This window comes from Falco biarmicus, chromosome 14 (assembly GCF_023638135.1).
Source record: "Falco biarmicus isolate bFalBia1 chromosome 14, bFalBia1.pri, whole genome shotgun sequence".
Classification (NCBI taxonomy): Eukaryota; Metazoa; Chordata; class Aves; order Falconiformes; family Falconidae; genus Falco; species Falco biarmicus.
The window spans coordinates 8620915-8691414 of NC_079301.1; the positions used below are offsets into that span (position 1 = coordinate 8620915).

A 70500-nucleotide genomic window follows, 5' to 3' on the forward strand; every position below is an offset into this window, starting at 1 on the left:
AACAAAAGGGAATGACTGGAACAGCATCCAATTGGTAGCCGTTTCTGTATTTCACAACTGTAGGGAAAAAAACCCCTTAAACCAGTGTTTGGTTTGCTGAAGGGTAGTAGATTGTGTATGGACAGTGGCTGTACATATGTTCTCCAAAGGGCTTTTTCACACAAGCTGTTCCTGGCAGATGGTCCCATGTCAGTTATATATTAAAAAAAATGAATTAGTTTATGGAAATTGTTGCTTTGGTCCTCAGCTATTTAAGGGTGCTATGGCAGAACAGCTGACTTCTTGCTTTGCCGGTTTCAGTGTATGAGAGTTGATATCAGCAGCTCAGCCATAAGAGGTGTCAGTCGTGTAAGACGGCAAAATGAAAAAACAGTTTTCCAGACTGTAGGACTCCAAGTAGGCACTACTCTCACTTTTATTAAATGGTAAGTCATACATTGACATGATAGGAGAGCTATTTTTAAGGCACTTCTAAATGCATATGCATTTTGTTGTAGTTGAAAGTTTTGTTGTAGTTGAAAGATTTACTACTTATTAATGGATTAATAATTGTATGTAGGCAGCCTCATTTAAACAATGATACAAAAGAAGCTGATGCGCAAACCATGCGGAAATCAAGACTAAAACAATTTTATGGAAACTTAACTAAAGCTGAGTCATCCTACCAAAACACTGTTATATGTAAAATGAAGCCGTTCCATACACGTGGTGCAATTTGGTATGGTAGGGTAAGCTAAAGTACGTGTTACTGAGCTGCTGTTAATGGTGTGATGTACGTAATGTACCTGTGCTTGTAAAAGCACAATAATGGATCTGTTTGATCCTGGGTGCAATCTTTACATCGCTGAGGTGCATGCCTTGTCAAACCCACTTCATTTAAGTGCCAAGCTTAAACGGATACCAGACAAGTTTTAAACTAGCTTTGGTTTAGTTTAAGCCACACGCAGATTATGGAGATCTCTAATGCTAAATCTAACGGCATTTCAGGCTTTTACACGAAGAGTTATTTGGAAACAAAGTTAGATTTTTGCAACGCTACATGCTTTTGTACTGCAGGAGCTTCAGAAGTCAAACCAAGTGTATTGAAGCTACTTTAGTTTTTGTACTAAAATGGAAGAAGTTAAAATCATTAACATGCAAAAACCTGCTCCTTTACCAGGACTGCTTTGGAAAGCAGGGCTCTAACATCCATTTTACAGCAGTTGCTGTCTGCTCGTTACAGTCGTTTGGGACACTCAGCACAGTAAATTTTTCCATTATGGCAAACAAAGCGCTTGTTGGCCAGACCACGGGCACACTTTGTGCATTTGAAACAATAATCGTGCCAGGATTCATCTTCGTAGTTAACCACACTGGTTCCTCTTCCAAATCCTGCTAGGAGAGAAAACAATTATAGGACGGCGATAGTAGCTTTTCCCTTGGCTGGGTTAGCCCACCAAACAGCAGATCCCATTCTTACTGGGTCCTGTGCTTCTGTAGTCTTGCAGACCATATTTGCATGCTTAAAATACTAGCCAATATCGCAACTGAACCACATCGTTTGCTGCTCTTAGAGGAACAGGCAGCTTTGCATAAGGCTTGTGTGGCTTGTGTCTCCAATAACATTTGTCCCTTGGATCTTTTTTTCTCCAGGAAACAGTCAAACTGGAGGAAAGATCAAGATGTAGGGCAAGGACAGGTTGGACTAAATGCCCTACCGGTTGGTATGGGCTCGGATCCATGCGCTAAAATGCAGAATGGAATGCGTCGCAGGGGACTGGCAGGATAGTGTGCACATTTCGGGGCACAGCTTTGTAGTCCAGTAACTGCTACTTGTAAGATACATCAGAAGCAAACGTCACTTTGGGGCAATAAACCACTGCTCTTTTTAGACATGAAAGTTGGGAGCCGTTCTAGTCGGAGAAGTTTTGAAGGTGGTAAATTTGAGGTGTGCGAAGAGCTCAGTTACTCAGGCTCCTCCCAGCAAGCGCATGTGGCTTCTGGTGGGATCACATGTGAATTGCTGGGGTTGGACTTTGCGATACTAGACCTGCTTCTGGTGTTAGCAGCCTCTGAGCTGCGTGTCATTGGGGATTGCTGTTCTGACCTTAAGCACCCACTGCCATCAAAGCTGCATTTAATCCAACATACCTGTAATAGGATTCTTGCAGCCAGCACACTTCTTGGCAACACACTCCTTGTAGCATTCGACACAGTAAAACTGATCCTCTACAGCTGTGAAGCGCTTCCCGCCCAGTTGCTTCTTGCAGTTGGAGCAAATGAAACACTCCGAATGCCAAGGCTGTTCCTGGTAAGTGAGGCCTCCAGAAGTGATGGGCTAGAAGGCAAAGAGCAGAGATGCGTTTTATAATTGGGAGGGAGAGAAAGAGAGAGGTGATGCGGGCACGGGATGTAGGGTAAGAGGGTTTTGTCAGGGAGAAGATCTCTTGGAAGTTTTCATTAAAATTAAATAGTGTAGCACGCTAGAGTTCCTCCAGCATGAAATCCTACGTGCCTGGAGCTTTCATAATTTTACCTGCAGTGACTGCAACTTAAATCAGTTGCCAAAGTTGTAAACCAGCTATCTTATAAAATAGTGTTGCTGCTTGAAGACACAATACCTACTAGACATAGCTTAAACCATCCCAAAGCACCTACAAGACCAGTGCCCGCTCCGTTTCGGCAGAGCTGCCATCGGCTAACCCTACAGCCCCTGCTCAGGTGCTGTAATGTGCAAGAACCACTAGCTCTCACATTATTATACCACCAGCTGCTTGCACCAGTGTCTCAAGGAAAGAAGATAAGCAGTGGTAGAGCTTCAGCATGATAAGCCTACAGGTTTGCTCTCCTAGCTTCCAAAAGATGTGTGAGAGCTAGTTCTGGCAGCTGCCTTTGCAAAGTGGAAGGACTTACGTTCTTGCATTTAGCACAGGTCTTGGCAAACTTGTGCTCATGGCAGGAGACACAGTAGAAGTCATCGCCCTTGGGGAAGAAGCTCCCGGATCCAATCACTTGCTTGCACTGGCTGCAGGTGAAACAGTCCTTATGCCAGACCATCTTCTTGTACTCGACATTTTGGTCTCCTACAACAGACAGAAATAACTTGTTACATGGGATTTTAGACTGGTGGCAAGCTCCTCGCTCTGTGCAATGTAACATACCTGTAGGCAAGACCTGTCCATACCTATGCCCAGGATTCAATTGTAACATGGGCAAGGGATGAGTTGTCAGTTGCTGCATCAGACTTTAGCCAGGACCTTCTAGATTTTCTTAAAATATTTGTCAGACATTGTAGCCTAGTAGTAGTTCAGTAGTAGGGTGAACTAGCCATATAAGGGTTAACTGCAAAGCAGCCTTTCAACGCTTGCATAAAATGGACAGGTAAGAGCAAGAGTTAAAACTTGCACCATTTTGTGGCGCTCCAGCCTTCCACCATGATGCCCATACCCCTGACTGCAGCTTCCACAGCGCAATAAACCGCTACGGTTGTGCCCTAGAGCAGAACTTGGCAGTCGTACCCCTGTCACTGGCACCAGTACCTGCAATAATAGGCTTGAAGCAGCCCTTACACCTGGGTGCATCCTCGGTGGCCGTGCAGTTGCTGCACCAAACCTTGTTGTTCTCCCTTAGCATGAAGGGCTCGTTGACCAAGGACGTATAGCACTTGAAGCAGCGGAAGCAGGTGTCATGCCAGTAACGGTTCTTGAAATGCAGCTCCTGAAATGAACAGAAACCGAGTGAGCAATAAGCCCTTCTGTCTTGCTGAGCAACCCTAAGCCCAAGCTCCTGTCTCATCAGCAAAGGACAGGTTCCTAAGCATGTCTGCATTCAGTGGCTGGAGGTGCAGCTCGTCTGCAAGCAGCTGGGAGGACATTAAACCAAACCCACTGACAGAATCACATTCACTTCAGAGTTCCAGGGTAGCAGAAGATGCTTTAAACCAACAGCTTTGAGATTTGAAGTTCTGTAAGCGTGAGATTCTCCGGTCATCAAGTTCCCTCTGGTTCAGGTATACGTTATTATTGCCATAAACCTGAAGCAATAAACATCTGACAGACTGACAGAAACCAGACCCCTAGGTTCCTGAGTGTTTCACCCAGATGGGATTTCTGCAAGTCCTGGGCAAGCTGGATTTCCTGCAGTACACTCTTCAGGACAATCCAGCATTTGCCAGCAGCTCACGTGACTGAATCTAGACCCTGAATTTAGCTCTTTGTCAGAAGGAGCCCATCGTGAGCATCCCTACTGCAGTGCTCCAGAACCTCTGGCTCTTTGCCCAAGGAGCACATGGCCCATCAGCCACAGGACTCACACAGAAGCTCGCAAGCAGACCAGAGCCAGGAAAACAAACAGGAGGGTTATCAGCATCTGCCCCATGTCTCCTCATCACCCATTTAACTGCTCAGCCCTCACCTTGGAGTCAGCTCCGATGGGTTTCTTGCACTCAATGCAGGTGTTGGCACAGATCTTCTCAAAGCACTTGACGCAGCAGTGGCGGCCCTCTTTCTGCACGTACTTCTTCCCATGCAGAGGGTCACGGCAGTAGTGGCAGTCAAAGCGCTCCGACATGGTGCCCACAGTGTAACTGCCAGGCCCTGCAGGAGGAGAGAGGGTGACGTTACAGCACGGAAGCCCTGATCACTGCTCCAGCTTCTGGGGAGCTACGCAAATAAGTATCAGGAAGATGGGTCAACAGTGAGCATGTGGTGACATCACACTCCTCCAGGGCTTGTTGGCCGGAAAGCGCCTTCCATGCAAGCACAGTTAGGGGCAATGTTTCATTCGGGCAGGTCAGTGGTTTATAAGACACACAGCTCTACCAACTGCACTGGCATTTTCCAGGTGCCTCCAGCTTGGGTGTATGTTGGGCCAACAAACGCTCGGGGAGGCTGGGTGCAGTAGGCAACCTGGGTTTGGTCACAGCAACCAGAAACTTGTACCCTTGCTAAAGACGGCAGCTGGGATGTCCCGGGTCACGCACTGCCATTCAGGACGCAGAAAAAGAAATAACCATGAAGTCTCAGAAAAATGTGGGCTACAGCGTAAGGCCGTATGGGCTGAGTCCTGGCTGTGCCATGGAGCTCAGCAAGGGCAGGGGCTGCTCTGCCTCCTGGACGCGTCTGCTTGCCGCTGCTGTTGGCATGAGCAGTTGTGGTGGGCTGAGCCCGGCTGGGTGCTGGGTGCCCCCCGCTGGGTGCTGGGTTCCCCCCCGGCCGCCCTGTCCCTGCCCTGCTCAGCCGGGCCGGGGGCAGAGACACAGCGAGGGGCTCCTGGGGCGGGATAAGGGCAGGGGGAGATCTCTGGCGCCTGGAGCCCCCCGGCCCCCTCCTGCCCCGGCCTGGGGGCTGCAGGGCTGCTGCTCCCACTGCTCACGCCTCTCTCCATTATTGTTCTTCCACAGGTCATTTCTCCCCCTTCTTAACCGTGTTACCCCAGAGGCGCTGCCACCGTCACTGCTGGGCTCAGCCTGGGCCAGCGGTGGGTCCGTCTCGGAGCCGGCTGGCACGGGCTCCATCGGACATGGGCGAAGCTTCTGGCAGCTTCTCACAGAGCCGCCCCTGCAGCCCCCCCGCTACCAAACCCTCGCCATGCAAACCCAACACAGCAATGCCCTGGTAGCACAAACACGTACAGCTCTCCCGACAGCCATCCAAGACACAAATGTGAAATTTCTGCCCACAGAGCGGCAGGACAGGCTCTGGCCGAGCACAAACCACAGCACTCTGCCTCCCGGGGCCCGGCCCGCGGCGAGCACGGCACTGCAGGGTCTGCTGGCTGGCAGGGGGACCAGAGTCCCACCCCAGTCTTTCCCCGTCACCTTCTTAAGCAGAAGGATACCAGACTCTTTTATTGACATATTTCACATCAAGCAGGGATAACGGTACCTGATCATGCGCTGAGAGCCGCTTAGCTCATAGCGGCCAGCCCACTGCAGGCCTTGGCGAGGTGCTGGCTGAAGCACCACATAATTTGTGCGCAGAGATCGCCAACCATGAGCACAGCAAAATAGTTTCCATGTTTCCAGCCTAAGCCCGCAGCCAGCTGCAGCCCTCTGAGGCCTTTTGTGCTGGATAGTTGTGCAGCTTCCAGCTTCCTCTTTTCACTGGGCTTTCACATACATAGTCATAAGAAAAAAGCAAGAAAAGATCTCCCTACATGTAAAGATACTTCTTTAGTTCGTGCCAGCAGGGCTCTGCCGAGGCACGATGCCACCATGGCCAGGGAGCCAGCACAGCAGTGGGTGTGGAGGCTCTTGACTGGAGGATTTTCCACTTTGACCACTGGTGCACACTCACACCCTGTCCCCAAACGCTCATCCCAGCCTGCACGCCCAGGCTCAGCCTCCCAGACAGCTCCTGCTAACAGCTCCCTCCGTTTCCCCACGCCCTTCCCCAGAAGCAGCCAGCACCACTCCTGCGAGGGGGCTGCAGAAGCTCCGGCAGGATTATGCAAGCCCACGGGGTCCCAGAAGCACAGCTCCATCCCTGCCGCTGCCACCCACGCCTGCAGCCCCCAGCACGGCAGCGCCCCGGTTCCCCCGCACGGCCAGCAACCCAGGACACAGCCCTGAACCTCCTGCACCACCACCGACCCGACGGGAGATGCGGCAGTGGTCTGGCAACGGGGGCTGCCAAGAGGAAAATTTAATTATTATTTTCTTGATAGAGCTGCAGCACCAGCAAGAAAGGGAGGAGGACATGGTCAGGCGATATAAATGGCTGCTGCTTCCTGCTGTGAGGAGGGGGAGGCGGTGAGCACCCCCATCACATATCCTCAGCCCGGAGCACCCCACCCAGCCCTGGAGCTGAGGGGCTCCTGACCGAGCTCCGCAGCACAAGGGCTGCTCGTTCCAGCCATGCTGCTCTAAGCCCCACCACGGCACCTTTATAAGCTGAAAGAGAGATTGGGGCTATTGGGGTGCAGAGAGGGCACACCGTTCCTGGCTGTACCCTCCTGGCAAGGGGGGGGGGGGGGGGGGGCGGGGATCAGCAGGACCCCGCTGGGCTCACCCTCGGCTGCAAGGTGCTGTGCAGCAGGGCTGCCGTGTTGGTACGGCGTGAGGACCTGCTTACGCAGCTTCTTCTTGGACGCTTGCCCACCCCAGCGGCTCTGGATTTACCATCAGCTGCATGGCCCGACCTGTCACCGTGAGAAATCCCCCGGGGCTGAGGGACCCTTGCTGCCACCTTCGTGAGGAGCAGGGCTGGGCGGCAGAGGCACCAGTGCAAGCGCACGTCGCCAGGTGAGCACACGGCAAACCCGACCGATCCTGACCGGGGCACAGCCCTGCCCAGCAAGCCCAGGCACTGCAGCAAGAAGCACGGGTGGCTGCTGCCTTCGCCATCTCCTTTGCCCACCCAGTTTTATTTACTTGGAGAGTAACGTGCTGCTGGCAGCACACCGTGAGCAGCCCTGACGCAGCCAGGTGCAAAGCCCCGGGAGGTGCCTGCCTGCAAATAGCTGTTTTGCTGTTATTTCAGAGCTCTTCTGCCACAGCTCTGGGCTCAGGCAGCTGTTGGGTAGTCAATGAAAGGTGCTGGGGCAGGAGACAGGACTCATGCCGTTACTTAGCAGATTTTTAAACCCAAGAGTCATCTCACTGTCTCCTCATTGTCACTCTTTCAACAATGTCAGGCCAGAACAAGCTGGAACGTTTCCCTTCCAGAAAGCAGGCTAGAATTCTGGAGAGGAGCATCATCACACAGGGAGGCTGCAGGAGAGGTGGGGACCAGGTTCACACCCTTCCCCTAAACCTTACAGAAGCGGGCTGGATGCCGAGCAGGCAGGAATTACACCCCAAGGGGACTGAGGTCTGGAGACGGCCAAGGTCAGGAGACGGCCATATCCTGCTGACTACACCAAGGGTTGTGTTTTGCTGGTTCAAGTAAGTGAAACAAATAAACAGCTGGGAAACATGGAAACTATGTGAGCCACCGCCAGCTCTGCAGAGCTTTATCAGGCAAGCGGGTTTTATTTAGAAGAAGTGCAATTGCACAGAGTCCAGGGCAAATGGTTTTGAAACACTCCTGATCTCAGGTTTAGGGTTGCTTTCAACTAGAACACACAATCGTCAACATAGGGCTCAGGGAGTAACATGAACCTGTGTTCCCATGTAATGCATCATGCACTAATGTGAGACACACACACAGAAGCTCCACAGACAAGTTAGCACTGGGGCTGACAGCCCTGGGAGGTGTGCTGTACATGCAGACAGGCCAGCCTCCGCCTGCTTTGTGCCACCTCATGGACCAAAAAGCCCCTCTCATACGTAGGCTAGGGCATGAATTTGCTTCCAAGCTTTCTTTCCTCAGCAATATCATTCCTGATCCAGACCCGGGAAAGGCGCCACCATCCTCTTGCCTGCAACAAAGATGCACTGACCACGTTGTCCCAGCAAACGTGCTGGCTGCTCACCGTCTCTGCTCACCCATGCCACGCCAAGAGCCCACATCAGCCAGACCATCTCCTATAACCCTCCCACGGGAACATCCTGCCCAGGGGCTGGCGCACAAGACCCCAGAAGCTGTCAGTCTGTGGCACAGCAGGGCCCTGCACTGGTAGCAGCTCTGCTGGAACCACCCAGATAATTTTCCCAGAGTGGAGCAAATGTCCACAGTGAGCTCAGAGCTCTGCTGCCCTGTGGAAGGTGAATTTAGCGTCCTACTCCTGTTCCCCTAAGTGGTCCTGTCCCCTCTCACAGAAGGTAGACAGAACAGATATTAGTGGTGCTGTGTAAAAAAAATAAATAAATAAAACTTCTAAAGCCTGGTTGGCAGCAGATCATGCCTTGGAGATGTTTATCTCCTTAATAACCTGTTCACCCTCCAGCTGCACCATATCCCCACAGCTTAACTTTCCAGAGCTTCCAGCTATATTAACTGAAGCCTGTCTTTGCTGTCTGGAAAAAAGGCAAGTCATGAACCTAAGGACACACTGGCTGTATGGAAAAACCATGACTCCTCCTTGCTCTTCGTTGGGGCCTTTATTTTTGTGCACACTGCATAGCTTCCCCGAGCAAGCTGCGCGGCAGCTGTTGAGCACGCAGTAGGGATTCACACCAGTGGTACAACCACGCTACAGCAACGCAGTACTCAGGGTAAGCACTCATCAAATCACTAAAATCACAACTGCTGTACCTTTTTGCTTCTTTTCTCAGTGGCGTGCTTAAAACTACAGCAGTACACGCAGTTGGTTTAGCTTGCAAGTTATTTGAACACAGTTTCTTTGGCTGTACCTTTACACCAGACTACAGCGTCTCAGAGCTGGCAGCCTGGTTGAGTGTCTCCTGCTTAACCCCAGGAAAATCACATACCCTGAGGCCACGCACTGATCCAAACCTCATTGCAGCTTGAGTCTGGGGCCACAGAACGGGATTTAGAAAACAAGAAAACTATGGGCAGACTGGAACTATTCTCTGGTCCAGGCTGACGTCCACATGCAAAGGGTGTTCTGCTGGAGAGAAGCAGGTGAGAAGAGAGTGCAGGCTGCTGGGGAGAGGGGTAAGTGCAGTACATGCCCATCCTTAAATAGCCTAGGGGACCTTCAATAAAAATAAGAGCTCAAGAAAAATCCAGCACTACTTCCAGAAACTAATCTCCCTTTAAGCAAGGTGTCCCTCTCCCACCAGCCCTGGCAGGGTGCTGTCTAAATGTAGCTCCCTGATGGATTTGGCTACAGCTGGCCAGAGGGCAGCTGGCCAGATCAGTGGCCTTCTCAAGTATCAGGGTATTTGGCATGAAGATGCCCTGGAATTCAACCTTAACATTTACCTGACCACAGAGGTGCCAGTTAGCCACTTGCCCCAGAGAGCATCTGCTGCTTTTCAAAAGCAGCTCCTCAGCCCTTGAACAACCATGCCTTCATCTTTCAAAGATCTCAAATGTTCAGGGCCACCAGCTTCCACGCACCTCAAGGCAGACTGACAGTATGCTGTGGGGCAGGCACAGGACTGCCCCAGCTCAGCAGTCGGGATCTGGGCTACGTCTGCACCCTGCAGCATGGCAAGTTTTGGGACAGGAAGAGTACAGACCTAAGAAGTGCCACCCCACAAAAGCTGTTGCATTAACACAATCCCCTGCCTTTTTTGTCGGTTCCTGCCTGCCATCGCCCCTGTGCCCGTCCCGGCTCAGCGGAGCTGTGTACCACAAGGCAGCGTCGCAGAGGTTTGCACAACAAATGAAACTCAAGCGCTCAGGAAAGGGAGCCGAAGGCATAGCTGATAAGCAAAGCACTTAGCACAGGATATGTGTTAATGTCTCTGGGGAATATGTTTAGATGTGATAAACCACCAAAGAAGAACTTGAGGTGTGGTCTCTAAAAACAACCAGGGAAACTGTACCTAAACTTTAGGGATTATTCTGCCGCTTGGGAAAGATGAGGCTGAACGTGTTAAGCCTCTGCCCTATGCACAGCTGCATACTCTATGGCAATATGGAAGGGAAAGAGCAATTGCTCTTTGACTCTCCATCAGTTTTATTTTTCTCAGTAGACTGAGTACACGCAGCCCCCGCACCGCCAGGCATCGGCTACACCTGCCTATTTCACCTCAGGACCTGGCATCCCCATGCCTGTCACCTGGGGTACTATTCTCAGCACTCCTCTATGCAATGTCAAGTGGTTTGCTATAAATACCAGGGAATACCCTTAAAAGAAGGGTCCCATTAATCCAAGATGCAAAGAAACACTCAGGACTGCACTTCAAGGTCACTGGCATGCTGCTCCGGACAACAAACATTTGCAAAGCCAAAGGAAAGAAAGAAATCATTTGCAGGTCATTTTTGCTGGGGGGGCTGGCAGCAACGAGTGGAGAGCTGTGCTCTTCCATTGCCAGGCTGGGGCACGTGCAAGTCTCATACTCCATAATTCAAAAATTAGTCTGTTGATAAAATGGAAGCTTCTTTATTTAGACCAAGAACAGCTCCGAGTTCCTCAGGCAGTTGCCAAAAACATTCCCTACGGTCCTATTGCCACCATGTCTGAGCACATCCCAATCATTATTAAATCTTCACAGTTCTCAGGGGAAGTAGGGACATGCTATTAAAAAACACACCCCAGCCCCATAAACACTTCCCCCAGGGCTTGCTCTTGCACTTAATACAGAGCTCAGCTAAAGCTAACAAGGCTCCCCGTGTGCACAGCACCACTGCCTAGAGTAATGCTGAGCACTTAGAGTTTAAGCAGCGAAGCCCAAACCTTGCAAAATGAACCAAATCAGCTAAAGCAAGAGAGTCCTGCTCAGTAGCTGAGCCGTTCTGCAGCTGCCTTAAGCTTTGACCCTTGAGACTCCTCACTTATGTCCCCAGCTCTGCACAGATCTGCCTCCACCTCGGTAGCTGAATGCCTTTCTCATACCCAGGTGCCCCCAAGAGCCCAACGTAGTAAGCCTTTCTCCTGCTGTGGAGGATTCACCCCCCCAGGCCAGGCACTACAGCTGTCCCAGAGAGCGGGGCTCCCTGTGGCGTGTGGGAACAGACAACACATTGTAACTTGGGGGGGGCAGCACTCCAACCGCAGCATCTGATCAGAAGACACTTTAGCATTTTATATTACAGCACAACATCAAATCCATGGGTCCTTGCTCCAGAGGATACCCCCCCTGAGGAAGAAGACAAAGATACAGCGGGGAGTATAATGAAAGGATGCTACAGCATCCGTCACTCTTGTGAGCTCAGTTAAAAAAATAAGTCTTCTTACATTTTAATTGAATGGATTTCTCTTTTCAAACACCTTTGAGGTGCTTAAAAATGGTACTACAGAAATCAGATTTTACTCAGAAAAGTACCTCGAGTAATGTCTGTCTGCATCACAGAAGCAAATCCTACGTAGTTACATGCCATGCAAGAAGCCTGCTCTTGCCTTGTCCTGGGAGGCTGAGCGTGAGCTTGAACACCATGCTGTGACTTTCCTCCCCAGTTTTAAAGAGCCTCTATGTTCCAAACCAAATTTCACGAGCACACTGTCCCTTGGCTCCTGGTGTGCTGCAGCTCGATGGGATGCCCATGGGACCTTCCCCTCAAACTTGCCACCCTGTCCTGTCCCCAGGCACGTGCACCCTTCGGGCTATGTCTCATCAAGAGATGCAGTGCCCCTGCCATTGTATTTTGTCATGTGGCTGTAGAGATGTGCGGGTTGTGCACACAAATATGGTCATCTTCTAAGAATCAGATAAGATCGTAAAAATCCTGAAAGGCTTTCAGGTATCTGTAATTAGAGGGCTAGAGGAGATCAGTCACAGATGGGAAGATAAAACACATCTTTGTGCAACGGGGGACATGCAAAATGTGCTCTCAAGGTTCCTGTCAATATTAATGGGAAGGAAAAGTTTACATTTTCCTATCACTGGTGAGGGTCATCCCATTTGATCTACAAGCCAAACACAGAGAAGAGGGAGTAACCACAAACTTCCCACCAGAGCAGAGCAGAGCAAACCACCTGGGTTTACACACTGGGCTTCTGCATGCTCCCCTCTGCTACAAGTTTCCCCTGCTCCCTGCGAGGAGGAGCATCGTCCCCCGTTTTCACCTAGTCTTCCTCAAAAAAACAGCTGAGCCCCAGCCTTCCCACAGCAGCAGATACAAAAGCACTTACCATCCAATGCATTTTACCAAATAGATGAGGCTGCCACCAAAACCACGCTCCCAGCACCAGTCCCCCACGCTGCTTATAAGCCCATTTGCCATCATCAATTACAGCTGCAGATTACTGAGGCTTAAGGCCACATCCAAGAGCTATTTCCCTGATGGAGGAGCCTGCTAGCAAACCTTTGTCCCCATTTACCAGGCACTGCACGCACAGGGCTTCTCCCACAACGCTCGGCACCACGTCCACTTTACCTGTGTGCCTGTGGAAAGCCATGATTAACAGCCCAAAGTCACCAGCAGCCTCTTAGCGAACAGAGTTCACAGTCTCTTGGCCGATTAGGAGCTGCCCCGTTTGATAACATACATTTAAACGGAGGCTATTAATATGGACGGGGCTCCTACCAGATGTCCACTCCCCTCCACAGAGATCACAACCTTAATCCCCCTTGAAAATTCTTACCATTTTAGGTGATCCAAGGGAGAAGAATAGGATCCAGAGACCTCTAGGTCTCTGTAGGCAACATGTAAATACCTGCTCAGCTACTCAGCACCCAAATTAGTCCCAAAGGCAGAGTGTGCCTCAGGAACTTGACCCCATGCTAGTACTATTTGGCCTTGGCTTTAGAGCTAGATTGTGTCTCGTAACAGTCCTGAGCTAAATTACAGACCCAACATGAATTCCGCAGTGCCGTTGCTGAAGGCGAGAGGTGAATCACAGCCCCATGGGGGCTGGGGGGGCTGCAGTCCCAGAAACCAGCAAGGGGTTGTACCAGACAGGTACAACCTAGAAAGGATGTGGCTTGTACCCCTGGGGACCCAGCTGGTAGCCCACAGAAGTACCAAGAGATACGTTCACGGGTGGGTTAGACTTGGTTTCAACATGAGGGTCATGCTGAAGTTTTACTGCCAGTAAATTACCATACCTGGTCCTCCTCCAGCTTTTACCCTAAGGAAGCTCAAGGCATTAACTGAAGTAAGCAAGTCCCTGAACGGGAGCACTAGGAAAGCCAGGTTTCATGATGACGGGGCTTCTCTAGCACCTAACACGGCGGCTGGGCTCATTCCCCAGCACACGGCTTACAGAGGGCACTGGCTTGTGCCTCTGTCCTCTTTACTCAGGTGTCCACAAAGCTCCCTGGGAGACCCCAACTCCGCGGCTCCAACCAACCTATTCCCACCGCAGTCGTGACCGGGATGTGACCGGGAGTGGCGGGAGCTCTGGTTCTTAGAGCTCGCCCCGCGGGGACGCGCAGCCTGCGGCCGCACGCTCACTCCAGGTTATGCAATTGGTGGCAGCGCACGCTCAGGGCTGGGGGCCAGGGACACCCAGCTGCTAATCCCGCCTCGACACTGACTCACTGCATGGCCGTGGGAAAGTCAGTTAACCTCCCTGACAGACACTGGGAAGAGCCAATGTTTATCATTCCTTCCAGGGAGCCCATCGCGGTGGTGTCTGGCCTCCGCACAGCAATCAGCATCTCCAGCCCCAGTGGCCCTGCTGCAGCCAGGGGCGGGGAACACCTCCACTTCCCACGCACGCAGCAGGCTGTGCACAGCCCCCAGCACCAGGCTCAGTGACCCCCTGAGCCTTTGCACCCATCTTAGGGCCCCCGGGTAGCACACGCTGAAGGGCAACCTCTCACCAGCATCCCAGTATCTCCAGGTTTCCAGCGTGGCCTGGAAAAGGCCACACTTGACAGCATGCCATCCCAAAAGAGCTCAGCGTGGATTCACTTGTAGAGCAGATTGAGGCTGGAAAACATGCTAAAATACTAGCACGCTGAAACACTTTGGCTAGGAAAAACCCAATGTTATTCTGCCCCAGCTCATCTATAAACTCAAGCAAATTGTTTGCATAATTCAGATGGTAACAGGAACCCTAACAACTGGTATTTTCCTGTGCTAATCTTGCTGCTCGCAGTGTAATATTTACAGACATGAGTTCATTTTTGGCAATGCATGTAGAGTTTGCACCATTAACCATTCTCATTCCTTTCTAGCTCCCTACACAAAGCACTGGCATCCCTCCTGCCTGGCTCTACATTTCCTACTTCCCACAGTATTTCTCTTGTATTTCAACTGGAAATGGTAACCTTTGCTCCCTGTCCTAAAAGATGGAACAGCATTGCTGTGCAGTGTCAGCAGCTGCCATGTCCTACCCCAGAGGCGGCTTGCAAGTCAGCAGCAGTTTGACAGCATTGCGGAAGAGTAGGGACAGACACCTGGCCATCAAAATATTTCACGTGCATGAATACATGTGTGTCTGCAGCACGACAACATGGGCTGGAGGAGGTGGGAGGGAGGAAGCTCGACCAAACAACAGGAGGAAGACGCAGCCCTGCTTCATGAAGCTTCACCATGAAACTCCCTGGAGAAACATTTCATGGCACAGCTCGCTGCAAAGCCTCTGTAATTAAAAGGCCATTTTGTTTGAATTTGTGACCGGCTGGGCAAGCACAGCAGAAACGGGGTGGGGAACAACCCTCACTGAGAAGACAGGGCTGCTTTTGGGTTCAGCCATATGACCTTGGACAATTCTCATCATCTTCCCAAGCTCCCCTTTGTCCAATAAGCCCAGGTGATTAAATGCACTGGTGGTGCAAGGTGCAGCACAACTGCCAAGGAGGGACATAGTTGCTCTGTGAAACACGGCAGGGAGCAGAAACCCCCCAGGAAAGGGAAAGTGCTCCAGCCAGGAGGTGCGGCAGCCCCATCTGAGCCCTTCTCTTCTAGCCAGGCACCACGCGTCTGCAAGTCCCAGAGGGAAGAGTGCTACAAACAAGTCAGCAAGTGCACAGCAGGGCAGGCAGGCTTGGGTTTTCATGTTTTTAACATTAAACCTGTCCTGTAGGTTCTTCAGGACTCCAGGGAGCTGATGTGGACACACTGATCCCACCACACGGGTCTGACTGCAAAGCGCCGTGGCTGGGACATAGTGTCATCCACTCGGATGGACAAATGATTCACATTGTGGTTTCCAGAGTATTTTCTTGCCCCAACAATCCTGCCAGAAAAGGTCTGGGCGTCTCAGCTTGCTCACACATCCTGCTGTCACTCAACGGGAAGAAAGTCCTAAATAGAGCCGGTATAACCCAGGCATTGATGAACTATTAGTCACCATCATCAAAGAAAGAAGCAAGCAGCAGTAAATACGAGCACGAGGGGAGCACCTGTCCACCCCTTAGGGTAACGCTGTACCTTCTGCTTCCATACACACTGCTTAGCAATGCAGCTTGAACCTGCGCAGAGAAGCACACTAGCCATTCACCGGGCTGCCCGTAAAACGAGAGCACCGTGTTGCTCCCTACCCTCCCCGTCATGCAGGCAGGCACTGGGCACACTCCATGCTCTCCCTCCAGCTGGAGAATGCCACTGGATAGCACAGGACCGGCACAGCACCATCAGCCAGGGCTGTGCCAGGCAGCACCGGGGGTAGAGGTCCACATCCAGGTTTGCTCCCACTCACCATTCATACAAACACTTCTTGCTTTTCAGGTAACGACACAGCAGGTTTAGCCTTTTTTTACATTTTAAATCTATCTTAGGTTGCATGCAATGTGTGTTCACCCACAGCAGAGAGCACTCCTTCTGCCCGTTGCAGACCCCAGTTAAACCTCCCTTGGCTATTCTGAGGCAGAAATCATGTTTTTAAATCATGAAGCCATCATGTTCTGAGGAACAAAATCATGTTTTTAAAGCTTTTTTGTTTTTCTAATATCAAGACAGAGTTTGCAGGAAACCAACCAATAAAGGAGTTGGGCTTAAAAGGTGAGAGGACACAAATACAGCTCTCCAAGAAAAAGTCTGCCTTTGTCCTTGCAGCTGGTCCATCAGCAGGATGGAGGAGGCAGCAGCCCCACTGACACAGAAATGCCAGGTAGGTTTGGGATCCCAGCCTGGCACCTGGGGCTGATCCAGCCCTCCAAGCACTCAGTATCCCATGTGCTTCCCGCTCCCAGCACTGGCTTCGCGCTGATGAAAGGCACTGCAGAACAGTGCTTGCAGACCATCCGGAGAGGGCTGCCAGGGGATGGCCCCTGCTCCTCCCCCCCCAAGCCAGGGATACTGCATGCCACCCACAATCACATCTGAGCCAAAATGGGGAGGTTCCACCTAGTCCTTTCAAACAGCCAATTCAGATCAAAACCAGTTTCTCTTTGCAGTGTCACAAACATGCTTCAGAAGGCTCAGCCTGGCTCAGTTCCCCCGTTCTGCATACAAGGATGCACCTCCGCACCCGTGAGGCATCCTGCAGGCACTCACATAAACGCAAGACAGAGACACGCTGGTTCACAGGGGATGTACCCACATCCAGAGCAAAGGGCATCACTGCAGTGACAGAGGGGACAAAGCTACCAGCCATCAGTCAAGCCCCGTGCCCTCAGGCAACCAGCTCGGAGGGGACGGTGGAGGAGGAAAGGGGCAGCACATGGCAAAAGCACACAGCGCGTTTTCCTTTCTTCAATGCTGAGCTCCAGCCCACAGCTGGGTCAGATTTGTGTGCTGCCCCTTTCAGTGCCAAGGGAAGCTTTTGGGATCAGCTATGGAGGTAGGGATAGAGGAACCGGGAATTGATTTATAAGGAAGCGGACACAGGCTGAGTAACCCTTCATGAACTCAGCTGTAGTGCGAGTATGAACAAAAGGGGGAAAAGAAGGCAGGATAAGAAGAAACAAAAAAATAAAGATGAGGATGTAGTAACAGACAGGAAAGAATGGTCAAGAGATAACAGAGCTGGAAATTAAGGCCTCTGAAAAACAGAAAAACTGGGAAGAAATATAAACTGCATTTTTCCCATCTGCCTCCATCCACAGGCTGGATTGTTTCCAGGACTATTCCCATGGCAGCTCCAAACTTATTTCCCCGCTGCCATCTGCTCTGTGGCTCCCCTCCACACACGCTCCTGACTGGCACTTCTTTCCATCACCTGTTGCTGACATGGCAGACCTCTGGCTGCTGCTGAAAGCCAAGTGACACCAAGGCCTGGGGGGAACGTCTGCACATAAATCAAGAGCTGCTTTGTAGACCCAAAGCTTTGTTCAGCTTCTGTCCCGGCCCATGGCTATCCCAGGGTTGGAGCAGAGAAGCCGCAGCATGGTGGGGTGCAGGCACCACACAGACCCATGGCAGCTGCCCCAGGACCTGCAGGCTCCAGAGAGGACCGGGGTGAGAAGAGGCTGCAGCAACTCTAGGTGCTGCACAGGGCTGGCTTTGAATCAACTGCACAAGGAAGTCCATTTCCTCCTGTCCCTGCTCCCTGTGGCTCTTTGCTGTGTCACAGATAAGATGCCAGCTCCATCTTCCAGCAGCAAGGATGCCAAGTGCTTGCTGTGGTCCCTGCAGTTAGATTCAGATCTTCAGTACAAGCTCAGAAAGGGACAGTCCCAAAAGGTTGAAGATGATTTTTTTTTTTTTTTAAATAGCTTAGAAAGATAAATGCATTAGTCTTAAATACACTAGGTTAAACCTGGGCCATCTCTCCCTTTCCAGCTCCGTCTCCCCCATGTCCTTCTGCCTCAACTCAGCCTGCAGAAGGGAGATGTGAGCACACAGGCAGCAGACTGGGAGGCTCGCAAGGCTGCCCGCCACCCCCTTGCATGAACGGCAAGGTGAAAACAACAGATCTGAATGTGCCTGGACATCAGCCAGCCCTAAGGAGACACAACAAAGACTTCCTTTGCTCCTCTTTGGAGAAAGATCCACATGCGCTGCCAAGACTGGTCTGATTCAGATACCTTTTAAGAGCACTAAGCCCTTAACTGGGCTAAAAAGCCTCAAACCCAGCATTCGCCTCCTTCCTTCCCAGCAACCTTACAGCTGCACCAGGCACAGACCCACCCAGCGGGGCCCAGTTTGAGCAAAGCAGCCTCAACACACTGCAGCCCAGTGTGAAGTCCTCCTCAGAGGTCATCTGCCATGAGAGGAGCAGAAATCAGCTCATTTACCGCAAAAGCAGCCAGGGGTGCCGCAGTGAGGCGTGCGGCGTTTACCGGGGAAGATGAGCCAGCAGGCGCAGGGGAAGCAGCCCGTGTCCAGCCACACAGGAGCCATGGGGACAGCATCCAGGTTAGCATCTCGGGGCCCCAGCAGTGCCACGCTCTCACCCACGCTGGCCAGGCCCCTGCAATCCAAGCTCCCACGAGGAGCCCTGGGGTTTCTGCTCACCGCAGTGCCAGGAGCTGTGGCTGCAGCACCGCAGCCGCACAGCACCCTGCCCTCACAGGTGGCAGGGGCGTGATACTTCTCGGGTACCACCAGCACTGCCACCAGAGCTGATAAGGTCCTCAGAGGAGCCCTCCCTGGGGCCAAGCAAGCTGCACCACAACTCAGCTGTTCTCCAAGTTATTCCACAAAGCTTCACGCTCAGGGCAGTGGAGCTCCTTAGGGAGGTTTTGGCCAGCTGCAGGGGTCTGTCTTTGTCCACGTTCGGATGCAGTCACGTGGAGGAGGAATGACCGGTGGAGTCAAACATGAGGCAAAGATTTGCCAGTCACAGCTTTCCCCCAATGGCTTAGCCCTGGCTTCAGAGCTGAGAAAAGTAACTTAAGTCCCTGTCAAATAAATACCATGCTGATCCCAGCCAGGCAGCACGGCAGTCTTTTCCAGGAAAGATGAAGTCTGATGAACACTCACAGCAATATAATCCTATCATACCCACACAATAAATGCTCATGTCGGGGCTTCACCGAGTTGTTAGTGAGCTATCACTGAAATAATATTTCACAACCCCCATCACTCTCTCTGCACTCCTAATTGCTTTCAATTACTTCTCATGGGCACAGCAACTGGCTGAGCGATGCTCTCTCCCAGTGAAGTTAAACAGCTCACTGTGGGGAGCGTGGAAGGAAGTTCAACTATTAGTTTGCATCACTGCTTGAAAGCTGGGTCATTCACCTTCCCTGGAAATCTACTCACAAGCCAGAAATTAGCAGCTAGCCAGACACGTGCTCTCCAGCATCCCCTACATGGGTTTCCAGTAGCTCTGCCATCCTCCTGTGTTCATTTAACGGGACCTGGCAGCAAGAAAGAATTGCAAGGCAGGAGCTGCAGGCTATGCCCAAGTTTTTCCTCCAAAGTGCTGGGAATGCTTTTGATGTGCTGTTTTCTAGTAAAACATCGTGTTCCCGGGCAGCTGCTGGTCAGATGGTTCTGCAAACCTCCCTCCTTTGCCCCCACAGCACGGTGGACCAAGCCATAACCCCGCACAAGCAGTGCTCTGCAAGACCAAAAAGCCTTGGTGTTTCCCCTTAAAGAGCTTTATTTTCAGAGCAGAAGAAATGGCTGACTGTGATTCTGGCAAGACATCCTCCAGAAATTCACCACTGGGAGACACTGATGACGGAAATCTTCAGCTCAGGTGGTCAGAGAAGGGTAAAGCAAAGGCTTCTCAAAAAACAGCTGGGCAGAAGCACGCTGCCTGGCTAAGGGCAGAGACAGGCCACCACTCCAATGAGAAGGACATGCCCTTCCAAGCCTTGGCATGCCAGTTGGGAAGACTCTCTGGCATCCAGCACACCATCAAAGCACCGCCCAGACTTGGCAGAGGCGCCGGGGCCATGCCCTAAGTGCTGATTTAGAGCTGAGCCTTGGCGTAGGGGTTTAGCAGGATAACCAGCCCATTACCCTGGGTGCACGACAGTCGCCTCGAGCAAGATTAGCATTTGGCTATCTACACCTTCAGTTGTTAGACACTGCTGGTGACTGAAAGGACCAAATCACCCTTGTTATGTGGCCATTTTAAAAATAACCTTTCCCAAAGCCTCCCAGTGCATAACCCTCTGTCTGTCTCAGCTCCAAGAGCTGAAGGAGATCAGCTTGCAGGGCTGACGGGTATTTTTGGGCACTCTGACTAACTGTCAGGACATATGCTGGGCATTCTTTACAAGGAAAAACAAAGCTGCAAAGTCCCCTCCAATGGGGGTGGATTGGTCACAAAAGTGATTCTCAAAACCTCCGATTTTGGGAGGGTTTGATTTAACTTCCCACTTCAGATAAGTGTGTTTTGAAATGGAAGAAGGGGTGGACTTCCTTGCACCCCGACACAATGAAGGCTCAGCCCGGCTGGGCCACATTGCACCAACAACAAGGGCAGGAGAAGTGAAAACCCTTCACCGTGGGACGGCTTCAAATCCACAGCTGCTTTTTTGGCACCACATCACATGGGCACTTGCTGGCCGTGCTAAGGAACATGCTCCAGGACAGGCTGGGGATGTTCTCCAGGACAAGCCAAGGAGAAGACACCCACCAGCGTGGGGTGAGGATGCCCACAGGCACGTGCTCGCTTGTAAGACAGAGCCGCGGTGCAGCCTTCCAAGACACCTTGCTCTGGTCCTGTGTTATCACACATTTCTTCTGCCGAAAGAGATGCCATTTAACTTTCCGCCTTGCCTAGGTTTATCTTGTAGCTAGAGCTGACCTCGGCCACCATTCGTGTTAGTATTTTGCAAATCAGCCCACCAAGCCTCTCGTTAAAGCCTTGTGCGTTTAACGACCACACATCCCGCTCCTCAGCCAGGCTCTTCACCTCTGTCCTTTTTCAAGGAAGTTGGAGCCCCTGCCCAACTAGGAGACCACTCGCACTGATCCTACTGAGCTTGCCTTGGCTGCTCTTCCCCAAACTGACCTCCAAGCGACTAAGGACTCGGGCAAAACCAGGTAAGTCAGCCAGACTTTGAGAAGAGCCTGGAGGCCGGAGATAAAGGGGTATTTTGCCAACGGTGTCCCTCTTCCTCCCTCCACACTCAGGAGCAAGGCACTCCCAGCTCAGCAACCCCAGAGCCTCGATGCCCTGCAGCCACTTGTGAAGTCCTCCTCAGAGGCCATGTGCCCTGAGAGGAGCTGAGATAGGCTGGTTCTTGCAAGTTCACTGACCACAAAAAAAAGAAAAAAAAAAAAGTTAAAAGCAACATGATCTGGTGTTTGGTTTTTTTTGTTGCAGTTCCTTGCCGCTTCTCCCAAGAGCATCTTTCACCAATCTGAGCATCTCAACAGCACTTCACTCCTATGCCAGTACACCAGCACTCACCCAGCTCAGTTTCTCCATGCTTACTAAGACAGCAAATATAGCACCTGTGTGCAACACCTCCCCAGCACCCTGGGACAGACAAGCCCAGAGCACCCCACATTTCCCCAGCACCGTGCAAGGCCTGGGGGCACTCTGCCTTTCACCCCAGAAGCTGTCCCGATGCTTTGAGCCCCAGTGCTGTCTCACCCCATGACGCTGGCTGGCCCATGCACTTGTGCTTTCCCCTTTCTCTGGCATATATCAAACCTTGCTCTTGTCATTCAGCAGAAACACTGCACCGAAAGCACACACAGCTTAGGGTGATGAGAGCTCTCTGAAGTCTCCACCAGTGCTTTCTGCATATTTTTCCCCCTGAGCTGCACGACAATTTCCACCGAGGATAAATGTTGTCAATTCAGTTTCTAATAACGGCATTAAAATGTATGAGCCATTTCTCTGGAGTCAGGGATAATATTTTCAAAGTGCCTATGTGTACAGGAATGTACAGGTCATTTTTCATAAAGTGATAAGGATCCCAGGTCTCACTGGAAATCATGTCAGATCAGAGCTGGGCAGGGGCTACACCGAAAAGCATGCTCTGCGGGGTTGGTTAGAAAACACCGATTCAAATGGTAAAAAAAAGGAACAAATATCTTTAAATCTTTCATCAGCGTTAGGATTCAATTTTAGCCAAAGCTAGAGAGACCCATCCCAGAATGGCTATCAGAGCCCTGCCCTGGCTTGTGGTAGCCCAGCTGAGTGTCATCGCCTGCAGGATGGAGGCTGTTTCGGAGAGGGAGGCAGGGGAATTGTCCCCCCCTAACACAATCCCACCGTAGGTTTTGGGTAACCTAGCAAAATTTGAGTTGCTTTAGTGTCTTTGAAAACGTTAGGATCGGTAGACTAATACTTGGCGAGAGACAGTTCAGGCAAAAGCAGGACTGGGAGGTGAGATTGCTTAAGCTGCTACATTTAATTTGCCTCTCATTTGCTGAAACAGCAAATACCTTCATCCCCCACCTCCACAGGGGCAGGCCAGGGTGATCAGAGGCAAGAGAAGGTCCCCCCTCCTCTCCCATGCTCCCACTGAGGGTCCCATAGCAGCACTGCACATTACAGCATTTCTATCTGTGCTCACCCCTGGAGTAACAGGCAAAGTCTATGGGCAGTTACACCTACTAAACACAAACTCTGAATAAGAAAAATAAGATACTTAGAAGAGTGTTTGATTTTAAACACAGAAATAAACCAACTGGAGTTGGTACAACCACTTATGTGTTTGATTAAGCCCTCCTCTGCTCTGTGGCTGGATCCAGGCCCAAAAAATTATTTTGTTTTCTTATGTAGCAGCAAGACAATAAATTCAGGGATAACGAGTGACACGGTCTGCAAAGGGAAACAGCCCTTCTCAATACAATTGCTGCTAGCTGTCAAACTACCGTCCAAATCAAACTATTAGAGGATCAGCTCCATGTGACAAAAAAGCAGTGCTAATTGCACACAAGTGCCAGAGAAAACTGTCAAAAAGCTAAAGCAGATGTGAAACAGTGGCTTGCTTGCTTCCACAACCAGCCTGTGCAGCTGCATCGCGTGAGAGCCCACAAGCACCCGTGTCCCTCTGGGAATGCTGCAGGACAATGGGGAAGGGGTGAGGTTTCCAAACCGTGGAGGACTTTTCCTGCATTAGCAAGGACTCTACTGTCCCTTTGATAAAGTTACTCCTTGAGCCAAATTCTCAGCTGTGCTAGAGCAAGCCTTGCCTGCTTTACGCTAGCATTGGGCAAGGTTAGTCTTGACCCTGGCCAAGTCCAGGCTTTGCAGAGTACAGCAGTGTTTTTAGCTGCCCAGAGTCGGCCCAAAAGCAAACGCGCCTCGATACCAAGTAGGTGAAATGCTGGGGTGGGGATACGCTACTGGGGGAGGACATGGGGAAGAGAGACATTGCAGACCTGCAGGGATGCCTGTCCCACTCCCAAACACTAGAGTCCTGTGCTTCACCCCACAGAAAAGAGGTGACATAAAGGAATATCAAACACCACATTAAACAATTCATTAAACAAGTTGTGTCTCACTTCCAAAGAAAGTGGAAAAAACCTAGAAATGCCCCCGTGGCATTCTTTCTCTGCTGAAAGCCAGGGATAGAATGCCACGGGGGCATTTGTAGGTTTTTTAGCTGCCTGCCAGCTATGGGGTAGTACAGGGGCTGTGGTGGCTGGGGCATAGGGCTGTGCTATGCAGCAGTCACAGCTGCAGGGCCGCACTGGGGTGGCCCAGGCACCCACTGACAGCACTGCCAACCCTCTGCCAGCTGTAAAAGACAGAGACCTGCAGCTGAACTCAGGTCTCTCACCCAAATCTCACTCAGCTGTAACTGCTGACATTAAAAAGCACGGTCTTTCAAATGCCAACGTACTCCAAGTATTAGGGTTTCATGAAGCCCTTCTCTAGAGCTGATGGCTGAATGCACTGGTGGCTGTGACGGAGCTGCTTCTGATGCTGAGGGACTTGGTCATGTCACCAAAGCATTTCTCACATGGCTCCAGAACGGAGCTGGAAGAAATCCACCCACAGGCCTGGAAGGGACTCACAAGAACACAGAGACAGATCACTCCACGCTTGCAAAATTATAGTAAAAGACTTCCAAAATACAAAAATACCCCTACTGAAACCAATGCCTTTTATTATAGATGCGACCTTCATCCCTTGCTCCAGAAAGCCATGAGGTTAATCCAAAAAAAGACTGTGTTTTTGTACCATGTGAGTAGGTTCGTGGATTACATTTCAGGGGCTCAGCCTTTCTCTGCATTTGTGCTGTTGATAATTGTATTTGTTTTCAGCCACTGGCAACCACGTCTTTTAAAAGATTTGGTGAAATCCATCAGTGGGCCTCTGGGAAGTGGTTTATGCGTTCCTTTGTCAAGACAGCTGCCAGGTGATATGCTGATGTATTTCTACATAATTTTATGTGTTTGATAACTTAGCAACGGGGAGCAAAAACCAAGAAAAGGGAGCAGCAGAGACCACTGCCACACCTTTGCCAGCAACCCCTGTGCAGCAACCTAACGCAGAGGGACAAGCAGTACTTCCTCCCACAGACAGACTTTTTTTAGTTAAAAAACTTATTTTCTTCAGAAAATGTGAATTCATTGCAAGTATGTCTGGAAACATCTCTGTTGTAGCAGAGAGAGGTGCAGGCTGCTATCGGAGCCCCCTCCAACCCCAACCAAAGCCACGTCTCTCTTGCAGGGGCAGGTCCCACACCACCCTGCTGTGCCCTGGCAGGAGGTGATCCCAGCGGCTGTCCAAGCACAGGTCCTCCTGACACCTAGTGTCGCCTGCAGGCTTATTCCTGGGAGCAACTGCAGGGACAGGCAGACACAGAAAGCTGCCAAACCCTCTAGCATCGGTGCTTCAGAAGTCAAGTCCTGATCTACCTAAACTGGGGGCACTTCGGGGTGAAATAATGGCAGAATGCAAAATTCCAAGCTCCAGCCCTAGATATGTTGCAGAAGGTGGTGAGGATTATCCAAGTCCTTGCTGCAGCCCCTGGAGCGGCAGCAGAGGAAAAGCTCTGCCTGTCAGATACACCTATCTAACTAGCTGTTTAAACTAACCTACACGTCAAGCATCTCAGTTTTCCCCGCAATCCTTGCACCCAGGGAGGTTTCAAAGATAGGGGAGGTGGTGGAGTAGGTCACCTCTGCAGCACCTTAACCCACCCCAGGGCTCTCCAGGCCATAGTCCCACCAGGAATGTTATTGCCACACTTCCAGGAACTGTAAAAGCCCAGGCTCAGCAGCCAGCATCATGCATTATCCCCTGCATGATCTCGTTTACAAGGCAAAAGCTCTCTGGCAAAACAGCTCACACAGCATCCAAATGTCAGTGGAGCAGACAGCGTTACTGGTGCTGGCTCCCTTTCCATCCGGCTGCTCCAGCTCAGGCACCAACATTGCTCAGAGGATGAGCTCATTGCTATTTCAGGTTGAATTTGCACTTGGCAATCTCCCTGGTAACCAAAACAAATTACTCATTGGTTTGTAACAGATTTATAGGTTGTTTGTTTCAGTGTCTAGTGAAGTACACAGAGAGTTTCACCACATCATAGCACCAGCACAGCCTGGGGTGTAAGAGTGTGGAGGATAGTATTTACAGCCATTGCTATGGAGATGGGCTGTGTTAGCAGCTCTCGAGGGCTGTGTTAGCAGCTCTCGAGGTCAGAGGGAAAGCTGATTTTGGGCCTGACCCCAGTGACAGAAAACTGAGAAAAGGAGGTGTGAGGCATGGCCATCGCTCACACACACCACAGGTGACCCCACATGGTAGCCTCCTGCCATCCCAGGCACCAGACAGGTGTTAAAGCTTAGTCCAGCACATCAGAGAAACCAGGAGATGCTGTCTGCAATCCTCTCCAGCTAGAAATCCCAAAATCTTTCCCTGAAACAAGTATCAGGAAGGTCTGACACTAGAATATCCACTAACACCAGCCATCATCAGTATCATTTCACATGTCAGGACTGTGAGGACACAGGACAGATATAGGACTTGCTGCTAGTTTATGTTCTTGGGCAGGAATTTCCCCCCCGTTCATCATCACATGCATCAGCACAAAGGGCACTGAGAAGCAGCACCAACCCAGGGTATTGCCTGCTCTGATCTGCAATGTGTAGAGTGCTCGAACGAGATCGGCGATGTCTGGTTTTGTCACACCTAGACCTGAGCCACAATACAGCTCAGAAGTTGCCCAAATCGCCTCTTACATTTAACAAAGGGTTTGGGGTTTTTTTGCAAGAAAGAAAAACTCTACCCTGACCAGCTCAACCCACTAACTGAAATGTTGGTCAAGATACATAATCCATGGCTAAGCCCCCAGCCCAGCCTGCTGAAATGAAAGCAGGCAAGTTGTGTCCCTTACCCACTGCAAAAAAATCATCCCACCACAGAGATGGATCCAGAGTCAAAGTTTCCACCTTCAGCTAAAAATCATTATAGCAATAACGGTGTAAGAGAGAAGGGGAGATTATGGCAAGAGGTGGATGACATACTCATACATCAAACAAAGTAAATCCGGACAGAACTAAACAGATTTTCATCCCCACCGACTGCAGGGTGAACAGGGGCTGTGCTCCCATCCTGCTCCAATGCTGCCATCCACGCCTTTTCCAGAGGCAGCGCTGAAATCTACTGAAATCTGTTATACATCCAGTGGCATTTACCAGGCAGGCTGTCCCAGAAGGGAAGCTTGACTGACTTTCAATGGGCAGAGCAAGGGTAGATAGGAAACAGTATTTGCATGTGTTGAGTGAAATATATAGCTCTGTGTATTTTTAAAGTTAAATGAGACCAGAGAGAGGGAAAGACTCTTGCACCCTGGACTGCTCTTTACCACCTCTCCTATGGTACTGTCAGAAGACGACCATGTCAAGTCAACGCTTAGACATCCCCAGGGAATTTTGAAGTGGAAGCAGATTAGTAGGAATTACTCAGATGTCCGAACAAGGATCATACATCTCTGTGCTTCTGGAGGTGCTGTCTGTGTTTGTATTCCCTCGAACCAGCGGCTGCCCTGCGACTAATGCTGTACTAAAAGAGCAGGACGTGGTGCCAGGTCCCCAGGATGCTTGCAAGATCCCAACACCGCCTCCGTGGGCTGTTCATCTGCTGTTCATCTGAACAGACGTCAGCTAGAACCACTCACCCAGCCCGTTGGCTGAATTAGGTAAATCACTCTAGAATCTCTGTAGTACCCAGCAGCAGCATGAGTGCACAGAGCTGTCCCAGGGCAGCATCTCTTCTGGGATGCAGGCAGTCCTGGGGATGACAAAACTACGGGATATTTTAAAGAGCTCTTTGCTATGCCAGTGCAATGAGAAGAGGGGCAAACCAAGAGGCACAGAACAAAGTGTGAAAGGCTCAAGAGTCCAAAAATGAGACGATAAGACAGAAGCTGGAAAGGCAGGCAGGCAGTGCCTCAGAAATGACTAATTCCAAACCTTTGCTCCAGTGTTTATTATAGAAAAGAGCAGATAAGAAAGGCGGATGATGATAACAACTGCCAGGGGCAGCCAGTCCCAAGTTAAACAAAGAGCAAATGCCTTGCAAGTAGCCTGCCAAGTCAGAATGGTTCCCACAACTTGGGGCACTTCTTTAAAAGAAAGGACATTATTTTCTCCCACCCCAGCATCCTATCATCAGTGGGGAAGCTATATTTAGGGCACTTTCATCGTTACTCTTAAGGGGATCTTCGGTCAGGGACCACTGGAAGCACACAAAACCTGAACATTCCCAAATGAAGGCAGTGGGGAAATGCTGAGAGCCAAACCTCTGCAGGAAAGCCAGCTAGCAATCACTGTGGGCTGGACCAGCCATGGGTTTAGTGTAATGAACCACTTTATTTTATTTAGCAAAAGAAGAAAGGCGCGTCCAGCACCCTCATTCATAAGACAGAGTTTTGGAGGACTGAGCAGATTTTTCACTGCCTCTGGCCAGCAAAACAGTGGAGAGCAATTCTTGCTCTGCCAGAAGCTCTGAAGTCCTCTGTTGCTTAGACACTGGTGTGACACAAGAACCCTAACATGCTGGGGTGGCTACTTCAGCATTAAAGCTAGCTTGAAGCAAAATAGGTGGATTATAGTTCCCTGGACCACCCATGCCTCCCAAGTGGACTCCCTCGGCCTACCCAGCACATGCAAGTTCTTGTTAACAGTGGTCTTTTAAACCCATCATCCCAGCAGATAGACGCCACGGGAGCCAGCCATCATTTGATTTGAAGCTCCCCCTATCTCAAAGAATCATAAAGCATGAAGGTCTCTGATGTCTTGAAGAAATACAGGAGTGGGATGATTTTCCAGGAGAGAAAACATTTTTTTAGCTACTTCACCTTTTCTTCCTCCCTACCTGTATCACAGTAGAGAGAACAGGCTTGTCTTGTTGTTGCTCTGCAGTTCAACGAGTGAACTGGCTCTGAAACATTTTGGTCCAAATTATTAAATCTCAAGCTACACCCATCAGGCAGCCTCCTGTGAGTCAGGTTTTAGTCTCTTCTCTTCCACTCTGCTCCAGTTTCCCCTTTCCAGGGGTGGAAAGATATTAGAAACACGGAAGCCAAAAAGCTGCCCTGCAGCGCGTGTTCCCAGCAGGAAGAGTTTTTTCCTGTTCTTCATTAGAGGTCTGGGTGACAACTGATGCCAACAGACCACAAATGCAGCCATGTCACACCACTTTTAATCCCTCACAGTTAACGGCTGTTGACTGCCTACTCGTGTGCCAAACAGCCGGCTCTGCCCAGCAGGAGGAAGAGAGGGATGCATCCCAAATTACGTCAATCACTAGGGTCACCTTAAGGAATAATAATAAAAAAAAAAAAAAAAAAAATCAGGCACATCTGTGGAACGAGCAGGTCTTCTGAAAACACCAGTCCAGAGTCAAGAGGTTTTGAATTTCCTATTTACCAAAACAATGCAATTCTGTAACAGCATCCAAACCAAAATTGTAACTCTGCCTGCAAGTTTCCAGTCAGGCACACAGCAAAATACCAGCCCTTCCACCCTGGGCTGCAGCTCCATCACTGTCGGGAACTCTGTCCTGGCTCTCCAACCTTTTCCAGGGCACTCTTTAATACAGCCTTTTTTTGAAAGAATACTTCCTCAGGACCCTGCCCATCCCATTCCAGCGTGGCTATAAAGCAAGCCTTACCCTGCTTTTGAATAGCTCCAAAGCCCTAAATGTCCTTTTAGGGCTTGCATCCTATGGCAGGACAGGGCTCTTTGCCATCTCTTCAGGGGGAGATGAAAAAGCTGGAGAAGCACAAGAGCATCCATCCACCCACCTCTGTGCCCCAGACGACGCTGCGCGCTCTTGCTCCGACAGTGGGAATTTGCTCTGGCAGCGTTCTTGGCACCACACACTCCTGAATCACTCTGAAAGCATCAAGGGCCAAAACCTGCTTCAGTACATGTCAGGGACACGCAGGGATGCTGGACGCTGCCCCACCGACACTGCTTTCTCGTGGCTTTCCACATAGCAGCTTGGAGCAGAGCAAAGCCTTTGCGGGAAATACTTTTGAGCAGCAAAACGAGCCCATCTCTGGTAGGAGATACTTGGCTGTGGGCCTGGGGAGGGTGAGGGTACACACAGCACCTGCATCCCCTGGGAATGAGGGGAAGAAGCTGGGGCAGGGCTCTGTTTCCCCTGCCACCCTTCGTTTTGCGCTCTGCCTGTTCCATGGGGCTGAGCATCACCCAGGCTGAGGCTGCCCCCCAGCAGGTAGCCCTCATCACAGCCCAACTCTGCGACTGCCTCTAGCCACCGCAGGACAACCTCCCTGCACCCAGCAACTCTTAATCCTTCTTTAAGTGATTTTATTCCGCTAATTTACACGTTGTTCCAGAGCCGAAGTTTCCACAGTATTTTTGCCAAGTCGGCAGGCTCCCTTTGGATACAGGGGGTTAGGAGGGAGAAATGCTCATCACCAACTAGCCTGGGCCTCTCAGCTCCAGTTCATTCCCACAGAAACCAGCTGGGGAGACATCCCCAGAGCTGGTTTTGGGCTGCCTGTCTACAGAGAGCCCCAGTCAAAGCACATCAGGGAGTCAAAACACGCTGGGCTATATCTTGTCTCTGAACTCCAGGGAAGCCCCAGTGCCTTTGCTTCTACACCCAGCCAAGTGGCTGCAAACAGGGGTTTTACTGGACCCAAGGATAAAAGAACTGAAACCAGAACAATAAGGTACAGTCTTTCTAAAACCATGCTGCAGAAGTGGAAGCATGCATTTATCTAAACCACATTTAATCCTTTAGAGTCCTAGTGTCTCAAAAGCCATCTGCTTAAAACTCCTCTCCAAATCCGGGTATCTAAATGAAACATGAGGTCTCTTTCTTCCTCCCACACTTGCTCTGCCAAAATCAGACATGAAATGACTGATCTCAGATATTTCTGCTTTGTTACTCTCCCCATCCGCATCTTCCATAATAGAGAAATAAATAAAAATAAAAAAATAATAATAAAAAAGAGATCCCAGTGATTCAAAGTGAAGTATTTTGACTTGCAATGCATTTTTTATTATAAAAATCACAGGTCAGGTCTGAGAAGATTTAATGTACAGACTTTATTTACGTTACCTTTTCAAGCAACAGTGATTCCACATAGCTAAAGTTGCAGAACGGCCTCTGAAATCTCAGCTTTGCTACCTTTGCACTCCTACATGCACAGCATCAGGTGACAATGGCTGAGGACCACGAGGGTGAGAGGCAGGCACCAGCTGCACAGCTCAGCCCTCCACACATCTGCTGGTGACACCCACATCTCAGTGTGACCCCGGAGGAAGCCTGGCACCAGCCAGCCAGCACTAGCTCGTTGCTCTCCAGGAAGCTGCTCTGATGTAGGAGCATACCCAAAGCCTGAGCAAACGTTGCACGTTGCTGGTGGCGAGGCTTACCTTACCGCCTCTAGTGCCACTGCGACTTCACGTCACAGCAGCACCACAAAAGGGGAAGATGCTAAACACAGGCTGGACTGGATTGCCTCATCAGCAAAGACCAGAGGAATTTTCCAGAGTTCTTTAAGGCATTGACACCTAAATTCCCCAGTGCATCCACCGGACGGGGAGTAAAGGTAAAAGGACATAATTCACACAGGCTGCTGCTGAGGGGACAATGTTATTCCTGGCTCACATCATTAGTTTTTTCCACTGAAGCACTGGAATTTTCAACCATTTCCCAGTACCCACCCAGAGCCAGGACCCGTATGTACTGACAGCAAGGAGGCGTTTCCAAGATGGAGATGGGGAAGGTAATCACAGCCGTGGTACCCAGGGACCACACCAAAGAGCACAAGTTTCCACCAGCAGGCACACAGCACAGAGAGGGCTGCGGGATACCTACTAACACTGAGCAACCTCCTTTTCGCATAGGTGTTACACCAAAGGAAGCAAGTTGTTCCTTGGGGGCAAGGAGGGCAGTGACTTAAAGGTTTTTTTATATCCTAGTGCAATGAGTGTGGACTGTATGGTCACATTCGTATGACATGAGTTTAGATCAGAGATAGAGCCCATCCTACAGCATTGTTCCCCTATTCATGGATGTGAACAGGGACCTGGCAGAGCTCCACCAGCTGCTTTGTACTATATGCCCGGATTTTCCATTCACGGTACAGTTTGATGGAAAGGATGCTTCCAAAATAAAGGCCAGACAAGATGGACTGGAGAGTGTTTATTTTCAGGTATTCGAGTACCCTAAACATTGCCTCCTTTTGAGCAGCAGCCATTATTTACATCCAGGCAGAGAATTATACCAGCATACGTGGAGGCAAGCCATCATTCACTGCAAGGAATAACTTCTCCTGTTAGAAACACTTCAAGAGCCCAATCCTACAAACCTCCCCCAGCCAAAATTCCCCAAGAGCAGTACAAGTCAGAAACCACCTGTAAAACCCCAGCCCTGAACTGGTTTCCTCAGAGCCACGGTCCAAAATCTGAGGAATTACTTTCTGTTGGACTAAGCTCAAGGGGCGGGGGGGGGGGGTGGGGTTGGCACTTGTGGTCTCAGCTCTGAAACACCTAACCCACATTTTTCTAGCAGGTATTAGTCAAGAATGAATTGTTATATACTGAGTTCACTGCGCTCTTTAAGGACAAATTAAGAACTGGTTTGTATTCAAGAATGCTGTATTTGAGGGGGGGGCGGCGGTGGAGAGGATGGTTTGTCACTGAAGTGTGTGGGTGCTTTTATCATTAAAAAAGAAAGTTTACATTTTAAAGCCATATTTGGTTGTTTGATCAGCTTTTTTTCTTTTTTTACATCATGGTTTAAGAATTTAATCAGTTTCCTTTCGGAAGTTTTTTTGTTGTTTTAAAAAAACACTCTTCCTCTCAAAACAAGGTAAAAGAGCAATTGGTAGGTGGATTGTTTTAATCATTTCCCTCCCTTGCACGTGCTAGATTGCAGCGATTTAAAAAGCAGCCACATCAGGTAAAAGCTTGCATTTCCATATTCCCCAATTCTGTCACTGCCAGCCTGCTCCCACAATTCAGATACTGTCCCTCACTTTCCAAGAGCATCGCACCACCTGAGAGCCCACAGAACAGCCACTGCTTCAGCCGTTTCCTCCCCAGCTGACATTAAAAGCTTCAAACAGGCACACCTGGTTGCCTGCCTAGGAAAACACACAGCTGACAGCTCTTACACAGCTCTGTACCACTGCAAACACTCCCTGAACAACCCACTCGGCTGGGAAGCAAAGAGAAAAAGCTGTATTTATACCCCAGTGGCTGCCTGTACTTTCAAAGCCACCACCTTCCAGGAGGGAATAGGTGTATCAGAAAAAGAGGATGCAAGAATTGAGATAAATCCCACCTTCAAAGCACCCCGTAAAGCAGAGGCAGTTTCTAAGGTTAACTCGGGCAATCCATGAAGAAAACGCCTGCTAGAAAGAGTGTATCAGAAGTACATTATACACCCACAGACTTCCCATTTTCCCCAGCCCTGCTCTCACCAACCCTTCCCCAGCAGAGCAGTTACGAGGCAGAGAAAAGACCCAGCACAAGCCCTGAAATCCCAAGATCTGCAAAGCGTGGGATGCTGAAACGCTCCCTGCCCTGCTCAGCGAGATGATGCTCAAGAGGGAGAGACCGAGGCATGTGCTTACTGGCTGCCGGCGAGCCTGGGAGCTGCTGCGAGGCGGCTGCTGCCTGGAGGAGGGAAGGGATGGACCAAGCTCGGCGTGCGGCTGTGCACAGCACCTCGGCAGCAGGATGGATGCAGGAGCGCTTTGGTCCAGGGCCGTGCCTCCAGCCTTGTGGAGGCAATGCGGCTGGGCTGGGGTGTCCAGCTGGCGGGACAGCGGCTGCTTTGCCACTTATAGCAGGGAGGCGCGTTGCAAAAAAACGTGAGTCCAGCCAATAGTACCGTTCCTGCCTGGACAGCAGCTGGAGGGAGGTGGGGAACAGCCTGCTCCTCCCAGGGCCTCTGCACCGTCCACAGCAGGAAAACCCAACCAGCGATGGCACGTTGCCAGCATAGCCGTTCCCCTGCTTCCCCGTGACAGCAAACCGCCGTTACTGGGACCCATGGAACTCACAAGGCTTACTACCCCTAAAGTGCTAGGAGTTGTGCTCCCAGTCTGTTTCACACCAGGAAAACGTGGTAGAAAGCTTTGCTCATGGGCAGATTTGTCACCAGCCTCCCATACCATCCAAACTGCCCTCTCTCAAAGCTAAAGCTTTTCCTGGCAGCTGTGTTACAATATGTGTCACCTTCAGGTTCATAGACAGGGTTTCCAGGACAGAAAACAAACAGAAGGGGTGCGTTTCAAGTCAGCAGCCTGCAGGGAGGGAAAGAGCCCAGCTGAAGAGAGCACGGCAGGAAAAAAAAAAAAAAAAAAAAGCCAAAAGAGGAGTATTTTCTGCAAAGCAGATATGAGAAAAAGTACCGGCAGGTAGCAAGTCATTCCTATTTTTAAGCAAATCTTCCTGTTTGTGCTGCATCACATCAGACAGACCTGACAACATTCACATCTGTTTTCTTTTCCCCATCCCTTATCTGCCCCCCCCCCCCCCCCCCCCCTTTTTTTCCCCTGTTCTTATGTCTTCCTACTTTCTTCCACACTTCTGCTACTGGATATGTGGTCCAGCAAGTAAGTTGGGTTTTTAAAGGAGGTGCTTGCATTGGAGCTCTTGCACTACAAATAGGCTTTTGTGGTGCCCTGGAGAGCCACAGAGCTTCTGACTAACGGCAGGAGAGGCTGCATATCCTGGTGGGTATTTTGTGGATACACCACTGGTATCTCTGGAAAGCAGATCATTATACTCGAGCCAAGGAATTCTTTTGTTTAGTGTGTAAGGGCAAACACACTCTTTAAAAAAGCGTTTGTATTTCTGTGTGTCTCTATTCTTTCAACAGGTAAATCCCACAGATTCTTCCAACGTCGCATCATCCATATTAACAACATTCCTAGAGGGGACAAGAAATCAGGTGGACGGGAGGTTCAAGCTCAAACTGTCACCACTTGCCAAGAGCAACTTCAGCCACGAATAAAATACAGATATGAAACACCAACATTATTTATCATTATGGACTGAAGGTTACGTTTGATTTTCAAAGGGATCCAAATACCATTTCTAGCTCATTTTTCCAACAGCTCTCCCAACAAGCATAACATTTATTTAGCATCAGCACGAGCTTTTCTCTAGTGGCTGTCTGTAACCAACCATCGCCAACAAGAACATTAGCAAAAGCCACCTGCCCCTGAGGTATGATGTTGCTTACAGGAATGCAGCTGCAGAGCTCTGGGACTCAGGAGAGATCACAGACACGAGGATCCCTCAAGGATGGGACAGACAGAACATTCCCTATTAGATAAATCAAGCCAAGAGCTCCAGGAGAAACCAAAGCTGTAGAATGTGGGGATAAAAAGACAAACTAGGTTTTGCACAGCTGTAGAAAAATGTCACCAGGGGCAAGTTACTCCGCAGCCACCTCCTGCAGGGTTTCTTCCTTCAAATGAAGGAGCCTTCCTGCTTCTGGTCATAAACAGAAGTAGGAGGACACAAGAGTAGCAAGGGCCCTGCTCCAGGAGCACCTGTACCAGTGGAGCTTAGTTAATGCCCCTTCCCCAGAGATTGGTCATTACCCCTGCAATAAAGAATAGGAGTATGTGGGAACCGACCCTGCACCTTTGCAGATGCATCTTGGAAGATCACAACCGTGTTACGCATCCTGGAGAAGCACAAGTGCACCAGTAAGAAAACAACGCTGACAACAGGTACCTGCAGCTCACCAGCAGCATAAGCATTCCGTATCTGCAGGGAACATCATCAGGCTGCTATCAGCATCCCCTGCCTCTTATTTAAAAATATTAGAGGCCTTCCACATAAAACACAAACTACAGATTGCACCGTCAAATCCCAAAACCAGCTACCATCAAAACCAAGTCCAAGGCAGCGTGTCTCTTGGCCTTGCAGAGTAGCAGCTAAATACCAAACTGATCTATTTAACATGCCTCTCACTGATAACAGCAGAGCAAGTTGTTATTTGAGTAACTTATTGCTGTCGTTGGATCACAGCTCGAGGCCCGATCCTGCACTTGCTGCATCCCCCAGGTCCCCTTTGGCTTCCCTGGTCAGCCCCAGGGACACAATGTCACATCCAGAAAAAAGCAGCAGAATAAAGGTCTGCAAAGGCACGTGGCACAGAGCAAGTGCCCTACCCCACCTTCAATATTGCTGCTTCTCTCAGCAAGTGAGTGTTTGCAGGATCAGACCTCAAGTCTGCAGACTTAAAATGACCAGTATACCTGACAGAGAAGAACATAAGCACTCAACCTCATGCATATTGCAACAGTGGCTTTATTCCGTTTGGAAAAGAACAGAATATGATTTAGAAAGCAAGGACAGCAAGCAACCAGAGTCAAGAAAAAGGCACTTGGGCATTGCTGTATTACAGATACAACATAGCACTATAAAAATCTCTGCCAAAGCATTGGTTAAACAAGAATAAACTGCAAGAATGACACAACTCATTTCAAAGGATTGAGACAACTCTGAGTCAGCCCCATCCTATCACCATTGCTTGCTAAGGAAGATAATCAGTTACCCTGCACATTAATTTTTGGCAAACACAACACATTTTAAAAAAAGAAAAAGCACTCCAATGCTCCAATATATCCTTGACTAGTTATCCAAACAAAGTGAACTATGAGCAGAAGCACTTAAAACCAAGTCAGTTTAATTACTCACTCAAATCTAACTGCTAGGAAACTTTATTTGGAAATTGTGGAGCTTGTAGAGTCATGCAGGGAAGCTGCTCTACAGCCAAGCACTCTGCAAGAAACCCCGCAGGGGTAGGACACTACCCCAAAGCAAAGGGCTCACCTGAGAGCACAGGCTCGTCCACACCAGCGAAGACAGAGATGTATTTCGCATCGTCCTGTGGGTCTCCATACTGTTTTCACTCAATCCCTCTGCAGCCATAGACAGGAGGAAAGTCTTTCACGCAACGAGGCCGGTTTTTACAAGCTGATGCTCTGTGGAAGAAAGCCACGTGCATTTTAGGGTGAATCCATGCAGAATGATACTCACACACCCCTTGGGTGGGCTTGGCTGCCCTGGTTCCCACACACCAGGGACTGGGGATGATGCAGCCCACCCATGGTGTCCCCAGGCCAGGGCTGACAGCAGTGACAGCCACCCACTCACCTCTCCTCTGTGGGATACCATGGCCACACAGAGCTCTCCATGCCGAGAGAGATGACCTCCCTGCAGAAACCCTCCTCCTCCCTGTGTGCCAGGGAAGCACCTCTGCCCTCCCTCCCACAGCTGCCTCCACTCTCCCCTCAGCTACAGGTGAGAGTAATTACCACTCCCCTTCATTAACTGTCTCCAGACAGGCCTCCTTTCTCACAAGCAACATTGCTCCTTCATCCAAAACAGCTAGGAAGGGCTCTTTTTCCTCCTTTTTTCCTTCCGGTGTGGCCACTTGAGGGATGCGGCTATTCTGGGGGGCAAGGTGCCATCACAAACCTTCTTACTGCCCCAGCCGTACTGGCTCCCCGGGGTCACTGCCCTGACATTTGCCTAATTAACAGGCTTCATCCACGTAAACACAGCCACCTCCTTTCACCAGCCTCCAAGAGCGGGAGGCATTCCCTGCAGAGGCCCCTGTGCCACCTAAGTGGCTGTCCCTGAGGCTGCGGGGAAGTCACATTGTGCCCTGTTTTGGACCGGTTGGTTTCCTACCGGTACATAAAGCACCGGTGGCCCACAACAGGCCTCCCAGCTGAAAGAAGAGTCACAATGGAAAGTTGATCCCCTGAGGCCCCAGTGATGGCTTCCCCCCTCAAGCTGTCCTCTGGCTTGGGCTGGTTTTAGCCCCGATGCAGCACCCTGCAGGGAGACGCTTTAGGAGATGTGAGAAAAGGAGGCAGGGGAGGGAGAAGAGAAAAAGAATTGGGGAAATAGAGCTAATGTCCCTTGTGTCCCATCCCCCTCCCCTGAACCATCCCGCCATTGTGTTGCCGTGGGGGATGACTTGTGGCCAAGTTGATTCCTCACCCTGAGCAGCTGGGGCTCACCTGAAACCGCCTAATTGCCTCGCAGGCCATTAGCAAAAAGTCTCCAGGCAGGCGAAGTAATGGAAAAGCTGAAACATTTCAGAGTCATTCCTCTCAGGGAGCGAGTAAGGGTGGGGTTGTGGGAGGTTTTATAATGGTGTGGTTAAAACATCAGTGATGCAAACCCTTTTTCCATGGAGTTTAAACACATAACCTGCTGCTTTCCAAGTCGATGCAAACGAAAGCATCGCAACCTGCTGGCCACGTCCCGCGATGCTCAGCGGGGAGCAGCCAGGCTGCCAGGCGCACCTCTGCAAAAAACCAGGCCATCCGTCGGCTCCCTGCCTTTGCATCCACTCTAATTCTTCCTGTCAACATGGTTTGGAAATCATATATGTGCATGGGAGCGAGGGGTCAAATTGCTGCTGAGGGGTGTCGATGGATTCATCTTCATCAGTAGTTGTACAAACCAGCACAGGATGAAGTAGGAAGTTCTTCTGAAGTCAGCGGGCAGGACAGTGAGATGCAAAAAAAAATTTAAAAAAAATTGTGGTTGTATTGGGTGACATGCATAAAACTGCTCAGCTTTCCACCATTTCGTGTCAAAGTGTGTCTGCAGCACAGCCCTACAATGCCAACCTGGATCGACGGATCAAAAGAGGTTTCCAAAAACTGGACAACCGCCCACTGAAAAGCTACTATCACATAAGCCCATGAGTAACGACAGTGACTACGTTATTCAAGGCATCACCACTACTCAGACTTTCCTGAGTGACACCAGAACCTGCACTTTGAGAACGAATCTAGCGAGAGATTGTTCCCACCTTTAAAAAGCAACTGCAGGGCTGGCTCAGCTATCAGATTAAGAGGAGCAGCCGTGTCAGCCCGCTTGGCGTCCTTTGGCAGAGGCCAAAATGCTTCTCCCAGTACAAGTTGCTCCTTCTGTGCATGGAAAATTACAAAGGTGACTCCCATTTATAAAAGATGATGTACCCGGGCCCCAAAAAAATGGACCCATCTGTTGACTCTCCGGCCCCAGCAAGGCTACATTTCGAAAAGACAACAGAAACGAAGGCTTCCAAGCATCTTTCCAGCAACAATATAAGTTTTCAAGGAATGCTGGCAGCAGACACAGCTATTTATCTGCAGCCTGCAGGGGGCTATTCAAACGCACCAGGTTTTCTGCCAAGGGTAGGGCTCGAGGTTTTCTGCTCTGTGGTCATTTGAACCCCAGTGTTTCCGTCCACATTCATGTGCCGGATCCCGGTGTCGTTTCCGCTGCCTGCTGGATCGCAGGCAGGGACGTGGGAGCAGCAGGCAGCTTGTGGCCCGGGTGTCACTCCACATGGGCACGCACCCACGGGACGTGGGAGCCCGGCGAGCACACACACCTCTGTCCCTCCACCCCCGTATGCCAGCCTCATCTGATCCCATCACTTGTGTAAACCCTGTCTAATCCTGAGCAGAGCCCAGAGGCTGCAGCATGGGCAGCAGTCCGGGCAGACAAGTAACTGCTCCTGCAGAACTACTGCTACGACTGAAGTTTTTGAGCCACCATCTGTCCAAGTCAAGTAAATTTCCATTGACTTGAACAACTGCTGGGTCACAATCTGCTTAAGTGTTTCCAGACTTTGGCCCTTCCAGCAAACACCTTGGCCAGCCATTCAACAACAGAAATCCATCAAATATTTGAGTATTTGCCTAAGAAAAACAGATAAAATTTGAGATGTGGTTTGGTTCTTGGTCTTTATCAATTATTAATTACTGGGTGGATACATATCCAGAGAGATTTAACAAAGTATTTAATAGCAATGAGGTAAAGCAACAGCAATATAATACAAAGGTTTACTTTTAACAGAGCAAAGGGATTTATGATGGTATGTATGATGGACACCTGAAACATGTTTATCTTTATCTTACTCTGCATAATTACCCTAACAGTGGTCTTTTTCCTTGGTTTCAGGCTCACCAGGAGTTTCACGTTCTGGATTTGAAAAGATGACTTCCAGGCATCAGACTGAAATTAGGCTCCTTTATTAATTTTAACTTTAGATTTTAGTCTTGGAAAAAAAAAATTAATTCAAGGTACCCACAGGCTAGTGTAAGTAAAATAAGTGTTTTAATAGCAGAGGAGGTTTTCAAAGCATGACAAATTTCATTTTGCTTGAGTCTGCAGCTAAAAATCAAATCAATTAGAAAGCTGAGGACCATGAAGAAATGCAACTGGATTCGATCATTGCAACGAACATGAGAAGCGATAGGCACAGCATGGGCTGTGACTTACAGCATTTGCCTACAGCTCAGGGGACCCAAATTAAATTTCTCATCCTGGTATAAACTTCTCGCTTGACTTTGGCTGAGTCACGTAACACCAGTCCCCCAGGCACTACCTGCCTGGCTCCAGGGCTCCTGGCTACACTATGGACGTACTCCAGAACGGAGCAGTGGTGCTCAGTGCCCACAGCCCCTCGCTTAAGCTGGTCTGGGGCTGCCTTTGCCCTGTCTACATCGCCAGGCTGGAGAGGTTCACCTCGTCTCACTGTGCCTCGGGTTCCTGTGCGTACAAAAAGACATAATAACACTGTTTGCTCCCCACGTCTCTCCTAGGGAGGTATGTTATCAAAGACATGCGAGCAGCTCGGCGGCGGTTTGAAATGCAGGTTTTACGACGACAGGTAGAAAGAGGACGAGCTTTTGGATGTAAAATCACCCCATGGAGGAGATTCATGTTCAAAAAGCATAGCTGAAGACATGGCATTACTGCAAGGGACTCACACAAACCTCCTTTGCTGCCACAGCCTCTCCCAGTCCGCTCCACTCAGGCATGGGATGGGATGCAGGAGTCACAGCCCAGCCCGCTCCCCTGCCCGCTGTCAGCGTGTCCACATCCCTCTGAATGCAAAGCCTCAGGCTGCGGAGCCTTTAGCAAATGATTTTCTGGCTCTTTGCACAGTGATTTTGTGTGACTCACAATTAATGTCAGCGAAAGCCTTATTTAGTAAGATAGTTAATGGCAGCTGTAGCCGTGCACAGGCTTGGATTTGGTGTGCTCCAAGGTACCAACCTAAACTACCCACGATGCGCCCATGGCTACACCGGGGCCAAAGTGAAGAAAGAAGCCGTTTGTCCAAGGACATGGATGCAATCTGGCCCAGGGGCTGGGACTGACTTGAAGACTGAAGTGCCTCTGGCTAAATCAAAGTCAAGTCTTTTTCTTATATATGAGTGCACTGGGACTCATACTTCCTACTCAGGCCTCCGCTGATGATAACAGAGAAGCCCCATCACCCCTTTTGCCTTTTCTGCACGTTCCTTGTGTCCTACAGCACCAACTGTATTTTTAGTTTCTCTGTCAGATCAATTTTCCAATTTTCCCTTTGCTAGAAAATATCATATTAAAATTATAAGGCTGTTTATGGAAGGCTTAGTCACAAATAAGGTTGGGGGTTTTTTTATTCCCTGTGCCAAACAATTTTTTTCATTCCCTGTGTCAAACAAATCAAGTGAACAGTATCTCCTTAAACTATATGCTTCGTGTTAACTTCATAGTTAGGCAAAAAGTAAATCTGTGTATGCTTTTCAAAGGCTTTGCTTCACAAACAACAACAAAAAGGAATAGTCATGGGAAAATTACAAACCTTTTGGCACTAAGGAAATTATGAATGCAATTTCCTGAGCTCAGTGTGCTGAAGGAGCTGCAGTAAATAGCTGTCAGGCAGCTTTCTCTACCAAAAGATTTTAGACATGATACCCAGCCGTGAAGGAAATTTGTCTGCGCTGGACTTTTGCTCTCCTTGCAGTTCGGATGGGATTTTCAACCGGTTTACTTCAGCTGGCATGAAGGGAGCATGGCTGTGCTTTCTTTGGTTTAAACCAAGTTTTCTAGCAATCACCTCTTATGTGAAAATGAGAGACCTCACTTCTTTGCTTGAATTCTGCTAAAGTGATTTAAAGATTATTTGAAGTCAAAGCTGAAAGAGACTCAAGAGAAAGATCTCAGATATATGCATGGATATAGAGGAGCTGTCTTCCTGCCATTTCCAAGCTGAATAAACGTCTTCAGTAAAAACAGACTGTGATTTTTTTTTTTTCCCCTCAGCAGCTCAAGCAAGGGTTGGAAACAGAAGAAGAAACTGAACCAACGGCGAGGGAAAATATTTGGCATTAGAGAGTCGGGATTTGAGGAAGAACGTGAGAGTTATGCAGAGGCTGTTTAGATTTTGATGAAGGAGTCTGTCTCAGGAGAGCGGCACGCGACAGCAAGGGGTGCTGGAGCCGTCCCCCCCGCAGGAAAAGGGCTCTGGGTGCTGCACGTGCACTTCCCACCTCCTTCACATACACCTGGCCCGGGCAGTGAAAATCACTCTAGACCGACTTCTGGGGGCTCATCGGTGACTTGTGCCCCCCTTCCCCGAGCTGCTGGCTGGGATGCAGGTGCTGGGTGGGTGCAGCGGGCGCTGCTGTGATGTGGCACGGTGTTTAGAACCGGCTCTCCCTGCCAGGACAGGTCAGCCGATGCCCTGGGTGCTGCCAGGCTGGCCTGGCTACCTCAGAGGAGTGCCGCAGCAACCCCCGGCTCCCTTCAGAGAGGCTTGTGCCCCTCCAGCAACCCCCTGAGTGTCCTTGGCAACTCAGAGCCACAAACATCAAGTGGTAGGAGCCAAGAGGGACCGGCCAAACATGAAACCTGGTAACTGGGCTATAAATATTTACACGCTCCGCCTTGGCTTTCCTCATTCTCATCAGGAGCATGGCCAGCCACAGAAGTCCAGGTATTAACTGTCCTGCTTGTTGTGGCTCAGGACTTTCAGCTGGACCATAACACCCACCATCTCAGTGTCCTGGGTCAGATCCGCTCCCAGGGAAGACAACAGATGCTCCTGTCCCCAGCCCAAGGGGCCAATGCATCCTGCTCTGATTCTGAGGTATCTGCAGCATTAGATTTGCCCACCGCCCCCCAGACCAGCGGAACGTTGTAGCCCAGCCAGCTCCATGCTGCTGTGAACACAATTTCTCCAGTGCCTCTGGGCACGACTGCCCGACCCCCAGCTGGGCTCTCATCCTTAGGGCAATGAAATTCAGTCTTGTGAGCATTGCTGGGGCCCAATGCCAGCTATGGCATCTCAAATTAAATATCTGTAAAGCCAGGATGATCCATTTTTTCCAGGGAATTTTTTACTCGGCCCCTACACCCTTGTCACAAGTGCCATCAGTCTATTATCAGCTCTGTCATCGGAGCACGGACAGATTCCAGCTGAAGCAACAAGTCACTGATGGGAGCTGAGTTTAGGCGTGTAACTGTGCCAAACGGCGCTGGCTTCTCTCTAGTGGGACAATAGCATTCAGCCCTCTAAGGCATCTGACCCAGAGCTGAGGCATGTTATCGACAGCAAATATCTCAGCAACAAAGCTCCAGCTGGTGAACCAGCCCATGCAGAGCAGAAACAAAGTCACAGTCACAAGGGAAAATCATTTGCCTTTTGTAAGAATTTGGAAATTCTCATGTGAGCAGCTGACGCAGCTCTGAAGTCCCAGAGTGGAAAGCAATCTGGACATACCTTGTACACTTGCAGGATGGTGCCTTGACCTGCCTCGTCAGAGGAATCCTTGATTTTGCACTTTGAGAAACAGACACCAATGCAAATAGTGACCTCAGACCACTCCACCAGATGTAATTTAGCTACAGCTTTAGGATGTTCATGTCTGTTCCAAACCTAAAAAATTATGACAAAGTATCTGGCAAAGGGAAAGAGTGTGTATTGGATCTGGCCCTTCTGTCACTGAGATCCAGAGGCATTTCCAATTCTCTCTTATTACACATCTCAAAAGCTTCAGAGACTGGGAGAATTTACACAACTTATCCAAACCCACCAGTGATTAATATTAACTGCCTGGGAAAGGGGAAGAACAAGCAATGCTGCATCTGTTCTCCTTCCTCTTACGCCTCTGGGAATTTTAGGAGCAAGCCGTATCACAGAAGAGCAGACTTAGCCATCCATCATCAAAGGGTACAGAGAAGATATTTCAAGGCACTGCAGAGAATGAGGATGCTGTGGGGATGTGGGAGACGTACTGCCCTTAGCTGTCTTTAAGGTTATGTCCTTGGAGATACTAAGCAGGAAAGGTGTATTTTGGTACCAGCACTGAAGGAGACAACAGCTCCTCTTGCGGCATTTGGAGAATGAACAGAGCAGGAGCTAGCCATGGGCTGCAGACACCAGGCTACAGAGCAGGGAGGAGGGGGAAGGTGTCCCTGGCAGAAGCATCAGGCAGAACTCAGGCTACAGAAGTCCCTCACAGACAAAAAAGACTCGGGTAGCTGCTGGGTATCTGCAGCTCTTGGGTGTAGTTTAGCATGTGCTTATAGGAGGAGGAAGGGCAAGGGAAAATATTTCTGTTGCTGTCTCAGCCTAGGCACATTTACATTGCAAAATGCCTTGATGTTCAGCCAGTTGGCAATTTCCTATTCACAAAGCATCCTCTGCACTGTGGTGCCTTCCCAGCTCAGTGCAGCACCCGTGTGGGTAGGCTAGAGTAACTAACCCTGCTGCTGCAGGTAGAAGAGCTGACACGCTGTGTAAAGCCCAACAGCTTTAATTTGTACACTTTTTAACTTTGTCCACATTCCTGGGAGCTGATGCATACAGAAAAGGGAGCAACGTTCACACATATCCTTAAAAGTAGTTATGACCACACTATTCTGCGAAACACACGGGGTTAGGAGATTGCAACCATATATGGGCTCCTCGGGGCTGGAGCATCTCCAGCACCCCTTGGAGGAGAACAGCTGGTGGAATTTCCTATGAAAGGCCAATTAATGAAGACCAAATCGTTTTGTATATACACATGTCTAAATATTGGACAACAGATTTAAGGCTCTATTACCCCAGAGTCCTGAACCTTACAGTCTCTCCTGCAGTCATTAAGGAATCTTGTAGCCTGTGACCGAGGCATCCCACATGGACTGCAAGGGCTGGAGTAAGGAAAAACACCAAGATGAACTATATATCCCAAAGTAATGCTCTCACCTCTGCAGCAGCCAGCACATCAAGACTTTCCTTGCTTCTTATCAGGCTTGTCCGAGGGACAAGAGCCTTCAGGGACGTCAGACCCACTGCATTGCTGTGCTGCTCTCCTTGCCATGGCAGAGACATCAAGGTATTGGGAGCCAAATTGTCCTCAGTGCTGCTCCTGCCAGCAAGGTGCAAATCAGCTGTTAACATGGTTGAAGGGACCAGGTGAGTTGTAAATGCCTTTATGTTAAGTGACAGCCACATCGCTCCCAGTTCAGCAGAGAGCAGAGGAGATGGAAAGCAGCAGGCATTGTTGCTTCACTTGCACTGGACACAGGGGTACACAAACACTCCCAGAGCCTCTGGGTTCTCTCATCGACTTGGCAGATTTTGTTGGGATTGTCAGCAAGGACACCATTTCTTCATTTCCCTTTTACTTGCCTTGTCTTCCAATTACTCTCCAATTACAGACACATGTGGCCAAAAGATTTTTTACAATTTAATATTGTAAGAATATATTTGGGCATCTAATCTAACTAGCACCTGAGAGGCACTTCCACCCCCACCTCCTCTCTTAATCTCACCAAGGTGTTTTCTGCAGAATACTCCCCACAGCTAGTGACAAACATTCTTTGGGGGCTGTGACGAGCAGGAGCCAAGCAGAGAGAAAAGTCCCCTTGCAACAGTGCAAACAGCCATCATGTCCATGGACCAGCTGCAGATGACAGCAAATTCTAGTGCTGGGAATGGCTTAAAGTCTAAGCAATGCCCTACCTGGGAGACCTGAGGAGCCTGGAGGGAGAAGTGCCACGGAGGATGGGGCCCTGGCAGGATTGATGCTGCATGTGTGGCTTGAACCAGCTCTGAGATGTGCCAGCAGCTCCAGCAAGGGCTACAGCTTGTTTCTGAGGGGCTAAAACTGATACTGCAACCACCTTGTGACCATCAGCCCTAAACTCCTGATTGGGAAAGCCTAACAGGGAAAAAAAAATGCCAACAAGCAGCTGACCTTAAAGAGGAAAGCAAGATGCAGGGTCCAAGCAAAAGGTCGCCTCAGCTGCCTCCAGACCCCTGAATGTTTGAGAAGGTGGTGGCTTCTGCAAAGGGCCTCAGGGTGTAAGAGCAGTCGGTGTAGCGATGGGGTCTCTTCTTTGGGCAGCTGAAGGCTGGAGCTGGATGGTGCCTAATTCAGGGTGAGCGTGGCAGGGGATGGGGAGGGTCTCTGGAGCAGGGCTGGGCTGGCAGCCCCTGCCCTGCCGGGACCTGCAGGGACACAGCAGCGATGGACACTTACTGTCCTTCCCGATGTTGCCATCTAGAGGACCCAGCAAGGACAAGAGCTCCTTGCAGGCCACGATGAGATAAGGAAGAAGAATCAACAGCTTGCTTTTCTTAATTTTATCTCGCATAAGCGCTTCCCCAGCACGACGTGGAGACGGAGAGCCGAGTGCACGGGAATACAGGATTGCTCTGAAAACAGCCCTGTGATTTTTTTTGAGGCTGTAGACACCAGGCATTGGCCCATTTCCCGGCGCTTCACTGACCCCCACATGAACGTGGCCGGGTGGTCCGACAGCTTGACTGAAAGCTGTCCCTCATCAGCTCAGATTGAGCTGAACGAATAAAACGGGGACTGTTCAGCAAGCGGCAGCTCTATGGACCTACCTGGGGTGCAAATCCCCCTCCCCAGGCTACACAGGGATCTGCCTCATCCCTGCTTCCAGTGCCGCTGAACAGCACCTATCCAAAACCTTTTTGCATGGCTGAAACAACATGCCAGTTCGTGGCACAGCGAGCCCATCCCGGAGGATGTCTGCCTGCACGCTGGCTGGTCCCGGCTTCGTTTTTGGCACTGGAGATAGCCCTCACCAACGGTGAGCCCAAGGGCCTGAATCGTACCTTACTTCAACAAAGCAATTCACGTGTAAGGGGTGTGCTGCACTTCTTTTTGAGGGTTTGTGAGGGTAAAGAGCTGCCAAAAGGCATTTGCTCAACTGCTAAATCACATCCTTGTTTGTTTTAGTTACGTGCCCGAGTACGACACAAGCCCGGGCTGGATGGCATGTGAACAGCGGCATTAGCGGTGTTTATTCTGATTATCGGGATTTTGAGGTGTGAGAGTGCACGGTGGAATTAGCACCATTTCACAGTAAGAAAATAAAACACCGTTGTCTCCTGTCCTACTCCTGTGACTTCTAGTAGCAGGGGCCACCCATGACCAGCATGACACGGGACAAGTCCTTCTCACCTGCAGACTCACAGCGCTTTCGTGAGCTGCAGCCGCGTGAGGACCACGGTCCCTTTGGAAAGCAGAACAGACATTCCCTCGGCTATCCGCTGCTATGGATGGAAGACAAGCGTGTTTAACTAGGTTTCAGGGGTTACCCTCCTGCAGAGATACAGAGCTATGAACGATGTATTTTTATAGCATTCAAAAGATGAAGGTTGTCCTTTGTGAACCAAAGCCCTCAAAAACAGATTCCTGAAGTTTCTGAGGTGCCCTCTGTATCGAAGGATTGTAAAGCATTTGAACAACCAACCTCTCCAGCTGCTCCAACCGCACACAGCACCAAAAAAATCGTACAGATGGGAGACGGGGCAGAATCACCTGCCACAAGGCCGACTGCAAATTCAACAAAAACAGGACATAAAGGCCCACAAAAGCTCAGGAGCCTCGATTTTGCAAACACTTGGTAGCGATGCCTATCACGCAGGTCCACCCTCTGTCCCAGGGCAAGTGTGAGTGATACCCCCAACTGGGTTTTGCTGTTCACGGAGCCTGTTGGAGTCTCTGCTCCCCATCACCTGCTGCTGCAAGGGAAGACGGTCCCAGGGCTGGGCTGTGTCTCCGGAGCCGGGGGGGGGAAGGCAGGAGGTGTGCACCCCAGCCTGGCTGCCCTCCAGCCCGCCAGGTTCAGCATCTCCATCCATGGCTGCCGCCTTACCCGTTGGCCAAAGGCCAGGAACAAACTCGTCTGGAGAAGGTCAAGTGGCACATCGTCACTTTGCTACAGATTTATTTCTGTGTGAATTAATGAAACGGTACACACAATTCCAGAATTAAAAAAAAAAAAGAAAAAACAACCAACAAAAAAAAACAAACAAAAAACAAAACCCAAAACTTTTATAGGCCCATAATCCTTCTTTCACAGTACAATGCAACAGTAAAGGATTTAGTCAGTGTAAACAGAAGGTCCAACAGTGATCATCAGCTATCACAGATCAGCTGCACAAACACCACAACTACGGGGTTAATGCCATTACCACACAAATTGACAGTACCAGTACAAATCATAACTTTACCTACAATGCTTTTTCATGTGCAAAAACCATGAAAATTCAATTTACGGAAGGGCACCTTCTCTAAATCTTCGTGGGAGCTGTAAACTGCCTCCTTGGCGCTGTCTTATCTATTTGGCAAAAGGTCTCGGGGGCTGATTCTCCAAGGTACCCTGAACTTCATCTGCAGCAGGCAAGCCATCAGGGCTCTGCATCTGAAAAACAGGCACTCGCGCATCCTCTGCTGCAGCAGGACAAAGCAAATCATCAGCTGAGGATGAGTATCAGTCAGGTATTAAATCAATCTTGAATTTCAACTTAGATTCATTCACCAAGACCATTCAAAACAGTCCTGGCTATATTATGTATGGATCATAAGAGCTCACAGGTAACCCACAAAATCATCATTTAAATACTTGCATTTCTTTAGTGTACTAACTGAACCGTCACTGGCTTCAAAAGCTGAGGCTTACGGTAATGAGTTGGCAAGCTTAAAGAGGGTGGATAAATTACTGAAGTCAACGGGCGACTGAAAGAGAGGAATGCTACCAAGGTGATGCTAAAACCTTATGCTGCAGCCACCCGGCAGCGCTGGGCTGCAGATGTGCACCTCAGCTGAGGATGGCCCGGGAGGGAGCCCTGCGCTGCCCTTGCACCGCGCCGCTGCACGGGTCCTGCGATGGGACCCGGGGCTTGCAGGGGGAGCAGAGCCACGCTGTGCCTCCGGCTGCACCAACGCCAGCTTCGTAAATTGAATTCATAGTCAGACTATACAGGAAAAAACAAGAGGTAGTTATTTATTATACCTCTTCAAAAAGGCAAAACAAACAAAAAACAGGATGTAGAAGTGATGCGGTAAACCTAAAGTCAACAGGTACCTATTTTTTTTTTTTTCCTCCTTTTTTTGGGGTTTTTTTTAAACACATGAAGTTAAGTTACAGACATCATATCAAATGCACACTTTATGGAATTCCTGCATAGTAGGAAACAAAGAGGCTAGCGCTAATCCAACAGCTATGTTAACAGCGAGACTGCCATTTACTGGTGCAAGGAAGATGCCCTATCTCAATATAAACAGAGCATTACCCCTCTCGTAGAGGGGTCCGATGGCAACACTTATACATTTTGTTCAGAAGGAAAAAGAAAGCGTTTTCTTGGGGATAAACTGCCAAAATAATCAGCTTCACATCCATAAATTTAAGGCAATGTTACATTAGACCTGAGAAAACGAAAAAGAAAAAGTGTAGATTTATTTTCTCAACTATACATGTACACTCAAAATTTCAGTATTTTCTGTCTCCTCCAACTCTCAGGTGGTGCTGGGGAAAACAGCCGTGGGGACACTTCTCTGAGGTCTCAGGGTCAGATCCTGACAGATGCAGAGTTTGTTCCAGGGAAAGCTCACGGGAGCTGTGAGTGCTCGGACTCACCTGGCTCTTTTTCATATATTCTCTTTTTAAACATCTCTTTAAGCTCTCTGGAGAAGGTTAACTCCAGTACGAGCTTGTAGTGCACCAGTAACCCTGAAAGGTTTGTATAGCAAAACTGTAGCTAAAATAGACAATAAAATTACATACAGCAAATTTCTGTGATTTCCCCTTTTCAGGAGAAAAAGAAGGATGTCAGGGTTAACAATTTCACTGCACTTTTAGCCATTCCCACAACGACAGAGTAAATCCTTTTAACACTAGTGTGAAATCGCAAATTGTTCTGTGCTCTTCCTTAGAAAATAAAAATTTATAAAACCAACCAAACAAAAAAAATCAACTCGCAAACATTTCTCATTAAATGGTAAGAGACACGAGAGAGATCAGGGAGGGGATTACAGACACACAAGCATGCTAAGGAGTTATTAAACAAAGTGCAATGATTTTTTGACTATACAGGACGGACGGACAACTCCCCTTCAGCACCACCTGGATGCTCAGCACTTCTGGAGAGGTCCGGAGGTACCGTGTCTTTTTTTTGTAGCCATAAAGCTTGTGTTCAAGGTTGGCTGGGCTCCACGGCCCCGTGTGCAGCTGCGGTAGCTCTGCACATCTTAGCTACGCCTGTGACCGCAGGAGAAGAGATTGGCTTGCACAAAGACACAGCCGCTTCCCAAACGTGAAATTTAGTTACCAGTTGAGGATTTGACGCCTGGTTCTAGAAAGCTGCTTGAGCCACAACTGAAAGATGGACTCGGCTCTAAAATCTGTGCATGCCTGGTGTAGTGTCTGTGGGGTCACCTCCTCCTAAACGTGACTACAGACACAAACCCTCTCTCCCTCCTGCTCCCAGCCAAGCAGCCAGACACCCGCAGCCCGTGCTGTCAGCTTTGGCCGGTGCCTGCCGTTAGCCGGCTAAAGCAGGGCTTGGGCAGAGGGTCCCTAAAAAGCAGAAAGTCTCCAGGTGCCAGCTCAGGTTCCCACAAAACAAGCTCATCGCTGGTCACTGCCCGGCAAGAGGGTCTATGGGCAGATTTTTTGTGATATTTCAAATGTGACTACCCAAATATCAGAGACAAAAAAAAAAAAAATATTAAAAAAATCCTCATCTGAATAGAAAGCGATTTCCACTGCTCGCCAGCACCTCCCTACCCTCCTCTCCCAGGCTCAAAGGATGAACAGGGAGTCAGCTCCTCTACTTACCCTGCTGGGAACTACACCCTTCGTCAAATCACACATTAAAGAAGCTCACTGTGTGCAAAAGACTCTTACGCTAAAACAGTTCCACCCTACACAGTGCAGTCAACACAGTTTTTAACTTAAATTTGCAGCTTGTTCTTCACAAGTGCTTGGCAGAGAATATTTATATTCTTCTGACACCATATAAATAATATTTATACAGCTTAGACATTTTGAGACATGCATTAGACTTTAGGTAGTACATATTTCTTGATCATATATGCAAATATTACTGTCAATTAAACTGAGCAACCTTATGCTGGACCATGTCTTGCGTTATCCAGGACGTTTGACGGTGGCTCTGAATCGTCCATGGGAAGGACCAAGCGTGTTCCCCGGATTACGAGTTCATGGTCCCCAAAAGCGAGCTCCCGATCAAGCGCATCTTCAGAGCTGTTTCCCACGAATCGCCGTGACGTGCCGCTGGATGCGACAGAGTCAGTGTTGACGGTGGAATCCCCGTAGGTCAGACTGATGTCCCCATCGTTCAAAATGAGGTCAGAGTCATCGTCCTTCAGCTGCTCTTGATTCTGGGCAACGAACAGGAGGAAAGGGCTGTTTAACTGCTCCTGAATAGCCGTGTTTGAAATCGCACAGTGGCGGTGAACAAGCAGACAGAGGCACCGAATCACAGACTCTCCTGCACCGTGACCATAACCAGACGTGCCATCCATCAGCCCCAGCACCGGATCCCCCCACAGGCTCCCAGCTCAACGCTGCAGAGCAGCATCCAAAAGCTACTCAGAAACATAAACATGTCAAACTCCACCAACACCATGACAGAAAGGACACTGATGGACTCACCTCGTACGCCTGTGGACTTGTCAGGCACCGGGCAATAGGCCCACAGCACCCAGGGAGCGTGGTCGTCAGAGGAGGACCGCTGTGTGTCAGCAGAGGCTTTAGATAGCTGTGCAGAGGGTTAAGGAAGAAAGAGGAACTGGCCAGTATCAGTCAAGTGTGGGGTGCAGAGGTAGTGGTGAGGGACTTGGTGTCTCCAGGCAATCGCAGGAAGGAAAGAAACACAAGTCCCTGGAAGCACAAGAATTACAGGGATGAGCAATAGGAATGCAACTACGCGCAGTGGGACGAGTGGACCAGGGCACAGTCCCGGTGAGAAAAGGCTCAGCAGTATCACTTATCCCATCACCCTGTCCCTCTCAGCCTGGCAAATCGCTCCTCCGCTGATCCGTGGCAAAGCATTTGCAAGAGAGGGGAGGCACAGACTGAGCAACGGGGCCACAAATGAGGAGCCCCCCTGCCCTTCCTGCGCACCTGCCACTGGCATCAAGGAGCCCCTGGGCTTCCAGCCTTGGCGAGCCCAGCTTTGAACTGAGCTACCACCGCAACCCCACAGACCGTGGGTGGAAACGGTCATTTCTTGCAGCTGCAGACATGAGGAGGCGCAAATCAAAAACCAGCGGTGTAATGGGAAATAAAGGCTGGCTCCTCTGCCAAGCAGGGAGCGAGTCACGCTCCAAGTCAGCAGAGCTGACCAAGCGGATGGGATGTGACATGGCACGTGCCAGCTGCCGTTCAAGGATACTTGTGATCAAAGTTGTACCACATGCGGAAAAGCCAGGCGCTTTCTGCTTTCGTACTCCTCCTCTCGCTCTCCGGGACACCCTGCAGGAAAGCAAAACATTAAACAGCAGCAGGGCAACGTGCCACGACCTGCATCAGGGCCAGGAGGTTATCCCCAGGGGAACATAAGAAGACACGCACCTTCCCACTGCTTCTTCAGAAGAAAAATTTGGGTTGCCGTGGGTAAAAGCACGTCCACACCACAGCAGGTGCTTCCAGCACCGCACTCTGCATCTAGCAGCGTACGACAGCCTTAGGGAGGTGGTATCAAAGCACGGAGTGACCATTTCTCTGCTAGAGCCCTCCTGTTTCTGGCCCCAAGGTTTAAAGTGCCTCGGAGCCAGCAGCTGCATCTGGACATCACATTTAATAGTGACTGACAAGTCCAACCTCCATCAAATCTCACCTGAGATTTTTGTGTGCAAATAATTGTGTGTTATGGGGACTCCTGGCTTCCTTTTAGTCAGAGAAAAAATATAGAACTGTTTGGAGGGGACTGTGAATACAATTATGTATTTCACAGAAGTCTGGGTTTCAGATTTAGGGCTCTGGGCTGCCTTTAGCATTTGATGCTTTCTCTGCAGGAGGTGAACAGCTCAGTAAATGGCTCTCAATAAAATGAACCTCCAAGGTGCAGAGCCCACACCAAAATCAAGTCCAGCCACAGCCGCAGCACGACCAAGCTGCTGGTGCACGAGTGAGACAGCTCGGGGCTACCAGGCAGGAAAACTCCCAACACCGCAGGGCTCCAGCATTTATCCCAGCGTGGTCGGTGGTTCCTGGGCTGCCACATAACTACCCATAGGAAACACAGAGGCAAAAGAGAGGTTGAGGGTACCCTCAGGTAAAAGTTGGACAGAAGATGCTACATTAAATGAGTCAGTAAATGGCATTTCTGTACTGCTCTGGACACTGGGATGAGGCAGAGCACCTCCATGTCATGCACATATTGATATTTACTTCAAACCCAGCAAGGGAGAGACCAAATCTATTCTAGCAGTAATGTGGACTTACTAAACAGTCCAGCAGTTATTCTATGCCTTGCTCTCTGACCGAATAAAAGCAAGCCTCATTATAACCACCGAGAGCACAGAAAAGCCACGGCTCGGGCTGACTGCAAACTCATTCACTAGAGGAGCTAAAATCTCTCCTACAGCTGGGAGTGGAGCACAGACGGGCATTCACGGGCTCTCGCTGTAACCCCTGCACGGATCAGCACAGTGCGAACCCCTCTACAGAGGCTGCCAGCACCGCCGCACTCACCACGTTCTCCTGATCCGCATCCACACCGACTCTGTGGAGCAAAAAACAAGCAGAGGGTTAGCACAAGCAATGCCAGGTGGGTACGTGCCGTGGTCCAGGAGGGAAGGATGCGATCTTCCTCTTGTCTCTTCAAACTGAGCACCTTGAGATGAGAGTGGGATGAGGGAGAGGGCGCGCTGCGCCAGGAGAGCCCCACGCGTGCCACTCACCGGATATTCAGGCAGGACAGCATGGCCGTGGTGCCCCCGCCGAAAACCCACACCGTAAAGAAGACAATGAGAAGCGTCGTGCTGAACATCATCTGTCGGGCGTACGTGGCCGTGTCGCGGATGGCCAAGGCGAACGCCATGGCTCCTCGCAGCCCTGCGGGGGAAGGGACGGCGGAGGAGCTGCGTTAGCCCACAAGCCCAGGTGGCCGCCCCCACCACAGGCTTCCCCACCCAGGGCTTCCATCGTGCTGCCCACGTGTGGTCCTGTCCCTCTGAGGGACATTCACCACTGGAGGAGACCGCAATGCTGTGAAAGCAGGCGTTACCACCACTCCTTCCAAACCCAGCAAGGCAAACCCTCCTCCTGCCCCACGCTGTGCGCTGGAGCGCAGGGCAGGAGAAGTCACTCCTACACCTCAAAACCAAGGCACTCACACCACTGAGCCTAAGGGAGCCCTTCCCTGCCCGGCTAGACATTGCCTATAAGAGATTTAGAGTTGAATAAGGAATATGTCCAGGCGCTCAGGGGCAAGGAAGCGCAGATGGGCCACGTGGTCAGAGGCAAAGATGCGGTAACATACCAGCAAACATCATCATATGCTGTAAATTCGTTCCGATCTTATTTCTTCTCCCCAAATTCAGTAAAAATGACAGTGGGTAAATATTGGCAGCTCTTCCTAGGAAGATAGCAAGCTGTATTTGCACACGTTAAGGGAATGGCTCTTCCTATGTCTCCCATCGCATCCCACCTCTGCACGCAGAGCCAGTTTCTACTGCCTGATGGAAATGCTGGGGAGCCTCAGAGGCGCCAGGCACTGTGGGAAGAGCATGTTACTACCTCACCAAAGCAAAGCATGCATTGCAAATCAGGAATATCATACAGAGACAAGCACAAATAAACAAGGGAAATGATGAGAAGACAGGTTAGACTAGCGAGGGGAGAGAAAAAACACCATTTCCCACTGTATGCTCTCCCCTGCTGGGTCCGTTTTCCACCCCAAGAATTATTTGTCCTCTGTGAAGCTCAAGTTACCACAGCTACCACAACCCCTCTGACATTCCCCAGCACACCACACTTCACAGCTGGGTTTCAAGCTTTGAGCCAAGTCCCGTTCCCAAAGATTATTCAGTAAAATGAAAGCAGCAGCCGCTAAGAAGGAAAAAAATAATAATCTAATACTCTTTCTGTTTTCATAGCCTGCGAGATACAAGAATCACCAGCCCCTTCATATTGCTTTTTATCTTTGAAGCTGTATCTTTTAATACCAGCACCCAGATGGCAAAAATAATCTTGGAGCCAGTATTCAGCTCAGCCTTGAATAATATGGAAAATGCTTCCAGCTTTTATGTTCTTTCCTGAACATCATGAATTTGCATAAGAGACACATTTCATGATCTCTCTCATGAATGAGCTATTTCATCAGCGAGTTAGCCAGTTCCTACTGAAGAGGCACAGCACAAAATTTCCATCTAACCACACAAACGGCACTTCCCTGCTCTTCACTCTCTTTACCCCACTGCAACTCCACAGAAGCTCATCAGGGAAATCCAGCCGACCCCGCTGCAAACCCATGCACCAGCACTGGCAAAGATAACAAAGTGTTATTTACCAGTATAAACCTGCTTCAGTGCAGGCAAAGGGTGAAAATAATTCTGCTCAACTGAACTAGCTTCCTTGTGATACGAAAAAAATTCCTTCAAAATCCTTGTTTTTCTGAGACATACCAGGGCCGATAGCTTGTTTCTGTTAGCATCAGCCTACAGAAGGGGAAATCTTTCTCATGACATCATTCAGAGACATCTACTGCAGCTTTAACTGTGCTATTTGACCAACAAAAGAAGGGTTAACCGAGTGGAATAGCAGAGAAAAGAGGAAATAAATGACTATACCAGGCAGTTCCCATTTGCAAAGCCACCCCTGGTGCCACGCTGCACCACATTTACATCGGATGCCGTGTCCCTGCAGCAGCTGATTTGAATGCCCACAAAAGGAGAGAAGATGGGAAAGAAAAAAAAAAAAAAACAAACCAAGAAAACCCCACCAGAAAAGTTGGGAAAGAACCTCCATTTCCTTAAAATAACCAGTAAAGGCACCACTACATGGGAGAAATCCCCTTTTAAAAATAAATCTAGACTGACTGGAAAAAAGCCCCATACATTTGAGTGAAAAATACAAACTGGGAATGAGGCACCTCTCCTTTTTTTTTTTTTTTGTCTTGTAAAACGGGCTCCAAAGGATACAAAAGCCCCCACCACAAAGGTAGGGTTAAAGACGTGGTTCTGGAAGGTGAACAGTGCAAGTCCCATGTAGGAGAAGATGAAGTTTTCTGCCAAGAAATTCAGAAGCTCGAACAACTGAGAGAGAAAAACAAATTAAAAGCAAGTTAGACATTACACAGATTTAACAGAAAAAACATGTGACCCCATCCATCACGCAGTAAATACTTCTGCAGAAGCAACCCTAGTAAAATCCATCTGTAGAAAGACAGATACACCTAATTCTGGCTAGAGGGAAGGAAAAAATATTGAAATTCAGAGAGGCTGAGGGGGGCTGCGGAGCTCTCACCTGCTTCGTTCTGTGTTGGGACTCCGTAGATAAGTTGTTATAGGTATAGTGGGCCTGCGTGATCCCGCAGAAGAGCACGGCCACCACACCTGGAGAGCAGAGCATCACATTAGACCCCTGGTCACGAAAAGGGAACTGAGCTGCACCCCAGCAGTGTAGGCGACTTAATGCAATAACCCCAGAACCCAAAATAATTAAAACTTCTGAAAGCAGAGGGAGAGCCCCGGCTGCAATTGATACTGGGAGAAGCAAAACACCGTAGCCCCATCACCCCTGCCGATCTCTGTCCCAGATGCAGGACTGGGCTGGAGCTTGCCTGTAAAGCCACACGCTTCAGCCAGCAGGAACGTGCTCCAGGACATCAAGAAGAACAAGCCGGTCTCCAGCAACGGGAACTCCCGAAGTTTGGTGAACTTGGTGACGTTGCAGATGGTTAAGGATAATTTGGAGAGAAACTGTAGGCTAAGAGCGCTTCAAATCCAGCTGCGTATCACAGCAACACTACACAGCCTGCCCCTAACAAGGCTGTGGCGCTGCCTTTCATTAATTTAAGCAAAAAATCATGAAACAATGCACCTGGGTGAGATGTAGCACAGCAAAAAAAAAAAGAAGCTGCTATGCAAACACTTGGAAAAAAACCCAACAAAAAGGATATTAAAGCTGTCACAACTCCAGTAGCTGCTCCCATTGCAAAAGATCCACTGAATATCCCCAGGAAGATCCCGATGGACTTGAACATCGCTGTGACATCAAATGTATGGCTGTTGTCGCCCGCTGGCTGGTACGCAACAATTGAACTGGAAGAGAGAGGGAAAGCACACACAAGAACAACACGCTCCTCAGGCACCTCCACCATGAAGTGCTACGACCGCTGCAAACACCGAGCCTGAGAAACCAGGGAGACAAACCCCAAGGGATTCCAAAACTCCCCTGGGATTGCAGCATGCGGCGGCAGCACGCCCACCCCGTCCCCGCGAGTTCAGGACCCCCTTCACTCCGGGCTGGCTTTCTGCTGTTCAGCCACCCCTCCTGGGCACGGATCTGCATTTGCTCCTTCTAGATCTTAGAGAACATTGGACCAAAGCCCGTCTCTTGCACGATCTCCCACAAATACATTTGCTAGTCATCAGCCCGCCATTTATGATGGTATTCCGGGGGTTTGGCATCACCTTTCTATACAGTCAGGCAATCTGGGACCACAAAGCATTCAAGTGGGAAGCCTACATTTCTCCATCGACTCCACAGAGGCGGCTGATGTGAATATCCCCTGGAGAAGTTATGCCATTTTACCGCATTTAACATGCACCACATTTATTTTGCACTGCTCCGAGTCCAAAGTGAAACGCTGCAGGGCAGCAAGGCAAACAAACGGCACAATGCGGTTCGCAGCAGCCACGCTATTACCTTCATCCACCAAACTTCAACAGACCTTTGCGATGAGATGGCAAATAGGTCTGCCGTGCTGATCCCGTCTCTGAACCTGCTCCCTCCTAACTCCTGAGGAGCTGAGCCTTGCGCCAGCCGTTTTGCTGTTTTACTTGGAAAGGCTGGGATACAGGGGCGGCCTTATCCATCTCCTAAATCCCGTTTGTTGACTCCTTACATCACTTTATTTGATGTAAACATATCAAAAACATCAACTTCCTAGTTAGCAATCCCTCGGCTGGCTCTGTTAAAACTCCTGGATGTGAACTTTCATCATTTTCTGTTTAATCCCTCAAGTTACGCTCAGCGCACACATCCTGCAGCCTTCCCCCCTAACGACACACAAACATTTTTCTGCAACACAATGACAATCCTCCCCTTTCCAACGGGTCACAGGTCACTTCCCTTGCTAAACTTCCTTGCTTTTAATACATTTCATTTTTCTGCATTGTCTTCTACGCTGCAAGCCACAGATTTCTCCCTGTGATTTAATTTCTTTTGTCAACCCCATTTCATACTTCCCATTCACCAGCATGCTCTTATTCTGGGGTTTGGGGTTGTTTGTTTTTAAAATCCAGACTGATTTCATTTCCCCTCCATAACCGACTGTTTGGATGTCGGTTTTGCATTTTAACCTCTTACAGTTTTGCTTCTGGTTTTGCTTTTTGCATCGCTGATAAGACATTATCCACAGCTGCCCTTTGTGTGCTTTACTTCCCCGCTCCCTGCCCACGGGGCTCCCTGTGGCATTTAGCCCCTGTGACACCTCCCCTCCCCTCCCAAACCGCAGCCCCGGCTCCTCGCTGCCCACCAGCTTTCGGTTCTGGGTTCAATTCCCCTTCATCCTGCAACCGCCCCGCCGCCACTACGCCAGGCCAGGGCAAGCCAGCACCAGGCAGGACAGAAAGGCATGGGGGGTCCCGGACTGAAGGCAGGGAGGAGAGGAGCCTCAGGGACACCCAGCTCCCGGTGGGACCCACAGAGTCCCCCAAGCTCCCCATCCTCCGCCGGCGTGGGGACAGTGCCTGCAGCGCCGCTTTCACCATGTGCAAGGAGCTGACAGTGCTTCTCTGGGCAACCGCCGAACCCAGGCACCCAGCCAGCTGTGACTGGAGCCCCTCTTCACCCCTGGGACAAGGTGAGACCCACCACCCATTGTCACCCCGGTGGCAGCTCCTCCATCAACACAGCCCACCTGCCCAGAAGCCACCCCATTCCCCATCTTCCCAACACACCCCTGCATCTCCTCACTGGAGAGCAGGTCCTGCCGTGCTTGGGGGAGCAGAACCATCCCCAGGCAGTTCCCCTACTTACGTCTCTGCCATGAAACAGACAAACGCCAAGCTAAATCTAAAAAAGAGGAACCATAAACGGGAGCTCTGGACTGCTCTTGGAGGCACTCTCCTCCTCGGTGCAAGAGGTCCTCACCTCCTCCTTGCACCCAAGATGTGGTTCTGTCCAGGTGGCTCAAGGCTGCCCTTGAGATACCTGCAGCGACCGATACCCACCGTGCTGACCCGCCTTACACTGCTTACGGGGACCCTGAAGACAAAGACCACAGCGAGCTTTAAAATGGGTACGGGTTCCCTGCTGAGCCGCCCCTGGCAAGTCAGCGTGCTGCTGGGCCGGTCTGCACAAAAGCATGGCTGCAAAATAACTGCTGGCTGCAGCTCAGAGCTGCTGGTTTGGTGCAAATTATCTTATTTCAGGGAGGGGGGTGGATTGAACTCAGCTTGTGGAAAGAGGAAGGCAGGAAATCAGAGCAACGGCTACAAAGCTGGTACCAAAACAGTGCAAGAGGCAAATCGCTGTGCGCTGTGCCGTCACCTACGTGCGCGGAGATCCACCACAGATTTCATTACTCTGACGTCGAACCCACCCAGTCCCACTCTGAACCTCCCGGCACAGGCTGAAAGACCCCGTCCCTTCCTCACTCAGGATCACTGCTTCAACACGGCCTGGCTGCGCAGCATTTACTCTCGCACTAGCAGTGACACATCCAGCACAAAAGCCAGAGCGAGCAATACAAACAGTTCCAGAAACCTCAACAGAAACATTCAATTCAGTAAATACAACCCATGCGGGTGGCGATACACAGCTCACAGTATGTTACTTGCTGCCTCCACCTCAGCAAAACCCACGCAACCAGCATGCTGGAGTGACATGTATTCCAGAAATATTTTCCGCATTAGTCTTAGCTATACATTAACCTGTCACCGTTGCAGATATTATATCTTTCCAAACAAATTCCCGTGATGACAACACAGTGAAAACGCAGATAAAATACGTCCTACATGCACAGGACATAAAATATTAAAGAATATAAAACATTTTTTAGAAAGCTAGCAAGTTTCCCGTGTGTTCAGTCCAGGGTATTAACTCTGGCTGTAAGAAGGACCATCTTCTTGATGCACAGAAAGCGCAGAGAGAAAGGGAACACCTGTTTTGCCAACTATTTCCACCAAAACAAAAGCAGGTATTTGTGAATGGGAAGGAAGGCAGGCAGGAGCAAAGCCACCAGCAAGGGGTTTCAGTGGGATCCTGGGGCTGAAGAGCAGACTTGGTGCTATTCCCATTTCAGAGGGACATAAAAACTTCCTTCTGGCTGGGTCAACCACCATAAAAGCAAAACAAAACTTCCCATCATGCAGGGCAAAGTTGCAGGGACAACCTGCAATTTCAAGCTGCCGTCTGCAATGAGGAAATGAGTCAGAAGGTCACTACAGCTTTCCAGGACACTTAATAAGGAAATCTGTGCTTGCGAACACTAATGCTCCTATCTTACAGGAGCAAGGCCTAGTGGCTCCCCCCATGTCCCCCCTGACATGTAACATACATAACAATTAAAAATAAAAACAGAACACACTTACGAAGACAGCACTATGGCAACTGCATCATTGAGGACGCTTTCGCCAAAGAGAAGGGCATACAGCTCAACATCAACCTGGAGTTCATGGAATATGGCAAGAACAGTCACTGACAAATAGAAAAATAGAAAGACATTTAAAAAGGTGCCATTAATTCACTGTAATCAAAGACAAAAAGCCCCTTTTTAGAAAGCTGCCTTCCTGCACATCTGTGCAACTGCTGCGATGGTGCCAGCCACCCCCCATGCTCCCTTTGATAGTCATCCTTCTGCCCTTTCATTTTTAGATCTGCTTTATCATTTCCCTCCTCCTCCTTTCACTAAAACACATCCCGGGCATTAGATCTATTGAGTCTTTAGCGGGCAGATATGAGCACACTCTGCTCTTGAGCTTCCTGAGGGTTTGAGCTCATGGACTGGACCATGACACCACACTGACACCAGCTGGTGTCACCAAGCTTTTGGGATGCCGTTAGCTTGGAACACCAAGGAGAGCCTTCCTCCACCTGCAGAAGGCCAGACTTATCCAGGATGATGGCTATCTTTTCCCTCCATCCCTGATACTCCAAGAGAAATCCTCAGATTCAACCCAGGTTGACACACTGCAAGTGCCGGCACAGATGTGTTAACGTTTCAGACCTATCTGGAAAAAGCCAGGCATCGGCTCAAACCCCACGAGGGGGTTCCTTGTGATTTGCAGCCACATGGCAGAGATCGGAGTACCCTCAAGCCCTTCCGCGATCCAGCAGCTCCAGGAAGACAATGAAAATGCAGCAGATTTTGCGTATCAGCCTTGCAAAAAGATCACAACATCTAAAGCAAGCAAGATGTCGCACACGGTGCATTGTGCACAGCTCAGACTGCTGTGGAGGGCTGAGCTAATTCCAATTAACTTCTGTGAAAGTCCTTTAAAACAGCATTCAGGGACTCATCCATGCACACTGAAGGGGTTTAACCCATTTATGCCCAGGCAAACGCTCCATTTTTACCTGCGGGATTTTCTTGTTCCCATTTCAAAGCCTGAAGAAAGGATGCAACACCGACAGCCCGTCTGCAGCATTTCTAAGCATTACTTCTACCTACAGTCCTTGCCTGGCCTCTGCCCACCCGCCATCAGACCTACCACACTGCTGTCGTGTCTGGGAGCTGCTCCTTGCTTTGCCAGCGTGCCCCCTTCTCGAGGGTGACACCCTGGCTAAGTTACGGGGAGGATGCTCGGCCTCGCAGCCACATGGGAACAGCTCCCTGCTAAAGGAACCAGTGGGCTGAATGTATGCCCACGTTTGGAGAAGTTGGGCAATGATTTTACCTTATTTTTTAAGTTTGGGTTTGGGGATTTTTTTTATAATAAAAGTATCAGCTGCAATAGCCGCACACCTGGCAAGTCTTAGGGAAACACAAAAAATAAATTATTAAAAACTCATGGGGAATACACATCTCAAATCTCCACCTGGCAGACAGATGCGGCTTACTCCCACGTTATGCTGCAGGTTATGTTCTGCAGCATCATTCTTGTTTATATGCATATACATACAATGCTCCTCATTTTGCCTTTGAAAACAGACATGACTCATTGTTAAGATGAGCAGGTAAAAGTCCCAGTTCATCTGGAAACGACAGCCACTGGCACTTGTTTCAAAAGGGCAGAAGGTTTGGTTTATCCAGGTGTGCGACCTCTCCCTTCCAAGCAAAACTGACCAATATCTGCATTTAAAAAGATCCACCAAAGCTACGTAACATCGGGAAGGAGGAGATGCTGCCACTCCCCAGCCCCACCAGGCTGGCCTCGAGCGCAGTAGCCAGGCTGCAAAGGAAGAAATTCAAGCCCTGTTCAGCAAAGGGAAGGAAGAAAGAGAGGCCTTTTTGTGGTCCTGTGGTTCTAGGGGAGGGTGGAACATGCAAACAGCTACCACGTAAAAGCAATCGTGAACTAAGCAAAACTCGGTTGGACGAGGCATGTTCTTCATAGTCTGGATTTATAAAGCCCATCAGTAGACCCAGATGTCACTACTGTCCTCAGTACTGCTCGTTAAGATCAATTTTCAATTAGATAAGCCCCTTCCAAAATCCCACCCACATGGAAGCAGAAGAAAAATCACTAAACTAAAACCATCAGCCGAACCTTCCCCCCGTTACACATCTTGCTGTTGGCACAGGGCGGCAGGGCCACAGAGGACCTGTCCCAGACCCCGGCAAAGTCAAGAGAGAGGCTGCCCAGGACCTCCCTGGAAACCAAGGTTCGGGAAAGCAGAGGTTTGGAAGGGATATCACCTGTGCCTGGAAGGAAACAAAAAGGCACGGAGACAAATTTGACTTCTAGGAATGTCACAAATAAATTAAACTCCAAAATTCAGAAGGAGGGAACTTGCAGGGGTTTCAGACTTTCTCCCCCGCTTCACCACAACTCAAAGCAGATCAAAACGGAGGTAAAATGAGGGGGAAAAATAAACCATGTAACATACCAGGGTCAGTAGCAGACACGATGGCACCAAATAGGAGGCAGTCAGTGAAGTAGAAGTCTCCTCCGAGCTGCCCAGTGACTTTCATCAGCGCTACGCAGCCATACACAACAGAGCTGGTGATTAGAAGAAGCAATTACTCATCTCTGCAGTGCATTAAAACGACATTCAAATGGGCTCAATTACCCTGAATTTGCCAGATTAACCCCTGAAGTTATCCAAACACAGGAACACCAAAGAACTGTACTGGATGAGCTGAGCCCAGCGAAAGCCCACAGCCACAGTCCTGGAGGCGAGTGTCAGGCCACGCACACCACAGCAGCGGGACTGAAACTCCTCCACACACATAACGTGGCTAAAGAAAAGCAGCAGCCACGCTTGTGGGGTCTTGTGAAAGTTTTGCAGTGTTTCACATTAACACATTCCAGTGGGATGACCTTGGCCTGACTTTGAAATGGCTGAAATTTTCAGCAAGGAATAGATAATGCGGATGCTGAGTTTGCTTGAAACCACCGGACTCTCCAGTGGAAAACACCCTACGCCAGCCTGCGTGCTGCTATTCAGAGTGGGAATCATCTAGCTCCCTCTGCGCGCCGGGATAAATAATTTGAAACACAATCTGTGCTTGCTAGGCACCTGCTCCCAGCAAGTAAGGACAGGACATGCGTTCACGATCCTGCCCTCTACTCTTGTGTCTCGCGCTTGTTAGGGCTGTGCTTTCACTAATTTGAAGTTACTGGTTTTTTCAAGACAATCTTCAAAGAAGCGTGAAATTTTCTTTGCCAGGTGTATAACTACTTTGCATGGGATGCTGAGAAATCACTGTGCAATCAGACAGTAATCGCCCTGTCCACGCAGCAGAAGTTTGGACAGTAAATAGTGGGTTTGGCCTCTGCTGAGCAGCGGTGGCAGGGAGCCTGTGTGATCCTTCAGGGCTGGGATTAGCAGCCGTAGCTCTGGTCTCAGGGCACTGCCCCCGAGCACGGCTCAAACCCCCACGGGAGAGCCCGACCAGCTCCAACCACTCACCCGATCACCAGGCAGGAGATTGCAGTGCCGAGAAAAGCGTACGCTAGGATGGATCCCAAGTTTCTGAAGAAGTGCCTCTAGAAGAAAGAGGCAAGGAAAAAATAAAATATCAAACCCGAATTATATTTTGCTAACCATTGATTTCAAGCCTGCACAGGCACCCACACAGTGTCTGTAGCAACTTGGACCTGGCTCAGACACCACGAGCTGGCCAAGCACGGCTGAGCAGTGCCCAGCGCCACGGCGTACACTGCCAGACCAGCAGATCTTAATGCAGCCTTAATAAACATGAACACACCATTTTCTTCTACCTGTGTGTTTAATAAGGTACAGTCCTGGGAACCGATTTCCTAACCCAGCAGCATTCCTCCTTCCTTCTCCCGCCAGCTAAGCAGGATCATTTTCCTTTCCTTCCAAATCAGCATTTCAGAGAGCTGCTGCTTCCTAAAACATTCCCACCCTCCTATGTGTTTTGAAAGCAAGGATGGCTGGAATGGCCCCAGCTGGCCTCAACCCCCCCTGTGCAAACCCGTGCTGGGTACGGCTGAAGTCACTGACCTTCCCAGGGCAGAGGGGCAGACAAGACTGACCCCTCCTGCTTCCTACAATCCCACATGTCCTGGGGAAAACTGTACCCAGCTCCACAGCCTGGGCCTGCTGAGCAAGCATTATAGCACTCCCAAGTATTAAAAATGCTCTGGAGGCAGAGGAACTAAAAACATAGGCACTGTAAAGGCACGTACCCTTTTCAAGCTGTAGCCTGCATAAAATATAATTGGAGGAAGCAAAATGTTGAAAAACACTTCAGGATCAAAAGTCACCTGTTAAGAAAAAAACAAACAAAAAAACAAACAAAAAAAAACAACCAACAGTAAAACGGTTTGTTAAAGACTTTGAAAAACAAAACACGAATAAGAATGTCACATAAAATGTACGGGAGGAAACCTTGTACCCCTGACAGATGAAATGCTGTTGGGTCAATGCTGAGGATGTGTCTGGGATCTTTTGGAGACACAGCCCAGAGTCTAAACACTTTAAATTAAGATCAGCTGAAACTAGAGTTTCATTACATTGTGTTCAACTTATAGCTGATGACAGTCTGACCGAAGTTTAAAAGAAAATAATAAAAAAATCACTTAATCCAGCAGACAGAGGACTGGTCCCCACGGAGGGAGGGGGGAGCACTGCTCACCTCTTCAGCTGCTGACTCCCTTACCTTTCTCAGCATCTCGTTATCCTGGACATTATTGAGCTCCTGGGCACTGATTTCCCCCTTCAGGGTGTACTCGTAGTACTTCCCGCTGACATTCACCAGCAGTGTGGCAGGACTGGTCTGCACTTGGCAGCTCAGGGTCACGTTGTTGACATCGCTGGGGACATGGATGCCGTAGCGCAGGACCACACCGACCAGGACCCCTGGAGAGGGACACGTGTCAGTGAGACAAGCCATGGCAAACTCCCGGGACAATCTCTTTGAGCATGGGTGCAGCATCAGGCATGTCAGGATCCTGACCCTCTCGCTCAGCTGCTTAGCCCAACCACCGTCCAAAACTGCCTGAGCGGTACTGAACCATCTGCGTCCTTCCGTGAGCCATGCAAATGCTTCATGCTCATGTGGACTTTCTAACACCAGCCACAGACTGGTCCTGAAGGCTTTTAATCACCCAGCAATCAGCCAGAGCCTCCCTCCAGTGCAGCAAACAGCTGGCATTGAGGGCACGCTGGTTTTCTTAGGACAAGCACTCTGGTATTGCCGGGGCACAGCTGGGGACCTGGGCAAGGTGCTGCTCACGTGTGCCCGAACTGCCCACTGCACCTGGAAATGTGATGGCATCACATTCTGCCACTACAGAAATCCATTAAACCCTCCATTTTGGTAGAGGATTAAAACCAATACGCAGCAACCACCATGAACCCTTTGAGGATGGTGAGCATCCTCCACAAGATGCTGCAGCACCACACAGCCTCCTCCCACACCCGGGAGCTTTCGCACCACACCGCAGCGATCCCCGTTTTATGAAAACCATGGAAGTTTCCCAATCCAGGCCAACCACCCAGGTCTGGTCCTCACCCCCCTGCAAGCCTCAGCACTGCACCGGGAGCAGCAGCCCCAGGGCAGCCCCGTGAGCCAGCTCTGCCTCCGGCTCAGCCGCTGTGCAGGAGTATCGTGGGGTTAATTTGCAAGTCAGCAATTTATATGGCACTTTTCTTTTGCAGCACAGCTGATGAGCTGCGCTCTGAGGTCTCGCATCCAGATTAATGGTATTCACACAGTGCAGGCTCCTCCAGCTCCTTCTCACCCACACGGTGTGCCGAACACTCTGCTGGCAGAGCTTTTTGACATCTGCAGGCTGGGGAGGAGGGATGTCCCACAAGACACCTTTCCACGTAGCCTTCAGCACAAAAGGGTTTGGAAACTCCTTGATTAAGGCAGCACTGAGCCGCCACAGAAATCCCAGATCTTAACCCCATCTCTGAACCACACATTTATGAAAAGCTTTCAGACACGTGGGAACTCAACAGAGACCGCAACACTCAGGCGGCTTCTCCATTTGCCTCCTAGGATGCTCTTGCTGCTTTACTGTTGCCTTAATTAAGATCTTGCTCTGTGCTTTCCTACAGGCAGGGCACAACCCCGACTGGAGAACACCCAGCTCTTCCTCTGCCACCATCCCATGGGAGCAGAGCCTGGGCAGGAGTTCTGCCATGGCCAGGCAGGAGGCTGTGGAGTCCCAGCACACCCAGCATCTTCTGCAGCCAGTTCCCCATCTACCACCTGGTTTTTGCCTTCTCTTCCCTTCACAGTGGTTTTCCAGGATGAGATTTGCTCATTTTGCCTATGGCCAAGAAAAATGCCCCCGCCGCCCATCCCAGGGGATGTCGTGCACAGCAGGGCCACCCAGGCACGCGTTCAGACCATGAGCAGAGGCAGAAGAATCAGCTGCAGGCAGAGTCACCGCTGCTAACCCACCACACCAGTGACACAGGGTGGCTTGTCTCAGGGACCGGGCTGACAGACCAGGAGCTGCACCCAAAGCCCATCCCTGGTCTAACAGACCCGGGAGCTGCACCCAAAGCCCCGTCCCTGGTCTAACAGACCCGGGAGCTGCACCCAAAGCCCATCCCTGGTCTAACAGACCCGGGAGCTGCACCCAAAGCCCTGTCCCTGGTCTAACAGACCCAGGAGCTGCACCCAAAGCCCCGTCCCTGGTCTAACAGACCCGGGAGCTGCACCCAAAGCCCATCCCTGGTCTAACAGACCCGGGAGCTGCACCCAAAGCCCATCCCTGGTCTAACAGACCCGGGAGCTGCACCCAAAGCCCATCCCTGGTCTAACAGACCCGGGAGCTGCACCCAAAGCCCATCCCTGGTCTAACAGACCCGGGAGCTGCACCCAAAGCCCATCCCTGGTCTAACAGACCCAGGAGCTGCACCCAAAGCCCCGTCCCTGGTCTAACAGACCCAGGAGCTGCACCCAAAGCCCCGTCCCTGGTCTAACAGACCCAGGAGCTGCACCCAAAGCCCCGTCCCTGGTCTAACAGACCCGGGAGCTGCACCCAAAGCCCCGTCCCTGGTCTAACAGACCCAGGAGCTGCACCCAAAGCCCCGTCCCTGGTCTAACAGACCCGGGAGCTGCACCCAAAGCCCCGTCCCTGGTCTAACAGACCCGGGAGCTGCACCCAAAACCCATCCCTGGTCTAACAGACCCGGGAGCTGCACCCAAAGCCCCGTCCCTGGTCTAACAGACCCGGGAGCTGCACCCAAAGCCCTGTCCCTGGTCTAACACGGCACTTCTGCAGCGCAGCTGAGCTGCTCTTGCAAGGCTACAGGTGGTTTTAAGGCATGCACAGCTGACCATGTGCTCACTGCTTCACCCTGCACTGCACTGCTGGTACAGAACCACCCCGACAGTAGCAGAAAAGGTCCCTCTCGGCACAGCCAGGCACGGCCAGCAAGGAGAGCTGCTCCAGGGAACATCATGCTGCACTGAGCTGCTTTTACACCAGCGTCACTAAGAGGGGGACACCAAAGAGGAATGCTTTTGCTTACTTTTCTGCTAGCCTCTTTGTTCCCTGCAGTCATCCAGTGCTCCAGAAATAATAAGTACAGAAATGAAGGCAAGGATGTCAAGAACACTGAGATGCCACAGCACGTATATACACGAGCATGTGGCGGGGGGGTGCATGGCACCGCAGCATCGGGATAAAACACCCAGGCTTCCTTTCACCCAGAAGATGATGACCCCCAAGGTACCATGGCAGGCAACCAAAACTCTTCACTGAGATAAGATGAGCTTCAAAGGGTTATTAGGACTGTTAAGCAGCTTTAAACAGTCACAGTGAGAAGTCAAATGAAAGGGAGGAAAGCCAGACCGGAGCTCATTTACCTTCTATCCTTGCAACTGCTCCTCCACTCCTACGGAGCAGGCAGCACCAGGCACACCGCACTCTGCAGCCCTCCAGAGCTACCTGGGGTGGCTTTTAAAAAGCTGGTTTTTAACAAAAAAAAAAAAAAAATAAATTGATTTTAGATCTTCACACAGGAGCCAGAAACCTCCAGCAGCAGCAGCTGCCTGCCTTTGCTCAGATGGAAGTGCACCCAGTGACCCCTTCAATGCCCAGGCTCAGCACTTTGAGATGAGAGGCCCTGCAGGAGGAAGGAGGGAGGGATGGACAGACATCGCTGCTGGGAATTCAGAAGGGATCCTGACTCACCCTCCTCTCTACTCTTAATCCCTTGCCTGTCCTCACCGTCTCACTTGCCCGGGCAGCTGTTCCCTGCCCCGCGTGCCGGCCGTGCTCCAGCCACAGCCAAATTCCCACTCTGGCCAGGAATGAGGTAAGGGAAAAGGGACAGATAAACCTACAGAATCTGCCAAGACCACTGTGCTTGGGGGTCCCAAAATCAGGCATATTATCTTGCCCTGCAACATGCTGCCTGGGAGGCTCCCAGAGCTCTCTGGAGCAGGGTGGGAAAAGATGCCCACGTGCAAATATACATCCGCACAAATTGCTCCTGGGCACCGCACGTGAAGCAGCCAGCCATCACCCCAGCAGCTCCCGACACAGAGGTACCACCAGAGCTACTTACAGGGGAAGCACGGGGCTGCTCTGCTTAAAGCCAGTTATTCTGCCAGCGTTAAGATGACCCTACCTCCAGCCCGACGGTGGGTCTTTAACCGACCCCCTCCGCCACCTAATGATGCTCACCGGAGGCACCTGGGGCAAACCTGACGTAGATGCCAAGGTTTTTCAGACCCCAAACCCATCCTGGGCTCAGGCTACCTGGACCAAGGCCAGGGGAGCGTGTAGGTCCTCCTGGTTCTGACGGTCTCTTAGGAAATGGTTCAAATTCTCTTGGCACTTGAAGTGCCATCCTAGCAGCAACCCGTGAGCCGCTCTGCCAGTATCGACATGCTTTTGCAGCCAGAAGTTTTACAAAACTGAGCCCTGGGAGGGAGATGAGCAGAGGGAACCTGACACCGAGGAAGCTGCCAGCTGAAAGTGCAAGGAGTAGAGAAGCTAAAGGCAAAGCTGGTAAATTAATTGAGTTCTTTTATGCAAAGTGTAAGAGATTATTTTCATTGCATTTCTCCCAACTTCATTAAAAAGAATAAAAGCCCATAGGCTTTTTTTTTTTTTTTAAGGTGCTGTTGAACATTTCCGAGGTAAGGGTTTAAATGAAGACTAATATATTCACATCCAGGCACTTAACAACAATGGAAGCGCACAGGATCCCCAGGCAAGCATTAATCTGGACACCGAAAGGAAAGAAAAAATGTAGCAAGCAACTGAAGACATCCTGACAACAAGCAATTTAGACATACGTAATCCAGAGGCCAAGTGGGAACAAGTACAAGGAAACTACAGAAGTTCCTGCCACATCCACCATCAGACCCTGAGAAGAACTGAAACAAAATTGTTCAATTAACCATCCTAATGTTGAGTACCTGGAGGCAGAAACCTCATTTTAAACACCGGAATGAAGCTTAGGGGCTACCAAACACCTACTGTCTATCACCCTGAGATGACCCAGCCTGTGTCCAGCTCTTGATCATCAACTCTGAGGTGACAGCATGATTTGTAAGACAGAAATCCACTCAGAGCCAGAGCTTGTAACTTAGAGTAGAAAGAGAAACACAAAGGAAACTCTGATGTATTTCGGCAAGAAGTATGCAAAAATTTTATTTTAGTTGCTGGGGTTTTTTTAATTAGAAGAAAAAAACCAAATTGCTTTTCTCGCCCAGATCTCAGGGTCTGTTTTGCAGCCTGCCTGCTGCCACACTTCCACATTTTCAACGGACTTCCCCGGGGCTGAAGGCATGGCAGGGGGCCAGGACACTGAAGCAGAAGCAGTACCCGCTTTGCTCCCTGCAGCTTTTAAGCGGTCGCTGTAAAACAGCATCTCAGCATTCCTTGGGAAACTACACATCCCTTTTCCTATGCAGCTTTCACAACATGAGCAGCAAATGCCAAGAGCCTCGGTAGCAGGGAAAAACTTGGAATTTTCTGCATGACCAGATGGGTGATGT

At 50.0% G+C, this 70500-nt stretch overlaps 2 protein-coding genes across 4 annotated transcripts in view; both read right to left on the reverse strand.

Moving 5' to 3' along the window:
• Positions 1–510: 510 nt before the first annotated feature.
• Positions 511–33431, reverse strand: FHL1 (four and a half LIM domains 1). Of its 3 annotated transcripts, none has more exons than XM_056359478.1 (6): positions 33209–33431; positions 4393–4574; positions 3519–3696; positions 2893–3062; positions 2131–2317; positions 511–1374 (listed from the first exon to the last, which is right to left on the reverse strand). In XM_056359478.1, the coding sequence occupies exons 2-6, from the start codon at positions 4546–4548 to the stop codon at positions 1217–1219; spliced, it is 849 nt and encodes a 282-aa protein (XP_056215453.1). In that variant the 5' UTR covers positions 4549–4574; positions 33209–33431; the 3' UTR covers positions 511–1216. The 3 variants fall into 3 exon arrangements, with proteins under 3 accessions (XP_056215453.1, XP_056215452.1, XP_056215450.1); XM_056359477.1 differs by lacking the exon at positions 33209–33431 and adding an exon at positions 12813–12920 and having other exon boundaries at positions 511–1371; XM_056359475.1 differs by lacking the exon at positions 33209–33431 and adding an exon at positions 12813–12920.
• Positions 33432–47726: 14295 nt separating this feature from the next.
• SLC9A6 (solute carrier family 9 member A6) overlaps positions 47727–70500 on the reverse strand; it is a 25097-nt gene continuing 2323 nt past the window's right edge. The window contains exons 2-16 of the mRNA XM_056359572.1: positions 65185–65384; positions 64712–64789; positions 63969–64045; positions 62943–63055; positions 60485–60590; positions 56845–56986; positions 56506–56611; positions 56190–56278; positions 55865–55978; positions 54205–54316; positions 53624–53777; positions 53415–53445; positions 52114–52193; positions 51372–51477; positions 47727–51097 (exon numbers count right to left, since the gene is read on the reverse strand). Of these exons, the coding sequence (XP_056215547.1) occupies positions 50822–51097; positions 51372–51477; positions 52114–52193; positions 53415–53445; positions 53624–53777; positions 54205–54316; positions 55865–55978; positions 56190–56278; positions 56506–56611; positions 56845–56986; positions 60485–60590; positions 62943–63055; positions 63969–64045; positions 64712–64789; positions 65185–65384 (1784 nt within the window). The 3' untranslated portion in view covers positions 47727–50821. The remainder of the gene's footprint in view (positions 51098–51371; positions 51478–52113; positions 52194–53414; positions 53446–53623; positions 53778–54204; positions 54317–55864; positions 55979–56189; positions 56279–56505; positions 56612–56844; positions 56987–60484; positions 60591–62942; positions 63056–63968; positions 64046–64711; positions 64790–65184; positions 65385–70500) is intronic.

Bases quoted from the DNA above. Each gene is read 5' to 3' on its own strand.
- FHL1 (XM_056359475.1), bottom strand. From the start codon at position 12,834: ATGGCTTTCCACAGGCACACAG. The intron at 4,575-12,812 runs GTAAAGTGGACG...CTCCTCCTGCAG, and splicing joins GGCTTTCCACAGGCACACAG to GGCCTGGCAGTTACACTGTG. The intron at 3,697-4,392 runs GTGAGGGCTGAG...TGTTCATTTCAG, and splicing joins CCATCGGAGCTGACTCCAAG to GAGCTGCATTTCAAGAACCG.